The sequence below is a fragment of the Humulus lupulus genome, chromosome 3 (assembly GCF_963169125.1).
Source record: "Humulus lupulus chromosome 3, drHumLupu1.1, whole genome shotgun sequence".
In the NCBI taxonomy this organism is placed as follows: Eukaryota; Viridiplantae; Streptophyta; class Magnoliopsida; order Rosales; family Cannabaceae; genus Humulus; species Humulus lupulus.
In genome coordinates this window covers 34,452,562-34,524,327 of record NC_084795.1, presented here as the reverse complement: position 1 = coordinate 34,524,327, position 71,766 = coordinate 34,452,562, and the positions used below count along the sequence as shown (strand labels likewise).

Below are 71,766 nucleotides of genomic sequence, written 5' to 3'. Positions count from 1 at the left end.
GGAGGATATATCCAGATCGTGGTAATTCTAGTATATTGCATACTCTAGGATCCCCAGAGACTCGAGATCTCTTTATACGTTTATTTATGACCAGGCTGTCATAATTATTATCCGAGATAGCAGGAACCTGTTATCCTGTTATCAAATCATATCCCATATAAATGGGAATTATTTGTATTAAATGTAATTATTATGTAAATACGTGATTGACTCACGCAGTTACCCAAACTTGTCCATGGAATCCCCCTATAAATACTGGGAATATTTGACAAGAAAGAGGACCATTATTCTGTAATACCAAAACTCTGCCAAAATAGAGAGAGAAACATGAATAATATTGACTCGTGGACTAGGTGGATTTTAACCACTTAACCATGTAAAATTTCTATGTTCTTGAGTGAATTTTTTTTACTGTTCATTACGGTTTATCATTAAGCACTAATCTGCCTTATTATTTCTTAATACACTGTTGGCAAAAAACCGCGTCAACACCATGAAGAAAGGCATTTTGAATTTCAAGTTGTTTGATGTCCCAATGTCTAGAAACAACAATGCTAAGGACTAGCTTAATGGTTGTGGGCTTGATAGCGGGACTAAACGTCTCATGGAAATCAAGGCCATGTGTTTGATGATAGCCCTTGGCAACCAATCAGGCTTTATACCTATCAACTGTACCATCATCATTAAGCTTAACACAGTAAATCCATTTGCAGCCAACAATTTTGGCATTCGAAGGTGGAGGGACAAGAGTCCAAGTTCCTTGGGAGTGAAGAGCAATGATCTCTTGATGCATTGCATCCCTCCACACCTGATGCCTATTTGCCTCTGTAAAACAAGAAAGCTCAATGGGAACATTAGAAAGCATACTAGAAAACAATTTGGGTTTAAAGATACCCGACTTGGCACGGGTAATCATAGGGTGTTGGTTCTGAGGTATGCATGAATTCTCACATGGTATAGTCACATTTCCAGCAGGTGTAGGAAGAGGAAATGAAGATATTAAGGGAGAAGATGAGTGAGAGGTAGAGAGAGGGCTGAGTGGTGATGGATCACGGACGTTAGAAGGGGAAAAAGCAGGACTGCGAGATGAAGAAGGTAAAGAAGTAGTTGCTTGAGGGGGAATAGAACAGGCAAGGGAAGGGGAAGGATGTGGAGAGACAGATGATGGACGAGGGGGCTTTGGAATAAAGGGAAGAGAGGTGATAACATAATGTGGAGATTGAGAAGATGAAGGAGGGGAAGTGGTCTGAAAAGGGATATTACATTCATTAAAAACTACCTGGCGTGTGGCATATAAACGACCAGAAGTGAGGTGAAGACATATGTACCCTTTATGATGGCTGTTGTAGCCAAGAAATACACATGACTAGGAGCAAAACTTGATGTGTGTTGTATACCACAACAAATTTAACAATTATTTTAGTATAATAGCGGGAACAAGTCCAACCCACAAGGACTATCGTTCACTTTATTTTCAATAATTAGTACTAAGACTTAAAAGGGGGATTTAGATTTTAAACTCAAAATTAAATAACATAAACTAGAAAGCAAATAAAAATTGATATTACAATATTAAGAAATAGTTAAAGGTTAATCTCCACCTTCAACAAGCATTCCCAATCACTAATAATAAATATTATTTCAATTTCTCAATTAAACTATTAACCCCGGCGATAACGCTGAAGCAGACAATTATCTCAATCTCCATATTACAAGTAATCAAGGCGAAGCACCCAATAATTAACTCTTTAAGCTAAGCAATAAATATATGAAGCATGCAATCTATTTAACTTAGGTAAAGCATTAAGTCCTATGGAGACAAGTTAATCTAAGCAATAAATTAATGGAGCATATAATTCATTTAACCTAGGTTCTATTTTTCAGCACAATCAACAATTCTTTTGACATTACTATCAATTGCAATTTATCACATACACTTAGAATCATAAACTATTAGGTGAGTAGTAATTTTAAGATGACAATTGAACAATGTAAAACCTTAATTAGTTGGCCACCTAACAAGAAATCACAAAACTCATAACATTCGATTTGAAAAATAGAAACAATTTAATATTGAGAGAAATTAAAGAATAATACTCATTATCAACAATCAAGAATTCATGTCTTGGGTTTTGAATTAACTCTTAACCCAAAAAGAACATACTCCATAATAGCAATCATAATTACAAACATAATTAAAATTAAAGAGATTAAGGGAAGAAAAGAAACTAGATTGATGATCAATAATATTGTAGTGTTGTAGTCTTCTCTCCAGCCATTTTTGAGTCTTTTTCTTTCCAAAAATCATAATAAAAACGTTATCTCCCATTAACCCTAATAATCTTTTATAGTCCCCTTTAAATTATATTTAAAATGTAATTAAAAATCTGAAAACAGCGTCGCAGGCCGCGGCCTGAATTTCTACATGTCACGACCTAAAACGAACATGCAGGTCGCTGCCTGAAAAATTTGGGCAGCGGGCCAACTTCACTTTTCTACACAACAGGCAGCGGCCTGACTGAAACATGCAATCTATAACATCAATTCCAATTAAAGTGTCGCCCTAGCATCAATTTCTTCAATTCTCGAACTTAGAGAGCTTGTATGCTTCCGCCACTTCAACACTTTAATCTCGAAAGCCTGGAATGCTCCTAAAACTTCATTTTAACCTCATCTCAGCGAGTCTTTTTCAACCTATGATTCATAAACTACAATTTCCATCAAAATGTCAAATTTATCATCATAAAATGCAATGTAGAAAATATGTTTTAGACTCACAAAACTAAGTTAAAACTACTAAAAAAAATGTTATCATAACACCACCCAAGCATGGAAAATCTTATCAAATATTAATACAAAAATGACCTTATCAAAACTCAAGTTTGTGGGCATTGTAGGGATGCAAAAAAGAGAAGCACTCACATCCGAAAACTCTAAAATGAGAGGATTGTGGTAGTTTCTGGTACAAAACAAAGTATGGACTTTGGCAATTTAAAACCTTTGTAGGGAGTCTATTGATAAGGTATGTCGTAGTGGTAAAAGCATAAGGCCAATAAGTGAGGGGAACAGAGGCATGGGATAGTAAGGCGAGCCCCACTCAACTACATGACGATTCTTGCGTTCTACTCTCCCATTTTGTTGAGGAGTGTGAGGACAAGAAAGCTCATGAGCAATGCCTTGGTTGGCAAAAACAGAGTGAAGTGAACAAAATCCCCCCTAGTCAGTACGAATTCGTTGAATGGAGGCCTAAAACTGTGTTGAAACCATGGCTTGAAAAGTATGAAAACCTTTAAAAACCTCATCCTTAGAGGACAGTAAATACAACCAAGTAAATCGAGAATAAACATCAATAAACATAATCAAATAACGCACACCAAAAATTGAAGATACAGGGGAAGGTCCCCCACAAGTCACTATGTATTAATTCAAAAGGCTTGGAAGCCCGAGATACAAAAATAAGAAAAGGAAGTCTATGTGACTTTGCCAGTTGACAAGCCTTACAAAAAGACAACTTAGAGTTTCTAGACAAAGGAAAATTACAAAGAGATAAAATAGTAGTAGTAACGTCTGAAGCAGGATGGCCCAAGCAGAAGTGCCATAGATTAGGATCAGAAAAAGCAGTGTGAAAGTGCTGGAATGGAGTGGTCGAAGGAGATGATGTTGGAGAAGAAACTTTGTAAATACCCTGCTCAAGAAGACCCGTGAGAAGGACTTGTTTGCTGACCTGGTGTTTGAAATAAAAACAAGTGGGATGAAATTCAACAAAGGCATTGTTATCAGCACACAACTGAGACACACTAAGAAGATTTTTGGACAAAAATGGTGAGTGATAGACTTTGGACAGTTTAAGAATAGAATTATAAGCTGGAAAATGTGCAGAACCAATATGAGAAATCATAGCAATGTTACATGTGCTAATAGTAATCTAGTCAGAGCTTGTGAATGGATGAGCTCCCTCAAGCATGTTCAAATCTGGTGTAAAATGGTGTGAGGCTCTGGAGTACATATACCAGGACTGATCAGAGTAGGAGGTATGGCCAACAAGAGGATAAGATAAGGTTGGCCCAGGTGTATGCTAAGATAAGAATGCATTGAAGGGCTTAGATGGTGGTGGGGCTGGTTGGTATTGCAAGTTCTGTCTATGATAGCAAAAGTTGGTAGTGTGACCCACATTCAAGCATATTTGACACTTGGGACGAGTGAAAGAGGGAGGCCGAGGAGAGAAGGAAGTAGGTTGGGATGTGGGAGTCCAAGGGGTAGGCTGTTTGGTTTGGTGGGAAGCAAAATGAGATGGACTGTAAGAGGGTCGTGAATTGGAGCCAGAATGTGTGGAAGGAGGGTTAAGGTGTCGGGGTTTGGGTTTGTTGAGAGAGAGGTTATCAAAGTTGGCTTGAAGGGAGCTAAGGGTATCGACAACATTTTGGCGATGGAGCCAAGCATCATAGTGAAGTAACCGGCTATAGATCTCATCCATAGATGGTTTTTCAGCCTGAGATTGAATAAGGGTTACATACGCATTGTAATCCCTACCAAGACTATTTATAAAATAAAGCAACTAGTCAATGTATGAAATGGGTTCACCTACAGAAGCCATATTGTTGCAGAGACCATGAAATTTCTGGACATAGGAAAATGCGAAGAGACTGTCCTTCTTGAGGTTTTGAAGTTGTGTGCGAACTTCGGAGAGGCGAGAAAAAGAGGTTGCAACATAAATTTGTTCAAGAGCAGTCCAGATTTCAAAGGCAGTTTTGTAGCCAACAATTTGCCCCAACATGGATTCATTGATTGAAGCATAGATCTAGCTCATAACTAGCTGATTGTACCTCTGCCATGTATGAAACTCTTGGTTGATCAGATCTGTGGGATTCATGGTGTTAAGAAAGAACAATACAGATTCTGGAAGACATGCTTAGAGCATGCGTATTAGACTTCGGTGGATCATAGAGCAAGTACCTTCCACTAATAGAGTTCTCATATAATAATCGTTATCAGGCAACTACTGGAGTAGCACCATACGAGATACTCTATGGAAGAAAATGCAGGTCGTCGATTCATTAGATGAGACGGGCGAAAGTAAGTATTTAGGCCCGGAGGCAGTACGAGAAACAATGAGAAACGAATGAAGCTATTTCCAAGATAAGAGTGCGCATGATCGCCTCACAGGATCGACAAAAGACCTATGTTGATCCTAAGTGTAAGCACGTTGAGTTCCAAGTGGGAAATCATGTATTCATCTGTGTTTCGCCTATGAAAGGAATTAAGAGAATTGGCATGAAAGGAAATTTAAGTCCTCGATTTGTTGGACCATTCGAGATTTTAGAGAGAATTGGGGAAGTGGCTTATAGGTTATCCATGCCTCCAGCTTTGTCACGAGTGCACAACGTTTTTCATGTGTCCATGTTACGCAAGTATTTTCAGACCTGTCTCACATTCTTAATTATGAGGCGTTGGACATGCAACCAGACCTATCATATGAAGAAAAGCCGATAAGGATTCTTGATAAGAACGAAAAATCATTAAAGAACAAGATGATCGGGTTAGTCAAGGTCCTTTGGAAAAATGGCTCTACCGAAGACGCAACGTGGGAGTTGGAAACTGATATGAAGGAACAATACCCAGAGTTGTTCAGGTAAATTTCGAGGACAAAATTTCTTTTTTGGAGGGGATAGTTGTAATATCCGCTTTTACTAGTAAGGGTATTATGGTAAATTGTATGACATTATGTGTTTAATTATATGAATTATGATATGCATGATTTATGATGTATATTTATTTATGTGTTCTGTCAAGCAATCCACACACATTAGTTTCTTCAGGTATTAGGGGTCAAAGTGTAATAGAAGTTGTGTATTGGGGTCCAAGTAGAATTATGGGTTTTATGATAGAAAGTGTAATTATCAAAAATTAAGACTATTAGTTTTGGTTGGAATCACAATAAGGATCTTAAGTGATTATTAAGGATACATTTGAGGTTGGGGACAGAAAGGTCATTTTGTTTTTACACGAATTAGGCCAGGTTAAATAATCAATTAATAAGAAAAATAGGTTTAGATGTCGTATGATTTTCAGACTCTGGTTTTGGGCGATAGACTGAAGGGGAAACAAACCAAGAATAATCTCTCGTTCTTGATCTAAGTTTTTGGAAGCTTGAGGTTTGAAGGAGATCACCAATCTGGGTTATTGAAGGGCTATGAATCTCATAGGCGGCAAGGGTTTGAGTGTTTGGTGGCTGGATCTAGATCTGTAAATGTTCAACTTCTGTTTAAAGTTTTTGTCAATCTAAGTTTTTGAAATTCTGAGACTGTTGTTATTGTTTCTGGGTTGATGAATGTCTAATATAGGTTTACAGATGTTAATATCTGGATTCATGGGGTTAGACACATGTTAGGATACCTGTTTTGGGGGTTTGGGCTCGAGATTTTACGATTTGGCTTAAGTTTCAGGTATAGAAACGGCAACTATGATCTCTAAAAGTAGAGACCTAGCACGACCGCACCCAACCCTGGCGCGATTGTGCTACTCGTCTAGTTTGGCATGGCGCTCTCTGAGTGCGACTATGCCCAGGCACTGGAGTAACCGCGCTAGTTGCCCAAAAATGTGACTTTTTGAGGACTTTTAGATATAACTTTGTAAATTTTGGGGTTTTATGCAAAAGGGTTCTAAGAATTTTTTAGGGATGATATGGGGATGAATTAATGATAGAAATAATACTATTGGGTATAATTATTGTAACGTCCCAAAATCACCTAATAGGCTTAGGGCCTTGATTAGGGGGTCAGGATGGCAATATATGGAATTATGTGCTTAATTGTTACATTGATTGTAATTATGTCAATTATGTGATAATATGACTAGTGTGCATATTTAGGGGTATTAAATATGCATGTGGGCCCGTTTCTTATTATAAGTGCAATTTTGATAATTTGGCCCATTGCGGGCATAATAGTATATTTATGTGCATATATGTGGTATATGTGAGAGACCACATTATTATGTGGGTTTATTTGAGTTACTCGGCACGAGGCGATCCTAGGGAGCAAGTTAGTGGGAAAGTCACAACGGGATTGAATACCCGACTCGGGGCGAGTCGAGGGGTATTTTGGGTATTAGGCATTAAATTGGGTTATCGGTTAATGGAAATAAATAATTGGAGATATATTTGAAGTTAGTGAGCTCAGGAGGGAATATTGAGGAATTTGACCATTTTGCCCTCGGGGACGTTTTTGGTACCCCGAGCCTCGGGATTAACTTAAGTCACTTAACTTAGGAAACAAAAGTGAGAAACACCTGGAAGCTACCATAAATTGACTCCCTCTATCTTCTTCACTCTCTTTCTCTCAAAAAGCTTTCCTAAGCTTGTACCATTGAAGAACTAAGGAATTTTTGGGCTAGACATCATTGAATTGAAGCTTAAACTTGGGGGATTAAATCTGTTACAGCTTGTGGGTTCAATCTTCAGTAGAGGTAAGCTTTAAACTATGGTTTTGGCATTGAAATTCTGAGATTTGTTTGGTTGTTTTAAGGAGTTTTTGAACCCTCTAGTTTAGTAATTGAATTGGAGATTAATGAGTTGTAAGGCTAGATTTTTTTTTGGTTTTGTTGTTGGAAACATGTTAGAACTATTGTGATAATTGAATTATAGTTTTGGGATGAATTTGGGTAAGTTTGTATTGATTTTAGTTGCTGAAAGTGGAAGAATTTATGGGCTCAAGGGGCCAAGTCGCGGCTGCGTTCTTGAAAAGTCGGGACTTAGCCTGAGCCCAAGCGCCTAGGGAAGCCTCTACCTTGGGGGGGGGGGGGGGGGGGGGGCGCCGCGACCCATTAAGGCAAGTCACGACCCGTGCCCTGGACAGAGAGGAGGGGCTTGCTGATAGGAGGGGCACACCGCAACCCTCTAAGCCAGGTTGCGGCCTGCCTTGGGGAGTTTGCTTTAAAAGGGAACCTTTTCTTAGGGCTCGAGATCAATTCCACTACCCGATTTAGTGGAACTCGAGGCCCTGGAGGCTAGGACTCAGTCCGAAAGCCTTTATTCCCTCGTTATTAATAGAATCCTAATTTATGGTTGTGACTAGGGAATCGCTAGGGGCTCGAAACCAGGATCGTGCTCGAGGGTCATTCTTATTTACGCTTACTCGAACCTGAGGTATGAAAACTGCACCCAATATGTGTTATATGTGATTAGGGCTTGGCCAGACTGGTATATATATTATCATGATTAGGGCATGGGCCCTGAGAATGTTTATGCTTAGGCTCTTATTTCACATATTAGTTGATGCTTGCCTAAGTGTTTTATAATCGTTGTATGAACTCTATGGTTAGGGCATGAGGCCCCGTTAAATAGATATGATCAGCGTTGTGAGAGTGGTTATTTAATGATGTTATATGATTAACATGCATATGTGCATAGTTTGTTGGGATATGCCTATCCATATCTATTTCTATATTGAGGACTGTAATATTGGATCAAGGCTTGACTTATTTGTCAAGGATGACAATAGTGCGCTGTGCGTTGGTCGAGAGGCTTAGGTCTAAATCAGCAACGTACTATCACGTTGATCGACTCTAAGATCGATGGTGAACCAAGGGGTTGGGCTAGCTCTATGACTAGTGAGACGGAGCTAAGGGCGAGGGCCCAGGTGACTCTATGGTCACGTAGCTAAGGCATAGGCCCCAGGAATTGGCTCCAAGGCCAACTGATTAAGGCAGCTTCCCCAAGTTGATCCAATGATCATTTGCTTGAATCTGATTGATAGTATCTACGGGTTAATATTATTGATTACGTTGAATGGGTATTTCGAGGTTTATGTTCTTTGTTTATGCACATGTTGAGTTTTCTTGCTAGCCTTGGCTCGCGGGTGCTTTGTGGTGCAGGTAAGGGGAAGGGAAAGCTTGACCAGCCATGAGTTGGAGAGCTTCAGTGGCGACGTGTACATATGCGGCTGCTCGACCACCACGACTGGGGATATCTCAGAGAAACTAGGGTTGTAGCCCTGTTTTTCCACTTAGGCCGGCTAATTGTAACTTTTGATGTGTATTTATCTTTTTAAAAGTATAGTTGTAATATTTTGGGATCTTATGTTTATACGAAACTTTTTAAATGAAAATCAACGGTTCTTTGACCAAAATTCTTAACCCTAACTCTTGATACTAACCTTAGTTACACATTTTAAACCAAATGATTTGATTAGCAAGTCTAACACAATTTAAGTACATAGTGTAACGGTCCTGGATTAGGAGGACGTTATAACTTGGTATTAGAGCTGCCAAGGTTTAAGGGTTCCTGAAGACTAGCTAGACATGTACACTCGCCACTAAAGACAAGCTCAACTCAGGGTTCGGTAACTATTATGTGTTTATATGTTTAAATGCTTAAACATGATATGAATGCCTATTTAGGAAGCATGAGATAATCTGACAGGCCTGGCCCTTGACTGTTGTATCAATGATAAAGAACGTGCTTATTAGCATCATTATTACTTGTGGATGCAAGGGAATTGTTGGCAGTGTTATTAATTGTATATAGGCCAGGGGAAAATGCTTATTAGCATTGTTATTACTGGTAAGGATTGAAAGAACATGCTTATCAGCTATGTTGGATTTGTGAAAAATACTTGGACATGTATGTGTGTATTGTTACTTGCTGATGGATATCAAGAGGTGCTTATTAGCACTATGAATGAATATATGTATATATATTGTGATGGCATGCTTATTAGCATTGCATATGTTTGTTATCTGATGATCTTGGACCGTCAGGCGGCAAGAGGTATAGTTATTACTTACCTAACAGCCAATTTGATCTCTGTAGGGTGAATTGAGTGACAGTATGAATCCTCGAAGGTCAAAGAGATTGGCTGGCCAAGAGTTACAGGCCAATGAAGGGAATGACTAGGGCCAGGCCCCACCGCCAGCTCCAGAAAACTGGCAACAGGTGCTTGCAGACTTGCGAGCCAGATTAGAGAGGCAGGAGGAAGAGATACGCCTCTTGAGATAGCAATATGCTCCAACATGGAACCTACAGGGCGCAGTACCGGTAGTGGTACAGCCAGAGGTACCAGTTGTTGTACAGTGCCAAGCAGGGGGAGATAGGTGGGAACCCCTGTATGAGAGGTTTAGGAAGCAACACCCTCCAGTCTTTGAAGGCGGTTCAGATCCACTAAAGGCTGAGCAATGGATGACTATGATAACCACTATCCTGGATTTTATGAGGATAAGTGGTAACGAGAGAGTGGCCTGCACCACTTATATGTTTCGGGAGGACGCCCGAATATGGTGGGAGGTTGTATCCCAGACCAGAGCAGCTACCACCATGGAGTGGGAAGAGTTTAGAACCTTATTCAATGAGAAGTGCTACAATGACGCAGTTAAAGCTGTGAAGGCTGAGGAATTTAGCAAGCTACTTCAGGGTAATATGACAGTGACTGACTATGCCTTGAAGTTCAACAGGTTGGCAAAGTTTGTCGAGGATCTGGTGCCCACTGATGGGACCAGAAGAGAGAGATTTCTTCAGGGGCTACAACCTATGATAGCCTGGGATGTTCGCATTACTACTGTGCCAGGAGTGACTACCTATGCACAGGCTGTGGAGAAGGCGCTTACAACTGAGAGCGCAGAGAATAAGATCTGGTGTGACAATGCAGCCAGAAGGGATTCTAGAAGGCCAAGACCTCCATTCTCAAGTTTTGGTAGGGGTGGAGGCCCCAGTAATTAGAAGAGGAAGACTCCGGATACAGTTTTAGCTACATGGCCAGATAGGAGGCCACAAGGTATTCAGATGGGTCGCCAGGGTGGTGGTGAGACATGGAAGGCATTCCCAGAGTGTGCTAGGTGTAGGAGGCGTCATATTGGGGAATGTTGGGCGAAGGCCTGTTTTGTTTGCAGTAGTACGGGGCACTTGAAGAAAGACTAACTATTGGGGATGCATAGGATTCTTAGCTAGCGTGGTGGATACCACTCAGGTCGTGCCAGTGGGACCAAAACAGACCCGATTAGTCTGTGAGTTTCTGGACGTGTTTCCAGAGGATCTGCCAGGGTTACCTCCACACGGGGAGATTGAGTTTGTAATCGAATTGGCGCCAGGGAAAGAGTCAGTGTCTAGAGCACCATACAGAATGGCTCCAGCTGAGCTGAAGGAACTGAAGGTTCAATTACAAGAGTTACTACACCTGGGTTTTATCAGGCCCAGTTTCTCGCCATGGGGTGCACCAGTTCTCTTTGTGAAGAAAAAGGACGGTTCTCTAAGGATGTGTATCAATTACAGAGAACTGAACAAGTTGACTATCAAGAACAAATATCCTCTGCCAAGGATTGATGATTTGTTTGATCAGTTGCAGAGTAGAAAGGTGTTCTCTAAGATAGATCTTCGATCTGGTTATCACTAGTTGAGGATCAAAGAGGAGGATATACTGAAGACAGCTTTTCGCACCAGGTACGGGCATTATGAGTTTTTGGTGATGTCATTTGGGTTGACTAATGCCTTGGCAGCATTTATGGATTTGATGAACAAAGTGTTCAAAGACTACCTGGACCAATTTGTGATCGTCTTCATTGATGATATATTAATATACTCTCGGACAGAGACAGAGCATGAGCAACACCTCATATTGGTACTACATAGGTTGAGAGAACATAGGCTATATGCGAAGTTCAAGAAATGTGAGTTTTGGTGGCCACAGGTGACTTTCTTAGGTCACATAGTCAGTAAGGATGGGATTAAGGTAGATCCGGCGAAGATTGAAGCGGTCAGAGATTGGCCAAGACCGAAGAATTTTTTAGAGATCAGGAGTTTCTTGGGATTGACAGGGTATTATAGACGCTTTGTGGAAGGGTTCTTGAAGGTTGCGTCACCACTGACAGAGTTAACCCGCAAGAATCAGAAGTTTGTTTGGTCAGACAAGTGCGAAGACAGTTTCCAGAAGCTCAAGAAGAGTTTGATCACCACTTCGATTTTGAGCCTTCCTACAGATCAAGATAAGTTTGTACTTTATTGTGATGCTTTGAGGCAGGGTCTGGGTTGTGTACTTATGCAGGCAGGGAAGGTGATTGCCTATGCATCACGCTAGTTGAACGATTATGAGTAGAGATACCCCACACATGATCTAAAGCTGGCAGTGGTAGTTTTTGCACTGAAGGTGTGGCGGCACTACTTGTATGTTGAAAAGTGTGAGATATACATTGATCACAAGAGTTTGAAATACCTCTTCACTCAGAAGGATCTGAACATGAGGCAGAGGCATTGGTTAGAGCTGGTAAAAGATTATGATTGTGAAATCCTCTATCACCCTGGAAGGCCAACGTGGTAGCAGATGCCTTAAGTCGGAAGGGTCCAGGATGGTTATATAGTGCCAGACAGGTATTGAGGAGATTGGTTGATGACATGACTAGAGCAGGGATTGAGTTAGTGGTGGTCCGGTTAGCCAATATCACTTTATAGTCTACTCTCTTGGAGAGAATCAAGGAGAAACAGTTAGATGACCCACAGTTGGGGCGGGTTAGAGAGGACGTCCTAGCTGGAGTAGCTAAGGACTATACGATGTTGAGTATGGGTTTACTGAAGTATAAGGATCGGATTTGTGTTCCGAAGGAAACTGGGATCAAACGGGAGATTCTGGATGAATCTCATACTACTTCTTATTCTCTTCATCCGGGCACCACGAAGATGTACCAAGATCTGAAAGTTTTATATTGGTGGCCTGGGATGAAGAGGGATATGACTGAGTATGTGGCATGGTGCCTGACCTGTCAGCAGGTCAAGGCTGAGCATTAGAAGCCAGCAGGGTTGTTACAGCTGGATATCCCATAATAGAAGTGGGAGGATATCACGATGGAGTTCGTGGTAGGATTTCCTAGGACAGTGGGCTAGCATGATTCTATTTGGGTCATCGTGGATCGGTATACAAAATCAGCTCACTTTCTACCAGTGAGGACGAATTACATAGTTGACCAGTATGCAGATCTCTATGTGAGATAGATATTTTTCCTTCATGGGACTCCGAGGTCTATCGTGTCGGATAGAAATCCTATCTTTTCTTCCAAATTTTGGGGAAGTTTGCAGAGGGTGGTGGGTACACAGCTGAAGTTCAGCACATCTTATCATCCTCAGACCGATGGTGAGTCTGAGAGGACTATCCAGATATTAGAGGACATGCTGAGAGCATGTGTGGTGGACTTTGAAAGGTCCTAGAGTAAATATTTGCCTCTGATAGAAGTCCTTGAACACCCTGTTCATTAGGTCCATGAAGGCTGCCGGGGCATTGGTCAAACCAAATGACATAACCAGAAATGCATAGTGCCCATACCTCGTTCGGAAGGCCATCTTCAGTACATCCTCGTCCTTGATCCTCAGCTGGTGATAACCAGATCGAACATCAATCTTCGAGAACACCGTCTTTCCCTGCAGCTAATCAAACAAGTCGTCGATCCTTGGTAGAGGGTACTTATTCTTGATGGTCAACTTGTTTAACTCTCTGTAGTATACACATCCTCAGAGTCCCGTACTTCTTCTTCACAAACAAAACTGGAGCACCCCATGGCGAGTAGCTAAGCCTGATAAACCCTAAATCAAGAAGCTCCTGTAACTGTATCTTCAATTCCTTCAGTTCTACTGGTGTCATTCTATATGGTGCCCTCTAAATTAGCTCTATCCCCGGCGCCAACTCAATGACAAACTGAATCTCCCTGTGCGGAGGCAGCCCTGGTAAATCCTCAGGCAACACATCCAAGAACTCACGAACTAATCTGGTCTCTCCCGGCCCTGTTGGCAACACTCTAGTAGTATCCACCACACTAACCAGGAAACCTATACATCCTCCCCGTAATAGGTCCCTAGCTCTCAACGCTGATATCAAGGGTATGCGAAGTCCACATACCGCACCCACGAACACAAAATGATCCTCTAGCCTCAGGCTCAAAAGTCACCATCTTCTTCCTGGAATCAATGGTAGCCCCATATCTAACTAGCCAATCCATCCCTAGAATCATGTCAAAATCCTCCATACCTAACTCAATCAAGTCTACTGAGAGCTCCCTACCATCTACCACCACTAGCAGCGCTCTAATCCATCTCCTAGAAACTACCAGTTCCCCAGTAGGCAATATATTCCCGAACCCCGCAGTACAGTACTCACTAGGTCTACACAATCTATCAATCACCTTACTATAAAAAAAATGAATGTGTAGCACCAGAGTCAATCAACACAGTAAAAGGAGAGCCAGCACTAGAAAGTTGACCTGTCACAACCGAGGGACTAGACTCGGCCTCTGCCTGCGTCAAGGTGAACACTCGAGCTGGAGTCAAGCTGTCCACCTTCCCTACTTCCCCTTTCTTCACCGATGGGCAATCCTTCTTGAGGTGTCCAACCACCCCACACACATAACAGGCCTTGGCCCGACATTTGCCCAGATGGCGTCTTCTACACCTCGTGCCCTCTGGGTAGCTTCTCCATGCATCACTGCCTCCCTGGCGACCACCCTGAACACCCCGACTCCTCCTATCCAGACCGGTAGCGGTCAAAGTGTCAGGGGCCTTCCTCTTCAAATCACTGGGGCCTCCGCCCCTACCAGATCCTGGGTATAGAGGAACCGCCCTGCAAACCTCCCGTCTCATAGCTCTCTCCCTCCAAATCTTATTTTTTGCCTCCTCAGCAGTAAGAGCCTTCTCAACAGCCTAGGCATAAGTCATCCCCTCAGGTACTGTTGTAATTCTCACATCTCAGGCTATCATAGCATTAAGCCCTCTGATAAATCTGTCCTGCCTAGCTGCATCAGTAGGCACAAGGTCTGGTGTGAACTTTGCAAGTCGGTCAAACTTCAGGGCATACTCTGTAACTATCATATTTCCCTGTACCAACCCTACAAATTCATTCACTTTCGCTGCCCTGACGGCAACGTTATAATACTTCTAACTGAACAAATCCTTGAATCCATCCCAACCCAGAGTAGTAACATCTCTAGTCTGGGATGCCACTTCCCACCAGATGCGGGCATCCTCTCTCAGCATATATGTGGCACAGGCCACCTGGTCATTACCTTCTACCCTCATGAAATCTAGGATAGCGGTAATCATACTCATCCACTGCTCGGCCTTCAGTGGATCTGGTCCTCCCTCAAAGTTTGGAGGATGTTATCTCCTAAACTGCTCATACAATGGCTCCCACCTATTCCCAACTTCTAGTGTCTGTAAAACTGGTGCCATAGCAGATGGCTCAATAGTTGCGGCACTCCCTGATGGAGCCTGTTGTCTCAAAAGACGGATCTGTTCTTCTTGGCTCTGAATCAGGGCTTGCATGTCTGCCAAAATATGTTGCCAGTTCTCAAGGACTGGCGGAGGGTTCTAGCCCTGATCATCATCTCTAGCCTCAAACCCAGTGCCGGCTAGTCGTATAGATCGCCTTGGACGCATATCTATCCAAGTTAATCTGCAATCAACGACTCGGCGGTCAGACTATGATGACAAGGTAACAATCTTTCCATAATCCACCATTGGAACTTAACCAATCACAAGCAATCAAGATATAACAATTATCTAAATATTCATCCACATGCAACAGCAATGCTAATAAGCACGCCTCAATATCATCACACAGCAATCAAGGGCCAGGCCCTATCAGTATCTCATGCTCCCTATTAATCAAACAGATTAAAGCATTCATATTCCTTTCCAAAGACTTAAGCATATAAACACGAATATACAATTACCAAATCCTGAGTCGAGCTTCTCTTTAGCGGCGAATGTACATGTCCAACCAGTCTCTAGGAACCCTTAAACCTAGACCGCTCTGATACTAAGTTGTAACGCCCTGGATAACCAAGACCGTTACACTATGTGTTTATAAACGTGCAAGACATGCTAATTAAGTCGTTTAGTTGAAAATGTGACCCTAAAACCATAATCGAGTTAGGGTTAAAAGATTTTGGTCATAAATAGATAATTTTTTATTTAGATAAACGTTTGGTACATAGGATCCCAAAAACAGGGTTTAAAGGACAATTACATAGTTTCAAAAGTTATGTACATTCACAAGCCACTCTAATGGAAAAATACGCATTTTAGGTTTTCCTGTCCCTGTACTATCCATCGGTCGTGGCGAACGAGTAGCTGACTATGTACATCCCGCCCCCAGAGCTCTCCAACTCAAGATTGGTCCACCTTACCCTTGCCTTTACCTACACCACGTAGCACCCGTGAGCCAAGGCCCAGCAAGAAAACCATAATGCAGAGCATAAACAATACAGAAAATCACATAATCCATAAAGCAATTAACCAGGTATTCAGCACATTATGACAGACACATAATCAGTGCTGGAAATCAATGAATCACAAGCCATTTAATCCAGTATTCAACAAGCTATAAGCTACAATTTAACAATAGAAAACATATCATAGTCATCATACAATACTCAGGGTCGACGACCTTAGGCCGCACCCTATATTTAACCCACTGACTCCGGCTCACTTAGGCCAAGCTTAGTGATTAATTAGCTAACCTCAGCTCTCAGTGGCCAAGCCGCGTCCTGTGCGCAAATAACATTCCCATCACTCTTAGGACATTTATTTCATGCTCACATGGCATATCATAATCATACATCATTTGTATTCAAATATAGGGAACCTTAGTCCCAACACAGACACATAAAAGGTTGCAATTTTCTTACCTCAGGTCCGAGTTCTTTGATTAATAAGAACGACCCTCGAGCACGATCCCGTTCCGAGCCCTAGCATACACCTAGTCACAATCCATAAATGGTACTTCGATGAGTCTAAATTCCAAAGAACAATCCCGAGACCAAAATCACGCTCTCGGGACCTCTAATTCCACCAAACAAAGTGGTGAAACTGTCCCCGAGCCCCTGAGCAAAAACCCTAAAAAGTACCCAAAAACCAAGTTCTGAAAGCTGAGTAGCGCTGCTACCAGAAATGCGATTTTTCTAGGTTTCTCTCTTCGAATCTCCCCGAGCCAAAGCTCCAAAAACCCTCCCCAATCATCATCCAAACACATAATTGAACCCATAAATCACTATAGCTCACCTAAAACAACCTATTAACATCAAAACTTAGCTAAAAACCTCACCAAACACATAAATCAAAACTGAGCTTTGAAGCTCAAGAAAACTAACTAAAATCCAGAAAACTTCTCAAAAAGATTGAAGGAATCCTAACCTTTAGAGAGGAATTTGACCCTAGGTTGCCTCCAATGCCACTCCAAGCTTCAATTCCTCAAATTCTCAAGCTTAAATTCCTTAAAACTTCATCCCAAAACCTAAATTCAGAAATCAAACTCAACTAAAACCCAACAAACTTAATGGTTTGAAACCTTACCTCAATGGTAGCTAAATCCTCAGCTTCAATCCTCCAATCCTTGAGCTTAGATTCCCAGACTTCCAAGCTGATTCTTGTCAACTTCCAGCCTCAATTCAAGCTTAGTTTCCTTCAGTAAATTCAAAGCCCCAACACAAGAGGGAGTGAGAGAGAGAACGCGAGTGAGAGGGAAAGGGAGAGTTTGAGAGATTTCTAGTGTATTATGATACATTCCCAACTCTTTTCCTGTGTATATCCTTAATCCAAAAAGACCATTTTGCCCCCTTAAACTTATTAGCCCTCAAATGGTTTCTGAGGGTAAAACGGTCATTTCCCGATTCTCGCTAATACCTCAAGTGTCCCTACCATTTACCAATTAATCTCGTCACATCCAAATAATTACCAAATACTTATTCATTACTCAATAAATCCCAAAGTATTCTCTAAATTCCCAAAATACCCCTTGGCTCCCCCGAGCCAGGCATTAAACCCCACTGTGACCATTTCGCTAATCCTCTCACTAGGATCGCCACGTGTCGAATAATCCAAATACATCCACATAATAATGTGGTCTCACACTAATATCACATATAATCCATTTATGCCCTCAACGGGCCAAAATTACAAATATGCCCTTATAAGCTAAACAGGTCCCACATGCATATCTAATACTCATAAACATGAATTTCACATATCCATATAATCATATAATTATTAAATCACACATAAACAAATTATGCCCTCCCGACACGCTAATAAAGGCCCTTAAGCCTTATTAGTGATTTTGGGTCGTTACAACTGGAGGTTGATTTGTCCTATGAAGAGCAACCAATTCAGATTCTAGACAAAAGGACAATGTCCTGTGGAACAAGACTATACCTTTAGTTAAGGTATTATGGAGGAATAGCAAGGTCGAGGAGGCGACATGGGAGCTTGAGGCAGATATGCGAGCTCAGTATCCCGAGCTATTCGGGTATAATTTTGAGGACGAAATTTTCTGTAAGGAGGGGATAGCTGTAACGTCCCAAAATTACCTAATAAGGCTTAGGGCCTTGATTAGGGGGCCAGGATGATATATGACTAGTGTGCATATTTAGGGGTATTAAATATGCATGTGGGGCTGTTTCTTATTAGAATGGAAATTCTGATAATTTGGCCTGTTGCGGGCGTAATTGTATATTTATGTGCATATATGTGGTATATGTGAGAGACCACATTATTGTGTGGGTTTATTTGAGTTACTCGGCACAAGGTGATCCTAGGGAGCAAGTTAGAGGGAAAGTCCCAACGGGATTGAATACCCGACTCGGGGAGAATCAAGGGGTATTTTGGGTATTAGGCATCAAATTGCTTTATCGGGTAATGGAAATAAATAATTGGAGATATATTTGAAGTTACTGAGTTCAGGAGGGAATATTGGGGAATTTGACCATTTTTCCCTCGGGGACGTTTTTGGTACCCCGAGCCTCGGGATTAACTTAAGTCACTTAACTTAGGAAACAAAAGTGAGAAACACCTGGAAGCTGCCATAAACCGACTCCCTCTATCTTCTTCACTCTCTTTCTCTCAAGAAGCTTTCCTAAGCTTTTACCATTGAAGAACTAAGGAATTTTTGGGCTAGAAATCAGTGAATTGAAGCTTAAACTTGGGGGATTAAATCTGTTACAGCCTGTGGGTTCAATCTTCAGTAGAGGTAAGCTTTAAACTATGGTTTTGACATTGAAATTCTGAGATTTGTTTGGTGGTTTTGAGGAGTTTTTGAACCCTCTAGTTTAGTAATTAAATTGGAGATTTAATGAGTTGTAAGGCTAGATTTTTGTTGGGTTTTGTTGCTGGAAACATGTTAGAACTATTGTGATAATTGAATTATAGTTTTGGGATGAATTTGGGTAAGTTTAGATTGATTTTAGTTGCTGAAAGTGGAAGAATTTATGGACTCGAGGGGCCAAGTCACGGCTGTGTTCTTGAGAAGTCGCGACTCAGCCTGAGCCCAGGCGCCTGGGGAAGCCTCTGCCTGGGGGGCGCGTCGCGACTCATTAGGGCAAGTCGCAGCCCGTGCCCTGGACAGAGAGGAAGGACTTGCTGATAGGAGGGGCGCGCCGCGACCCTCTAAGCCAAGTCGCAGCCCGCCTGGGCATTTTGGCCTTGGGGAGTTTATTTTAAAAAGGAACCTTTTTCTTAGGGCTCGGGATCGATTCCATTAGGGCTGAGCATAAAATCTGAAAAATCGAAAAAACCGTATACACCGACCTTCCGAACATCGAAAAAACTGAAACTGATTAAACCGAACACCGAAAAAACTGCCAACGGCGCAAACCGCCACTGTTCGGTCGGTTTGAAAATTTTGTCCGGACCAACCGGCGGAACCGAAACCGACCGAACAATATAATATATAATAATATAATATTATATTATATAATTATTAATTATTAAAATTATTAAATAAAAATAAAAATATATGAAATTATGTTCTATATATTTATGTTTTAAAAATGCACAAAAAAGGATTCCAACAATCCAAAAAATTTAGTTTTTTAACTAAAACTTTAAAAAAAAAAAAAATTTAAAAAAAATAAGAAATTCGGTTTGGTCGGTTTAACCGACCAAACCGCGGTCCAAAACGGTTGGTTTTTTCTTTTAACTAGTTTGGTCAGTCAGTTTTTGGATTGCACCAATCCGGACCGAAAACCGAATTCTGGATTTTATGTTATGAAAAAACCACCCAAACCGACCGATGCTCACCCCTAGATTCCATTGCCCCGTTTATTGGAACTCGAGGCCCTGGAGGCTAGGACTCGGTCCGAAAGCCTTTATTCGCTCATTATTAATAGAATCCTACTTTATGGTTGTGACTAGGGAATCGCTAGGGGCTCGGAACCATGATCATGCTCGAGGGTCATTCTTATTTACGCTTACTCGGACCTGAGGTAAGAAAACTGCACCCAATATGTGTTATATGTGATTAGGGCTTGGCCCGACTGTTATATATATTATCACGATTAGGGCTTGGGCCCCGAGAATGTTTATGCTTAGGCACTTATTTCACATGTTAGTTGATGCTTGCCTAAGTGTTTTATAATCGTTGTATGAACTCTGTGGTTAAGGCATGAGGCCCCGTTAAATAGATATGATCAGCGTTGTGAGAGTGGTTATTTAATGATGTTATGTGATTAACATGCATATGTGCATAGTTTGTTGGGATATGCCTATCCGTATCTGTTTCTGTATTGAGGACTGTAATATTGGATCAGGGCTTGACTTATTATTCAAGGATGACAATAGTGCGCTGCACGCTGGTCGAGAGGCTTAGGTCTAAATCAGCAACGTACTATCACGTTGATCGACTCTAAGATCGATGGTGAACCAAGGGGTTGGGCTAGCTCTATGGCTAGTGAGATAGAGCTAAGGGCGAGGGCCCCAAGTGAAACTATGGTCACGTAGCTAAGGCATAGGCCCCGGGAATTGGCTCCAAGGCCAATTGATTAGGGCAGCGGCCCCAAGTTGATCCAATGATCATTTGCTTGAATCTAATTGATAGTATCTATGGGTTAATATTACTGATTATGTTGAATGGGTATTTCGAGGTTTATATTCTTTGTTTATGCACATGTTGAGTTTTCTTGCTTAGCCTTGGCTCATAGGTGGTTTGTGGTGCAGGTAATGGGAAGGGAAAGCCTGACCAGCCATGAGTTAGAGAGCTTCGGTGGTGGCATGTACATATGCGGCTGCTCGACCACCACGACCGGGGATATCTCAGAGGAACTAGGGTTGTAGCTCTGTTTTGCCGCTTAGGCAGGCTAATTGTAACTTTTGATGTGTATTTACCCTTTTAAAAGTATAGTTGTAATATTTTGGGATCCCATGTTTATACGAAACTTTTTAAATGAAAATCAACGGTTCTTTGACCAAAATTTTTAACCCTAACCCTTGATACTAACCTTATTTACACATTTTAAACCAAAGGACATGATTAGCAAGTCTGACACAATTTAAGTACATGGTGTAACGGTCATGGATTAGGAGGACGTTACAATTATGGTTTATTTGGTTGAGGTTTTCAAAACGCTGATGTTATATGTTATGTATAGGCTCGCTAAGAATACTTGAAGAGACATGTTAGGGTGTGTGGGTCGCTGCTAATTTTGGAGGTAAGAAGAGTGGACACCTGCATGCAGAGTGTACGCTTGACGTACTCTATGATAGAAATTGTTTTATGTAATATGTTTATGTAAATGCATGATTGTGCTGGTGAATGTTTATGTTTAATGAGCTTATATGAAACTATGGTTATGTGCTGTATATGTGTATGTGTATGTGATAACTATTTGACATGCTTACGTTTAAAATGCATGTTTACGTTACGAAAACACATACTTATGATATGTTGAAATTGCATGCTTACGTTATACAATGTTTATCCAACTCAATTTGGACTATAGCTATTCATGAGTTTTGATTTATGTTGTATTATTGTTACTGTTATTGATTTAAATTTCCGGTTAAGGTTATGAAGTTGTGTCCTACACAACTCTTCTTAATGAGCTTTGGCTCATGGTTACTATGTGCTACAGGTAAAGGCAGTGTGGTTACTACGCAATAAGTTTGAGAGCTTTGGCGGATGGCGTACATGTCGATGATATAACGATCATAGGAGATCGGGCCTACATTGGAAATTTACTAAGTATTTTCAAGAATGATATTTTAGTTTTATGGATTGGATTTTTAAGTTGTTTATTTTATTTATATATGAAAACTACGAAACTTCGGAGTTTCATTCTTTTAAACGTTTGAGTTGTGTTTACGATTGATTTTATAAATAAAATAGTACTTTTATTTTAAACTTTAATTATGGTAATTGTCAAATTACCGCTTCAAGAAATTGAAGCATGACAATTGTCCATTGGGCAGATGTAGATTCGACTAATTAATTCAATGAAATATAATTTCATATTTTAAAAAAAAAGTTATATGCATTTTCTTTATATCATAACATATTGTTTATATTAACTATTTCTTTGTTTATAGACTATTGTTTTTAATTAGTTTATCTACTTTAATTAGTAATAAAACACAAATAATTTGAAATTTTATTTACTTAATTTTGGGTATTATATTTGCAACCAAAGAATATATATAGTCACCCCATTAATTTTAAAAAAAAATCATTTTTAAAATAATTTTTAGCACTTTTTCTCAATATATTTTTTTGTTAATTTAAATAACTTTATTTTATCTTATTTTCATAATTTTTTTTAAAAAAAAAACTCTTATTTAAACAAATTTTCATATTTTAATTTTTTTATTTAAATATCTAAAATATATATATTAATTATATGTACTTTTTTAGAATATAAAAAAATAGAAAAATGTGAGCATAAATTTAAAAAATATATTAAATATTAATTTTTAATAATAATTGTGGGTCATAATTAAATTTTGGATGCAAATACAACTTAATTTATATTTATACCCAGTTTTAAGTGAGATTGCCCAAACTACCTGAAGCTTTCCCTTTCTTCAGAGTCACGAGCTCTCCATTCTATCATTAAGATAATGCAACAGAATGGTATAATAGTATAATTGCTTCTGGGATCGATGGGCTTGCGATGCCGGAGGGGTGGAGAAGCTCAAAGATCGGTTGAGTCGTGGTGAAGAAGATGACGAGTTAATGGGTGAACATTGTGTTGTGTTGTGTTGTGTTGGGGAAGATGATGAGTTAAAGCTGTGTTCTGAGTGAGTGAATAGCTGCATAGAAGTGTTGGTGTTTGAGCGGAAGAAAGGCGAACAGTCAATGAAAAAAAAATTGAAGCTACTCTCTAATAATGGGTACTGGACTTAATTTTCCACCAGGATTTTAATTTGGTTTCAGTTGATAATAATGGTGGCTAGTGTTGCTTCTTCATCTAATCATGATGAACAAGTAGTGACCTGCTCTGGTAAATATGATGTGTTCATAAGTTTCAGAGGTGAGGATACACGAAACAATTTTATCAGTCATCTTTATGCTGCGTTTTGTCGGAAGAAAATCAAAGTGTATATGGATGAGTACAGTCTCGAAAAAGGAGACCAAATTTCACCTGCCCTTCTCAAAGCAATCCAAGATTCTAAACTTTCGCTCATAATTTTCTCAAAAGACTATGCTTCTTCCACATGGTGTTTGGATGAACTAGTTCACATCCTCAAATCTAATAATAATGATGAAGAACAAAGAAATCGGAGTGTTATACCTGTTTTTTATGGGATAGATCCCTCGTGTGTACGGAAACAACTTGAGACCTATGCTGCTGCTTTTGTTGCACATGAACAGCGTTTTCACCACAAATTGGAGAAAGTAAAGGAGTGGAGGCATGCTTTGACACTCGCAGCTAATATTTCTGGATTTGATTCTCGACAGGAGTAAGTTTGTTGAATTCTATATATATAATATACATTGATTTTGATCTATCCAACTAAATTACCCTTATTATTATTATTATGATTTTTAATATGGATATCTTCTTTTGAAATGATTTGTATATAACTTTTTTTATTGTAAATGATTATATATTTATATACACTCATGCATGAGCTGCACATAATATAATCCTCTTTATATCAGCATGGATGCTAATTTATTACTAATATTTATATATTATATAATGGTAGGCCGTCCGAGTCAAAACTGGTTGACAAAATTGTGGAATGTGTCATGAAGAAACTAAACCATATCCCATCAAGTACTATTGGTACTAGTGAATATAGCTTCAAGAATTTGGTTGGAATAGATAAACGCATTGAAGAAGTAGAGAAATTATTATCAATGGACTCATCCAATGTTATGATTATAGGGATTTGGGGCATGGGTGGTATTGGGAAGACAACCCTTGCTAGTGTCCTATTCAATAGCCTAATTCGTCAATTTGAAAGTGGTTGTTTTCTTGCAAATGTCAAGGAAGAGTCAAGCAAACAAGGACTCGTTAATTTACACAAGAAACTTGTAGCTGAACTTTTAGAGGAACATTATGGTCAAAGATTGAACACTGCCCCATTTTGCTTAAGACCAACTTTTGCCAAAGAGAGGCTTCGTGGCAAAAAAGTGCTCATTGTTATTGATGATGTTGATAGTTCAGAGCAGGTTGAGTGTTTGATAGGAGATGATCATCATATTCAGTTTGGTGTTGGAAGTAAAGTTCTTATAACAAGTAGAGATCGCCAAGTGCTTGGAAAAAGAGCTAATGTGATATACACGCTTGAAGGATTAGATTTTGATGAGTCCCTCCAACTCTTCCATTTGAATGCGTTTAGAGCAAACTCTTTCTCTAAAACTAGCAGTTATTATATTGATTATGAGCAGCTATCAGAAAGGGCTGTGAACTATACAAAAGGCAATCCATTAGCTCTTAAAGTTTTGGGCTCTTTCCTTCACTCAAGAAGCAAAGAAGAATGGGAAAATGCATTAAACAAATTGAAAAGGGTTCCCCATCCTGACATCTTGAAAGTGTTGAGAATAAGTTATGACGACGGACTTGATGATATGGAGAAAGATATATTTCTTGATATAGCATGTTTTTTCAAAGGAGAAAACTTAAATTTTGTGCAAAAAATACTAGATGGGTGTGGTTTCTTTCCAACAATAGGGATTAAGGTTCTTATAGACAAGTCTCTCATAACTATTAATGAAAGGGATGAGATTCAGATGCCTGATTTGGTACAAGAAGTTGGCAGAGAAATTGTTCGAGAAGAGTCTACTAAAGATCCTGGAAAGAGAAGTAGGCTGTGGAATGCTCGAGATGTGTGTCATGTCTTGAGAAATAAAAGAGTAAGAAATATAATGCTCAGTTATTAGTACTATTCAACTCTTTTGTATATTAATATTCATAATATTGATTTGTCAGGCAACTGAGGCAGTGGAAGGGATGTACCTTGATGTGTCAAAGGTTGATGATGAAGGGATACACCTGAGACCTAAAGCCTTCAAAAAGATGTGGAATTTGAGATTACTTCAAATCTACAACTCAATCAACAGTGAGTCATGTAAAGTGTACGCTCTTCAGGGCTATTTTCAAAGTTTTCCTAGTTCACTTCGATACCTCAGCTGGTATAAGTATCCATCTAAGTCTTTGCCATCAAAGTTTGAGCCAAGACATCTTGTGGAACTTAACATGCCATTTAGCGACCTTAAGGAACTTTGGAATGGTGTCCAGGTACGTACTATAGTATACATATATTTGTTGAAGTTAAGTGTCTAATTTTATTCTCTTTCTTTTTTTTTTTTTAAATGTACAGAATCTTGGAAATTTAAGACGTATCAATCTTGCCTTTTCCAAGCAATTGATAAAAGTCCCAGATCTTTCTATGGCACCAAAACTTGAGAGCATTTACGCTAATTATTGTCCAAGTTTACTCGAAGTTCCACCTCTTAATTTCGAGATTTTATATGAGCATGAATGTCAAGATGGTTGCCGATACAATACAAGACATATTGGAACTCTTGGGCTGCAGGGTGCACTAAGTTGAAAACTCTTCCAAAGATACTTGGGAATATAAAATACTTGGATTTAACTTCAACTGCACTAGAGGAATTACCTTCATCAATTTGGTCTTTACAAAGTCTTATATCTTTCTCACTCTCTGGCTGCCTCTTCCTTGAAAATCTACCTAATCTCCCGCGGAACATACAATTCTTGACGTTGGGGGGGTTGGGAATAGAACAAGTTCCCTCATCAGTTGGGTGCCTTCATCATCTCAAAGAAATTTATCTTAGCAAATGCAAAAAGCTCAAGACTCTCCCAGCCAGCATTTGTAAGCTGAAGTCTCTGAAAAAACTTGTTCTGGAAGAGTGCTCAAGTTTGAAAAACTTCTCACATGAAGGGATGGATAAAGAGGTAACAAAAGCTTCACTCATTGACAACAAATCTGGGCTTCGTTTGTTGTTTCTAGACAGATGTGCAAATCTTGAGTTTGTCGCATACAATCAATTCTATAATAATTTGAGTTGTCTTCGAAGCCTTCTCCTTGATGGTTGTTTGAAAGTTGAACATTTCCAAACCAGCTTACTTTGTATGTATTCCTTGACCAAACTTTATCTCAGATGCTGCAATATACAAGAGATCCCTAATTGGCTCGGTCTTCTATCATCCTTAACTGAACTACATTTAGGAGGGAACCCTTTTGAGAGCATACCTTCAACCATCAAACAACTTCATCGGTTGACAACACTTGTATTAAAAAACTGTACAAACCTTCAATCAATGCCACAACTTCCTTTTTCTATAAGAAATCTTATTGCGAATGGATGTACTTCACTGGAGACTTTTTCAGATATAGCGGGCTTGCCCGAACTACGCAGTCAGATGCAAGGGGATGTGCATACATTCCTGTTCTGCAATTGTTTAAAACTGAACCAGCTTGCATGCAACAACTTCAATGATCTTTTGTACGCAGTTCCATTAATGGTATGTGAATGATGTGATCTACTTTCTCTTTCATTGTTGATTTTTCATTCATGATTATCACTATATTTTGTTAATTTGTTTGTAAGTTAGAAAGGGTATCCAGTAGTCATTGTGTATTGTCCCGGCAACAACATTTCAGACTGGTTCAACCATCAATCTGAGGGGTCTTCAATAACTATCAAACTTCCTCCAATTAAGTGGCTCAGTAACAATTTTATTGGCTTTGCTACAAGCTTTGTTGTTGCAAGCGAGGCCATGGTCTATTCACCTGATCAATGTTTAACCATTGAAGGCGATTTACATCTTAAGACCATCGACGGTGAAAGCTTAGAGAAAGTTGACAGCTTTATTAGATGGAATTTTTCTACTGATGACTTTGTTGTTGATGATGTGGTAGAGGAAGGAAGCCAAATTGCTATTTCGGATCATGTATTTTTCCACTCCAAAAAGTTTGAAGCTGAGGCCTTGGAGAAGATGTTCAACTCTTGTTTTGGTGGAATAGAGGCTTCATTCTGCTTCAGGGTTGTCATAGATAATTGGGACAGTGGCCAGGTGGTTTTTGAAGTAAAAAGGTGTGGTGTGCGCTTGCTTTATAGGAAAGAGCAGCGGGAACTTAGTGTCATTGGTAGTGAATTTGGAGTTGATACAAACTACTCTAGACCCGTATGTAGAAGTAGAACATCAAGTACAAGCCATGCTATCATCGACTTTGATACAGACCAACCTCATCGAAAGCGATGTCGCAGAGTATAGGTAAAATTTGCTATGAACATTCTCTAAGTTGCAATGTTTAGTCTGATCATATAGATTTGCTTATTATTCTCTTTTGCTTCTGATTGTTTTGTTCATTTTCTTTGCATTATGTTTGCATTTTTTTCAAGTCTTGTTTTCATTGAATATTGAGTGATGATCTCTCTGCCTTCATTACAAAATGTGAAGAGAAGAGAGCAAGTTGAATTCTGAATTGCCATTTGTGTGACTTTTGTGTCTCTGTATTTTAAGCTTAATATAAACGATTTGGATATCTTAATCTTAGTAACTGCACAATATATATCCCGTCTTTTGACTAGAAATCACATGGATTTTCTTAGGGAGGCTCAAACCAAACCAAACCAAATAATTTGTATTTGGTTAGATCAATACAGTTTCTTTCATCAATACATGTAAAGTTTTAATGTTTTTGCATTAAGATGATCATTATCATAATCATTGTTTCATAGAAGACTTTGTTATTTTGGGAGTGGAATTCTTCCCAAGTCTTTTATACAGTCATCAATTACGGGATCGTCAACAAGTATCAGCATTTTGGCTCAATATACCAACTTTAAAGGGCTTTGTTGAACTTAGATGGTTTCTTCTCTTCTACTTTTATAGAGTTACAAGTCAAGTGTGATAAAAGTGAAGTGATACACATTTTTTATAATCCCCCATGGTCAAATGCCAATAGGATTTCACTTGACAAAATTTTGCTATTGGTGTTGGGAAGGAAAGTAACTAGGTGCTATCAACGAAATTGGCAGTCAGACGAATGATTGTCTAAAACCATTTAAACTAAAAATGTTTTACACTTGTGTTACATTTGCATGTAGAAAAATATAGTGAAATATATTCTTCAAATTGAGTAAAGATTTTTGCATTAGAAAGCTAAGAACTTTCATCTTCTACATTTTTTTAGAAATCCCTAATATTTATAAACATTGTGTGTGTGTGTGTTTTTTTTATCATATTTTGGATTCAATTCAATCCAATCGGCTTGGTTATTTTTTGAAGAAAAAAAAATTGAAGTTTATTTATTAATTTTGATACTTTCTAACTAATATTTATAATTTCATTTTTTGGAAAACAAAATTAGTAATCAACATAAAATTATATAGCAAATAGTTTAAAGTTTACACGTAAAAAAACTCAAATAATAAAACTAAATATAACATCCACATTTGCATTTGAATCAAGAACTAAACATATAGTTCACAAATTATATCACTTTTTGAAAATACAACTTTATTTATTTTTTGAAATAATTGTTATTATATCACTATTGTTGTTTATATCAAATATATAAAAAATTAAAACTATTATTTTACATATATATTTAAAAAGAAATTATTTACATAAATAAAATGTGGATGGAATAGACTACTTTTAACATTGAGAGTGCATCCAATTGCATGTGAATTTTAAATTTTTCAATCCAATTTGATCCACACAAGTGCGGATATATGTATTGAATTGGATTAAATTGTGCAGATGGTTAAATGTTGAATACTACTATTCAAAATTATAATTTTGTTATAATGTGAAAAAAGAAATCAACTGTTTTCCAAGGTAGACTTTTAAAAAATATAGCCAATAAATATTTTTGGCATAACATTTTCTGTCGGCATCTAAATTGATCTGTGTGGCATTCGAATGCTAAGAGATAAGGCTACAATTATGGTAATAATAGAGTTTTATCTCAATAGTCGAAGAATTTCTTGCTTTCAAGGCTTATATTAACAACTAAGAGGTTTAGAGTCGAATATTCTTCAAAAATTTTGTCTTAATCTTCTCTCCACACCTTCAAATTACACAAATATGTATATATATATTTAAAAAGCTAAGAAAAATGGCTACAACTTTTTTCATGTTTTACTTTTGTCAAAAATCTACCATTTTCGTTGTCAAAATGGAGTTCTAATTGTAAGAAATATTTTAGCCATGAAATTCTTTAAAAACATTCAAATATTTTTTTATCTTTGTGAGATTTTAATTCTACCAGGCTACTATTTTGGTAGAAATAGAGTTTACTTTTAAAAATTCTTTTTCTTTTAGGGCTATTATTAACAAGTCGGACACATTCTTCAATCTGCTGGTTATATCTTTTTCTACCCTGTCATAATCCAAAATAAATGGGCATCATTAGAAAGCTAAGAGAGAAAGATACAAAGTTCATCTTTGCAATTTTCAAAACTTTGCGGTTTTCATTGTTAAAATTGAGATCTAATGCGTAATATAAGATAACAACTTTTTACAATTATTTTTTAGAATAAAGGTTCTGTTATCATTAATGAACAAATTCAGTTCCAACAGAAGATATTGGAGATGGTACTTCATCCAACCAAAAGCACTCTCTATCCATCGTGAGAGCAAATTGTGCAAGACCATGTGATGCTTTATTAGCAGTTCTAAACACATGATTGACAATAGCTCCTGAAAAGTTGGATAAAAGAGAAATAATATCAGCTACACTATCTGAGAAAGCTGAATTACTAGGTATGTGTCCCCAAACAATACTTACTTTTCCAAGTATGTGTCGGTGAGCAACCCAAAGAAGCTTGAAGAAAACCTGAGGTTGAATAATAACGACTGCACAATAGACGACGACGACCCAGCAATGAATTAGAAAATTCAAGTAATCTTCAAGTTTTGCTTTGCCAAAAGCGCCCGATTAGATTGAACAAAAGAGTGAAATCCTAATCCACCAACAACTTTTTACAATTCTCTATATAGATATTCAAATCATTTGAATTCTATGATATAAGACTACTATTTTGGTAAAATTAGGTCTAACTCAGCTGTCGAAAAAAATTATGTTTTAAAGACGAACATTAACAAGTCAAATGCTTGTAGTCACGCACTCCTTACAAATATTCAAATCTCTACCAGATAAATTCTCACTCTCTGCCCCTCCAAAATTCAAGAAATGGTTATTATTAGAGGCTTATAGGCAAACATTATTCACTATCATATCCGTCCCAACATATGTAGAGTTTTATCGGTTACATTTACAAATTTTCCCAAATCCGCTCATTTCGTGGTTTAAAAATGCATTGTAATGAGAAAAATAAAAATCAATTTTTTTTAAGGACTCACTCACAATTAGTCTGACGCTGACAAAAGACACATTCTTTATTTTTATTAGCCGGGTCATTTTCATTTTCTCTTTTTAAAATTAGGACGATGAAGAATTCATGTAAAATGTAAACGTGTAAACTGTTAGAGATATATATATATATATACTGCATCAAATGTAAAATAGTAAGACTCTTCCAACTCTAAGCAAAATAATACAAAAGACAAAGTGATTGATTGATTAAATAAGTTACAGCTGTATTACAAAATATACATGTAAATATAAAAAGATGTAGAAGAAGAGAGTAATAGAAAATACAATTCTATAACAAAATTATACAAATAAACTTAAAGATGAAGAACAAGAGATATAGATGGAAGTACAACTCTATGGCATAAAGATACAACTAAATATGTAAATAGACAAATAAAGATACAAAGATAAAAAAAAAATAGAAGAAAAGAATAACAAAAAACAAACTCTCTCACTCACACAACCAAAGTGAAGAGCATTGGGGATCACCAACTTGAACAAGGTTCCAAAAGCTTATTTCTCATTTTCTCAAGTACTAAGGAGTTCTCTCAAATGGAAATAGTTCTCTAGAATAAACAAGTCTCTAGGTTATTTTCTAGCCAAGTGCTCTAGTGGAAAAAAAAATAGTGTGTCTTACAAGTGAGCAATAGACTCATATTTATAGAGTTTTGAGACATCCTTTGAATTTCAAATTTCACCAACCCCATGACTTTTAACAATGTTTATTTGGATGTTTATGGAATTAAAAAGGAGTTTTAAGAGTTACATGGGTTGTTAAAACCATTCAAAATGACAAAAAGAAAATTGGGTTTTGTTGTCAGCTTCACTGGCCACGCCCAGAGCTATTCCTGGCCCAAGCCATGAGTCTCTGTTCCCCAGGCCACGACCATGAACACTTGTGGTCGCGGCCACAACCCAGTTTCAGCACATTATTTTGTACAATTTTCCAAATGGCTCTATACTCTTCTCACATGACTTTATAACCTCCAAACACATTATGTGGATTAAAATCATGTATCCAACAGTCATATCACTTATAGCTTTGACAAATTAAAATCAAAATGTGTAACATCAAATCTACACATTATTATGTAATATTTTTTGTTACAAACTTGTAACTGAATTTGTAACTCCAAATATGTTACATATTTGAATAATCCTATTATAAAAAAAATGTAACTCATTATATGTTACAATATGTAACACACATTGTCACATTATTTTATCTAAATATCATATTATATAAATAATATAACATAAACATTTTCAGGTATGTGGTTAATGATGAAGTCATTAAGAAGAAGGGTTTATATATTTTTGGACCTTGTGTTTTTTTTATTATCTATTTGGACCTTGTATTTTAAAAAAATCATTTTTGAATCTATATTTTGTAAAATGATTCAAATAGACCCATAAACTCAATTTTGATGAAAAAAAAAATTGAATATAACAATACTGTTTTTTGTTTTATTTTTGTTTTAAATTGTTAGATCGGTGAATTATTTGTGATTTCAATTAAAAAAAATTGACCGAAATTAGTTTTATGGTTATATTTGAACTATTTTATAAAGGGAAATTTGCAGCATAAATACCTATTTTGTTCATTTTGTTGCTAATAAGTACCCAATTTTTAAAAATTGCGGCATAAATACCCATTTTGTTCATTTTGTTGCTAATAAGTACCCAATTTTTAAAAATTACGGCATAAATACCCATTTTGTTCATTTTGTTGCTAATAAGTACCCAATTTTTAAAAATTGCTGCATTAATACTCAAAATTTCATTTTTTAGACTCTGCCGTTGGTACCCACTTAACAGAGTTACTATTAAGGACACGTGTACTGTCCTGATAATTCTTCTTTTTTTTCACCTAATTAATTAAGAAAATGCAATAAGTACCATCAATAATGTGTCTAGCTTTATTTTTAGCCCGATAAAAAGTCCAAGAGGAAACTTTAGAGTACTTACTATCAGATGTCATCTGTCTGTAAGACTTTAGAGTACTAATTTTTATTTTAATTAGTTTTATGTATTTTCTTAATTAATTAGGTGAAAAAAAAGAAGAATTATCAGGACAGTACACGTGTCCTTAATAGTAACTCTGTTAAGTGTGTACCAACGGCAGAGTCTAAAAAGTTGAATTTTGAGTATTAATGCAGCAATTTTTAAAAATTGGGTACTTATTATCAACAAAATGAACAAAATAGGTATTTATGCCGCAATTTTTAAAAATTGGGTACTTATTAGCAACAAAATAAACAAAATGGGTATTTATGCCGCAATTTTTAAAAATTAGGTACTTATTAACAACAAAATGAGTAGTTATGCCGCAAATTTCCCTTTTATAAAATATAGGATTTAAAAAATAATAGGACAACAAACGTGAAAAAATTATAAACGGTAAGAACTACTTTGCTGCATTTCACTTGCACGACACATTTCGTGCCACAATTATTTTCTTCTTCTTTCATTATATATTGTATTGGATTGGATAGAAACTCAACTCATTGGTGACGGCTATGGATCATTTAGTCTCCAAATTAACAACAATCTAGAGGATGAGAGGACAAAATCTGCAAAATTGAGTTTTGGAAGGGATCACTGACAATGTAACATATATACAGAGAGAGAGGTTTCATATATCCAAGTTATATTATTTTTCATTATTTATTCATGCTTAACTTAATTACAGAATATTCACTTAAATGCAGAAATTCAACATTAGCTAATCCCAAAACTATAAACAAGAGAGGAGATGAGATGACCCTTTTCCAAATTAGAATAAGGATGGTTTAGTAAACTCCTGTCTGATAGTCTGGCTCACAGAATTCTCCTCCAAGATCATCACAAGCCTCCCCTGGGAACACCCTGTTCTACCACAACCCACTCATCAATATAAACATATGGGTATAGAAATGATTTTTTTTAAGATAAAAAGGACAATTTTGATTTGATCTTACGTCTTGGGTTCGTCATACTGAAGATACTCTCTGTCAACAGATTCTTTAGTATTAGTAGCCGTGTTTTTGGGCTGTGGTGTGGGTGGCTTCACTTCAGGATACATTTCAGCATCACAAGCTTCTCCTCCAATTGTCTCACAAGCCTCCGCTGGAAAAACACTTATTTGTTTTGTTTTGGGGTACAAACGAAAATTACATTACCAAAAGATGTAAACCAAAAGAAGATAAAGAAAAAGTTGGAAGAGCAGTTAGTCTTACGAAGTGCCAGAGCTGTAATCAACAGTGGTGGGAGTGTCGTTTGTAGCAGCAGCGGTGGGTTTGAGTTTGAGTTGGAGAGCCCTGAAAGTGGTAGGTTGTCGTAGCTTAGGAAACCATGGCAATGGCAAGGACAGTGGGAGTTTGGTAAGGCCATATGGCAGTGATGGTGGTGGAAGGTTGAGAGTAGTTGCTTGCATTTTCATGGAGAGATGTTGTGTTTGTGTGTGTGTGTGTGTGTGTGTGGGGCGAATGGATAAGGTTATGGTATAGATATTTTGAGACAAGATAAGCTTGGAGTTCCCTGTTTGACTGCTCATAGCAACATACATAATGCATTATTTGTGGGCCATCACATCAGATCACTTCATTTGTGGACTTGGTGAAATTTACCTTTAAACGACAAGACGACTGTGTTCTTTTGTAGAAGACGACACACAATGTAATCTTCTGCATCGTCAACCAACCAACCAACGACATTACATTGCATTGCATCTTTGATGATGAAGATTATGACATTAAAATCATATCCCATTTCTTGTTTTTGGTTACTTGGGTCATTTTCATTACTCTCCTTTTAAAATTATGACTACGAAGAATTCATGTGAAAATGTGTAACATCCTCATGAATCATTAAATATATGTATATATCTATAACGGTTTTGTGAGGTTAGCAATCACAGCTGGAAGGAGACAAGTCATAAGTGATAGTTAATTGAGGTCATGGCTGCTGCTTCTCTCTGCTTTTCTTTTCTCACAGCCTTTAGTGAAGAGTGATCCCACCTTTAACACAGATGTACGATCCAGAGTTCACTTAACAACCCCACCACATTGCTTTTAGTTTTCTTTTTCCTATCTTCTTTTCATGTGTCCAAGGCAAATTGACACCGCATGTGGACACATATTCACATTTAGAACATATTATAAATATAATTCCATTTCCCATCTTCCAGAACAAGTGTCATAATTAGGGTTGTTAAGTACTAAACCTTTCAAATCATTAACAAAAGAGTATATGGCAACTGCTATAAATAAAATAACATAGTGTATACTTCAAAACGTCTCAACTAGTGGAAGTGAAGTATAAAGACACTACCAAACCAAGTTACAATAATAATGAACTAGATGGAATATTTGTGAAGAATAAACAGAGCATTAAGTTATTTGTCATGCAAATAATGCTCCACATGCAAGACATTTCTGTTAGTTGGACGTCAGAATTGATTGATCATCAACCGTTGATGCCTCCATGACAGATCAATCTAGCCAAAAAAAAAAAAGATATAAAGCAGAAAGACCCCTTTGACGTTTCACATCTCAGAAAATCAATGAACACACACGACACCATTGTTCATTGCATACTTAGAAATGTCAAAAAAATTAAGGTAAAAGGGCCCGTGATTTCAATAAAGTAATGTCCAGAAAAGGACAGCCAAACGTAACCCCACCATCATTAGAGGATGAAAAACACAATAATGCAGATGTCTCCCTAGTAGTAATCACATAACTAAGCCCTATTCTAGGGTTACAAATTTTCTGACTTTCAACATTAGTCAGTCCATGTACACACTACTACTACTACTACTATTCCAATATATGTTCTTCTTTGGTTTTCTTTATCACTTTCTAAAAGAAATACAAACCTAAATATCAAGGGCAAAATAAACTTTGCATATTCCACAATAGATAAAAAACCCTGGAAGCAAAATCTCTACCAAGTAGTCTGTAGTCTAATTCCCAAAACCTAGAAAACAAGTTATTACTTACATGTTCATTAAAAACTGTGCAATTGGGTTAGCATATGAACAAGTTCATCACTTGAAGGCCTCTCAGCAGGCACATCTGATAGGCATACAACAGCTATTCTCACTGCCATTAACATCTCATCTTCTTCACCTTCTTCTCCTACTTCCCCTACAATACTCTTATCCAAAGCTTCTCTTGCCTCCCCTGCTTGCTGCAAGTGCCGCAGCCACTGCCCCAAACTACCCCCACTAGACGCTTCCCCGAAGAACGGTTCAGTTGGGTTTCTACCAGTTAACAGAACTGCCAATATCATCCCAAAGCTGAAAATATCACTTTTGTCTGTATACCTGCAGCATGAGAAAAGAAAGTGATCCACCTTCAGTTTCAGGATTTCATGGATTCTTCTTCTCTTTTTTTTTTACTTACAAAACTCAATCACAGATTAACAAGTCCATAATTCCAATGTGGCACTAACTTGTTTCTATCAAGTAGCGTTTTCAACAAAAATGACTAGGTGTTTTCAGTTTCAGGATATCACGAATGCTTCTATTCTTTTTTTTTTCAACTTACAAAACTCAATCACAGATTAACAATTCCTTAATCCCAATGTGGGACTTACTCTTGTTTCTATCAAGTAGCATTTTAACAAAATGATTAGATGTTTATACATATGTACATTAAGTACGTTTGAGGTTTCTTAAACTAGAACTACTTCAAAATGAAGCTCGATACATCAAACTAAGAAATCAACATGCCTTGTAAGTTATAAAGACAAGTAGACATACTACTACGCTATGACATGACGATCCTACATAAAACTTCAACATACTAATTTAAAGTTAAAGCCTTGAAATTATTGTAAAAGCAAATAAATTCATTGAAACTGCACAAAAAATGGAGAAACATTAAAATGAAGAAGGGCAAAGCAGTGATAAGCAGCACCTGCCGTTTTGAAAACACTCTGGAGCACTATAACCAGAAGTTGGGCGATCAATATAGGGAGTAAGCTTAGCCAAGGCACAATCAGCCAACCTGGGCTCAAACTGTGCATCCAACATGACATTTGTAGGCTTTAAATTGTAGTGCAGAATCTGAGGTACAGCCGAGTGAAGATACTGAAGCCCTTTAATCACCCCAACTGCAATTCGAAGCCGAAAATCCCAGCCAAGCTGCAATTCATTCTCCCTAACTCTATTCATAGCATCTTCCAAGCTCCCACTCTGCATATAATCATAAACCAAGGAGAACCTATCTTTTTCACGAACATAAGCTCTTAAGCTCATCAAATTCCTATCTCTGAGGCTAGCAAGAACTTCCAGCTCCTGCTGTATGAGTCTCTTCATTGACTTAGACTTGCCTTTACCCTCCAGCGAGCCGTTCTCAGAAAAGGGTTCGAGCCTCTTGACTGCTATAGTGAGCCCGTTGTCCAGCACGGTCCTGTAGTACTTGCCAGTCGAGCTCGACCCCAGCAGCTGGTTTTCGCTTGACAAAGCCGATTGCAGCGTTTTGGGGTCGATTTTGGGAGAGAATATTACAGGGCCTTTGAGAATTGGGGTTCTGTTTATGTACCTGACAAAGCAGCGGACCACCAAAGCAACGATAAGGACACCCACAGCTCCGGTCAAGACACCTAAAGCAATGCTCAGAATGACTCTGCGAAAGCCGTTTTGGAAGTGAGACGGCCTGGAACTAGAAGAAGGTGATGGAGGCTCAGAGGAGATTTTGTTGGTTCTACTAATAGTACTAGTACTACTCTCTTGGCAACGCAGAGCTGGCTGGTGAAGGAAAAGTATCAATAGAAACAAAAGCAGAGCAGAGATGTTGGGGGTAGGCCTTGTGTCATCCATGAAAGCATCCAAAGGACAAGGTAATAAGAGAGTTGAAGAGAAAACCCACATCTCAGATGGTCTTCCTGGAGCTTCCTTCTTCAAGCCATCTTGCTTTAGCTCTCAAAAACTCTGAAAATATTGGTACTTTTTAGCATTAAAAGAAAAGGAGAGAGAGAGAGAGAGAGAGAGGTAGAAGGGTAGAAGCTTTTTGAGTTTATCTTTTTAAGAGCTGTTAAAGAGAAGAAAATCCAACTGAGTCGCAAAATGCTTTACTGTATAAGATGAGAAGATGGGGAGAGAAGAAGGCATGGAAAAATGTGAGAATATCATAAGGGAAAAATGGAATTTTGAGAAGAAATCTTGACAAAGAAGACGCAAAGAATAGGTTCCGGTTGGTCACCGAATCCCATCTTTGTCTGTCTGCTTAAAAATGTGAACATGCAAAATGCCACTGCGACTCGGACTCGGACTCGGACTCGGACACCCGTAGAGACACTATACTAATACTGTATACTACACACTATGTTATTATAATAAGCAGAGAATTAAAATAATCAAAAGAAATTCTTTTAGAAAAGATGCATTGATTGAGCTTAACAAAATCTTTCAATCAAGGGAAAAAAGAATAAGATTAGGAGGGTTGAGGACCCCAGCCCAGTCAGATTATGTTTGAATTATTAAACAAAACAAAAAAAAAAGATTGAATTTTTAAAGAAAAAAAAACATTTACTTACTTAACATTATAAAATAAAGAATTCATTTTTAAAATTATAAAAAAACAAAAAGGGTTGGTAATATGTGTTTTTTGTAAATCATCGTTTGGGGTTCTGTCTGTTTATAATAATGTTTATTTGATACTTAATATTTTGAAATTATATATTTTGAAATTATATATTTGATATTTTAAATTCAAATTTATGGATAAAATTTTATTTATTAAACAGGAGTTATTAATAAATATGTATGATTAAAAAAAATACTAAATGGATACTTTACAAAAAAAAAACCACAGTCACTAAATAAAAATCCAAAACAGTGGAACGAACCAAAAGTAGACTCTGTTCCGTTTGTTTTGGTTTTTTTTTTTTTTTCACTTTTCTTTGTTTCTGGACTCTCATTTCAATGACGAAAGCTGGGGGTTCCCGCCTTTCTGGCCTGAGGCTCCCTCCGTGAGTGGGGTCCAAAGCCACGTCACCTCACGAGGCCGAAAGCGATACATCGAACTTAGCGAGCACAAAGATTACCCTTTTACATCCCACACATGATCTGAGCCGTTGGCCCACCTGGAAATTACATCCTCACCGTCCGCAACCATCCACGGGTTTTTGTGCGCTGTTTTCATCGTCTTTCTCTTTTTCAACAGGCACACTGTCTCGTCATCTTCCAATTAAATTACAAAGTTCACAACTAAATTCACAATTAAATCTCTTTCTCAGTACTTAAGTAGTAATAATATCCATAAACTAATCCAATCATTGACAAGAGGGAGAGAGTGTTTTTTGTATTTTTCCTTTTGTACACTTTGATTTGACAGGGTGGTACATCAGACCAAAAAGCAAGCTCGTGTCCTTGATTGGATGTAGCTATGTCCAAAGAGAAGGAAATTTAGTTACCAGAGTTTACAGCAGCCACAAGAAATCTTCACTAGAAAGAAGAAATTAATGTACAAATACACAATGACCTAAAGCTACATCTCACAGCTTCGCCAAAAAGGAAGCAGACAAACTGAATTAACATACATATATATATATAGAAAACAAATCACAGGGCCACCTCTGGCTAGAGCAGCTGCACCATGATGCTCTTTGATTCATCAGAGTAATGGAACCAATAAAAATTAATTACAATCCTGATGGAACCATTTTTCCACAGCCAAGTTAGCCCTTCCACTACCACTCCACTCCCCTCTTCTACACCCCCACAAAACACTTTCTCTGCTGACATCTTTTAACGGAGAATACCTCTCAAATTATGAAATTTAATTATACAAATGCAACGAGACTTTTGTATATATATATATATATATATATAATTTTTTCTTCTCCTTTTCACACTAAATTCAAGCATTGGAGTAGTACGCCCTTTGGTGATTCCTCGTGGGGGACAATTTCATCCACTGGAATCGGATAATAGGGCAAGGATCTCAGTATCATCGCAATTTAGCTCTACAGCCAGCTCAAACGGTGTTTTGCCTTCCCTGTCCACTGCTCGTGTATCGGCTCCCCTGCAAATTCAATAAAAGTTCTGAGTTTCATAACAGAAATAAGATGAAACGAAAACAAACTATAACAAATGCCAGATCATAAAAGCACCTTGCAAGAAGCCATTTAATATATGTCGATTTCCCTCTGATAATACAACGGTGGAGAGGCGTTTGACCTCTTAAATCAGTAGCATTTACATTTGCACCATACTGTAGGAGGAGCTCGAGCATGCCAATATCTGCAGTTTCACAAGCAAGATGAAGCAAACTGCATTCATCTAGATCATCCATTGTCTGGCCTTCACATGTTGTACCACCCAAGTTCAAAGAGCTGGTAGAACACCTTCCTAACGAATCCCCTGTCTCAAGGTTTGGCTGCTCGTGCAATAGCATTACTCTGGCAAGGGTTAAAGATGAGCCAAAAGATGCTTGCTTATAAATTGCATTTACATCTGGTTCAGAATTAACAATGTGACGGTACACCGCTTTTTTATCATTAGCATAAACACCCTCCCACATCTGTTGTGCCACCAGATGAGGATATTGCCTATCTTTTGGCTTGCGAAGAAAAAGCTTTTCTGCATACTGCAATTAGAAGACTACACGTTTAAGTAGTCTGAAATCAAAGCAATGCCTCACATTTCACTTAGGCACTACTCAATTAAGAAGACTACACGTTTAAGTAGTCTGAAATCAAAGTAATGCCTCACATTTCACTTAGGCACTACTCAATTTCAGTTTAAAATTAAGAAATGAAAATGTAGGAACTAAAACCTTAGTAAAGGAATATCAAGCAGCTCTCACCTTTGCATGAATGAATTTTTCTTTCACTGATATAGAATCGGCATGACTTGGTTTACTGACAAATCCCAGTTGGGGTTTATCAGATTTGTATGAGCTTCACCAGAAGAACAAGGGATAAACGTTAGCCATTTGGTAACAAAACATTCTATATTAATGTACTAGTGTAAATATATTAATGTATGCATCACATTAATGTACATGAATATATCACTTTGGAAATCCTATTTTGATCATTAAAAAGATCTTTACCCTGTTGAGACAAGATCAAGCTGGAATGCACTTCTCGATTGCAATAGCTCCTCCCAGACAGAATTGGCAAAGGTATTACCCAAGGATTGAAACAAACCAATAACAGAAGGCTCCCACACCTTAACATCTAGTGTAAGAGACCTTACCTGAAAAAGAAAAAGTCACCAAAGGAACAAGGGTTTAGCTACAAATGAATTGTGGTTAATTATGACATTACAGAATTGGTAGATATCAAGAGTTCAAGACCAAGAATATAAAAATATATGCATAAATGTAAATATAAAAATATTTATGTATCATCGTACATATAGTTAATTGTGTACTGATGCAGAAGCATATTATTTATCAAAAGTATTACATGGGACAAGTTTCTTTGCTTATGTTAAAACATTCATTGAAACCAATGCGGCTTATCTAAATTTTCATTCAGCGTTTATATTTATATATAAATATACTTGGGAAACTTAAACGACCCACCCAACCACTTAAACTAGCTTCAAGTCTTTATACATATTTAAATACATCTATCTCCAAAAACCTTCATGTCTTGCACATCTTTCATTATTCTAAAGCAATTTTCCTTCACGAGAATATGCATTTAGTTGTTAATACAACATGACTTAGCTAAAGAGTTCGAGATTGAGTTGTCCATATAATGCACAACAAAAGACCCCAAGTAGTTAAACTCAAATTTTACCTTTGATATATGTACCCCAAGATTACGATGAACACCAGAACATTCAATGCAAACAAGCACACCAAGATTTAATGATGCCCAATCCGGCTCAGGGGCACCACAGTCAGCACACCTGTCATTGCCACATACTCTACGTAAGACATCAATTGGCTTCTCATTTTTCAAGCAAGATCTTTGCTGCTGAGAACTTCTCAATGGGCGCTCAAGATGTGCAGAACTCTTCTCCAATGTAAGCTCGTCAACTGCAGTGTGATCAAAGTCAGAGCTTTCAAATGAACTACTCTCACTGGTAGAACGATGGTGGCTACTTCCCATGGGACTAGCAGTCAGGCACTGAAATAAAAACAAAGCACAAATCACTGAAAATTCTATGGGGATCAATGGTTATATATATTTATAGTCATGCAAAATCTAAATATAATTACCCTCTCAGGACCTTGTGAGCTAAGTAGAGAAGCAATAACTCCAGTAATCTTTTCAATCCAATCCATTTGATCAAGTGCACTCTCTGCCTGCACTGACAAGCAAAAATATATATCATTGAGGAACAATTGCCAAACAAATGCTAGTCATAAATCAATCCTTATGGCAGAATCACACCAAAAAATTAACAGATCTCACAACCATGAGTTCTTTGAAGTAAATATAATCCCAAACATTTCAAGCTATCACTGAGGCGAACCTGCAAAGTATAGTTCTTTGTTGGAGAAATAATCCTGAAGCAAAATCTCAGGTCTGATTGATCAGCATCGACTTTGATTGTTGATGTGAGCAGATTGACAGTGTGATGAGCAACAGACTTCTCATCATGAACTCCACCATGATAATGAGAAGAAAGCCATCTACTCAAAAGTCCAGAACCAAGCTCAGAACTGTTCCTCTGACCAGAAAGTTGACTACCAGAAGCCTACAAGCATACATAATGTGACACCAATGGTCGAGTTAACATTAAGGCTACAACTTTACCCCTGCATCACAGCTAATTTTCCCAACAGTTTACTTACAGATGATTTGCTGCACTGTTTTCGATAATAATAAAGCATTCCTCGGCTATCAAGAACAAAAAATCTTCTTTTCCAGTCACCCCTCAAATTTGAGGAACGTTTTGAGAGATAACCCTGTCGAATTGTTTGAACCTGATATATTGTTTAATGTGTTAAATGGGGAAACATTAGAAAGCATTAAGATGAAAGAACAGTGAGGGCTTGAAGCAGAGATAAATTCAGATGGCAAGAACATAAAAGTACACACAAAAGTCTTTTATCAAACCTTTCCCTTTGCAGCAGATTGCATAACAGCCTCTATCATTTTATGAGAACTTCTGCCAATAGCTTGTATACCATCTCCATTAGGAGATCCATTAGAACCATTGGAAGACCACCGACTCTCTCGATCAACCTGCCTTTTAAACTCCTGCATCCTTTCACTAAGAGCCGCCTGCTCATAGTTGGACCTTTCTCTTGATTGTTGAGCATAAGTCAATACCTGCAAAATAATTAAAAAAAAAAAGATATTTAATGAATCTTTTAGTACATTTACATCAGAAAATAAATAACATTTGAAAATCTCAACCCATCATGTAACCAAGCCATATTAACAGTAATTTGTAATCACTACAGAACTCTTCCTGGCATGCTACTTATTCACGAATGACACGCACAGCAAAAAAAAACAGAATAAAAGAAAAAGGCCATGGTGAGTTGAGTTGTTTGGAACTATTAGCAGAATGCATCACCCCGACTCACACAACAAACAGCAAGAACACAGAGAATGAGATAAAAGGGTAGCTTCTGTGTTCAACCAGCAAATGAATACAATTCCCAGGAGTTCAAGAGCCTGGTCTCACCCATACACAACAAAAAAGGACAACCACTATACTCCTGACAATCCTTCTACTTATTACAATCCGCAATACCACTATTGTCATGACACTCCCATTACGCAGGCACAATTCTGACCCTAAAGAAATGGACGCATCACCCACCAATTCTCATGCTTCTAGTCCTTCTTTCTCCTACTGTATGTGAACCGAATTGGAGGCTTAACACTACCCAAAGTCAATGATTTGGTAGTAGCATTTCAAACTCATGGTATATTTAAAAACAAGAAAAAGGGAATAATGTAGACATGAGACAAGCTAGTAAAATAAACAAAAAATAATCTAATATGCTTTTACCATCGATCACAGAGATACAAGCATAGATTTCATACCTGATTAATATATGGCTCCATTTGATGCAATAACTCGTAGCCCTACACATCAAGAACATCGAATATTAACACACTTGTGATAACATGTGTGGTGACAGGGACAGAAAAAGACCTGCCATAAAATCCACCTGTTTAAAGTAGCGCAAATGAGCATCCATTGTCCCACTGACAGCTTCCAGAAATTCAAACCTCTTTTTAGCTTCTACATTTGAAAGAGCTGTAATCTGAAAGAGAATGATCAACATTACAAATCCATGGTGTGTAATGAGAATTTCTAAAATAAACTTCTCATTACATGAAAAAAAAAATTATGGCACATCTTAACCAGAAAACAGGCTTACCAGACTAAAACGAGCTTGTTCAAATGTAGACCTTGCATTATGAAGATCCTAGAATACCTCAAACTATATTAGAATAGAGAAGTGGAGAATTTCACAAATCCCAAACCTGACTACTTCATAGATACAAACATGAAAATTTAAACTCTAAGAACTAGGAATGCAATACCTCTTCTAAAACAGATGCTACATCAGTTTTTGTGCTTTTCCTCAGGGAGAGATATTTTTCACGAGCCTGCAGCATTAATCAAATGGATACGAGGGATTAATTATACCTCCTACCTCTAAAAAGCCAAGGTCAACCTATTCAAGGCAACAGAGCTCCTCACACTCCCTTTTGTACACCAATATCAAAGTCAACTTATTTATTTGAAAATACATCAAAAGATTACCAAATATTCCAAACAGAAGTGCATCCATAAATCATAGCCAAAGTCGCACATTAAAAGATACCCTAAACTAAGACATCAAATGTTGTCACTAAACAAATCATCCATTCATTATCATTGCATGTAAGATTTCGATCAAATTCCAAGTTTCCAACAAAACTATACCCCCTACAAATACCTTTGCAACCTTAAATTAAATGCAATATAACTAGTACTACTGCTATATTTTTCAGGGAATATCACAGACAAAAATACCAGTCAGAAGAGTATATATATAAATGCATAACGATTAACAACACAGTGGAAACAGAATCGTAGAACCAAGAGAGTACCTGGTCATATAAAAGGCTAGCCTTGTCGAAACGCTTCCTAGCTTCCTGTATAAAACAAACTTTGTAAGAAAAACTGAAAAGCACAAACATGAACAGGAGAAGTTTACAGTTAACACATTAAAAATAAAAATAGCATTCTCTGTCCACATGATATCTCAGGTCAGGTGAAAAACCGAATGTAACAACAAAGAAATGATAATTATTCTAAAAAAAAATATTTCCTTGATAGGTGTGTCAGATATGACAAACCACAAGTAATAGAAATACAAGAACTATATTTAGACTAAAGACCACACCAACTAGGTGTTTTAATTCATGCATGTAAGCCAGCAGCACAATAGTGTCTGGCCAAATTTGATACATGTCCTATGCATATCACCAACTAATCAGGAGTATAATACATCCACAAATATAAAATAATTAGAGCAGCGATAATCCAGCATTGTACCTTGACCTCTAGCAAATCAATATTCACAAAATGTAGTAATCTGTCATTAAGCATATGCTCAACCTGGGAGGTCGAACAGGAAGCATGTCAGACAACGCAACGCTTGCATCCTCCAAGAAAAAAAATAAAAAGAAGACAATTTAATGTCCAACAAAATATAATTAAGAAGGTGAGGGGGAGTCTGAATAAAATAACCTGGGACCGAAGAACTTCCTTGTATGTTCCAATTTCTCTCAATGCAATTGTAAATTTTGTCATAACAGGGCCTACAAACAGACAGAAGTTAACGAATAAATCCACAACCAAACCATTTCCATTTCCTCTCACATTTTCTCAATCTCTTGGCCAGAAATATACATCTTCCCATTCAATATAAGATTTTAATCTTAATGCTTTCATATCAACTATCAGACTACTAGGGCAGACTTGGACAACCCGTAGAATGTTTAACCAAGCAGCAACAAATGGTCCATACGATAATTTAAAAAAAAAATTGCTTTGCAGGGATAGGAACAGAAATTAATGCATCACAACCAATAAAGCAACTTCCAAGTACCTCCAAAAGCCACACTGATAGGATCATTGTGCCCTCCACCAAAAGCTTCTAGAGCACTTGCAAATGCAATGTCTCCGTCATATCCTTCCCCGAGTCCTTCGCTGTAAGCAGAAAGATTTTTTAATAATTAGATTCTTCAAGCAGAGCAAAGATTAATTCATCCAACAGAAGAACATAAATGGGAGCTTAGAAACCATTTAATATCATGCTATTTCAACCTGTGCCACTTTCAAAGGCATTCCATAATCAAAACTTCTATAAGAACATAATATCATGCTATCTTATGAAATGTTAGTGAAGTGGGAACAAAACAGAGGTAAATTAATTTATAATGATATATTTCATAAACCAAATATATATATTTACATACGTGTATTTTCGGCTTCCTTTGTAAAACTTCAAACTTCTCTCTCTCAATGATTCAGCACTTTCCTCCAAGCACTGTATCTGCTTCACCAAAAAATGCATCGGTAAACAACTTACTTGAGTAGAAATGCATAGAGCCTAATGCTAGAACAAAGTATATAATAATATTCTAATTGAACCAAAAAGTTTATCTGGAACAGAAATAAATAAAACGTAATATAAGTTTGAAAATTTCTCATTAAAATTTCATTATTGTTTTCTCTCCTCAGACGAAATGATCAAACATTTGAGTAAACAATAATTTATGTAAGAAAACAAAGTAACGTCAGAGTGTTTCATCTTTCGTAGACCTTCTCTTCATCTAATAAAAACTTCGTTTCTTGAAAAAAAAAAGTGACAACAGAGTTAAATTTCGTTGTATCTACCAAGTTCTAAGATAAAGAGCGAAGATTAATCAAGCCCCTGCAGTGTAAATGCTACATATCACTACTCATAAATGATCATAAAGATTTATTATAATCAGCAAATCCAAAGATATGGTGGAATTACGTCAAGCAAACTAGAAAGATTTGATTGTGTAAGTAAAGTTCGTTCGATCACCACATTTAAACGCCAAAATCTTAGCTTTAACTTTCCTAAATTAAAAAATCTAGCTGGAGCAGAAAATATAAGGTAATGTTTCTAAAAGGTTCATCTACTAAAATCGTAGCATATTATGATCCATTGAGTCGCTGAGAAAATTCAATATAACTTCAAATAAAATATAGTGACCCAACTTCCAATAATTTTTTTCTCAGGAAACAAACACAGCATTGGATACGAAGCGAACAAAAAATAAAAGGAAGAACATGCAAAAAAAAAAGTAAGTAAGAGAAGAATGAGGAACGGAACCTGCTTGCGGAACATAGGAGAGTCATCGAGCTTGGAAAATAGCATGTTTAAGTGTTCGATTTTCTCCTCTCTAAGTTGCCAGAATATGGTATAAATTGATGAAACGCGTTAGCATTAGCATTAGAACAGCAAAGGCTTATTGATCCTCTTCCATACCAATCTCTGAGCTTCGAGAAGAATCATCATCATCACCATTCTCACCATTGGCAAACAAACGAACAAAGAAGATGCTTACATTCCACTCCGATCTCGATCACCAAAAAAAAATTGGCAACTTCATATTCGCATTATTATTTAACACACACCTTTAGAATGTTAGGGTTTTTTTTTTTTTTTTTGGTGTGTGTGCGTTGGTATTTTATATTTTCTGCTTAAACTATTGAATAAATTTAATTATGAAGGTCTGAAAACAAAACCCTAGAAGAGCAGAGAAAGCAAAAAAGAGGAAAAGAGAAACCCTAGAAAGGGGCAAGAAAACATAAGCGTTGATTAAGAAGAGCACATTCGAAGTTTGAGAGAGAAAGAAAGAAAGAATGAGAGAGAGCGAGAAGCCTAGCCTTGGGAATTGAGAGTACCATTTGATTTGATTAAACCCAAAACAAAAATGTTTTATTTGAAAATTGAAACAAAAATGGGCAAAAATCAAAACCCAAAACCAGTGCGATACATGGATAAAAGCGAAAAAATAACAGACTCTGTTTTCATTCTTAATCTTTTCCTTTTTTTATTTTTTATTTTTATTTTTAATTTTACTTTATTTGCGGGAGATGGCAAAACTAAAAAAGAAACCATTTTAATGGAGACGAAAAAGAGAGAGAGATGAGTGAGTGAGTCTGAGTCCCTCCCTGACAGTGAAGACCTTTTCAGGATCAAGACGACCCTTGCATCCCCACTCGATGACACACGCGCGTGCGTCTCGCGTGAGTAATCGAACGGTGATTTGGTGTGGTTTGGTTTTCACGCAGTTAGGCTGCTGATGGAAAGCGCGTGAGGATGGCTCTCAATCCCAGAGAGATGCTTCTGTCAAGTAGGGCCGGGTACTTGATGAGATGGGGGCCCAGTCCAAAATTTCCCTCCATTTCCTTTCCGACACACACTTGTTCTCCCATATTCCATAATACAATATTTTTATTTTATTTTTATTATAAAAACAAAAACTAAATCGAAATCAAAGAAACTAAATATACAACCAAAAAGGGTATGATTTTTATTTTTATTTTATTTTTATTATAAAAACAAAAACAAAATCGAAATCGAAATCAAAGAAACTAAATATACTAAATATACAACCAAAAAGGATATGATTTTTATTTTTATTTTGTTAATACTTATGTTAAATTTTGATTGATGTGTGGGAGTGGGACATGTAATAGTGTATATTATATAGTGTATAGGTTGTAGGAAGGAGTGGAGATTGGCCATAAATGAATAATAACAATTTTTATTTACAAACCTAATCAATTATATTTGAACAGTTCCTTTGGTTATAGTGTAGAATTTGTATTGATCAATTAGAACAAATTTTTTTTTTTTGATAACATTTTGTAATATATTTTTTAAAAATACATTTTCCGGACAAAATATCAAGAAGTATGCAACACGGTATCATTTTTTTTTGTCAGGGTATCATATTATTTTTAATAAAGGATAATTAAAGATAATACTATTATATAAAAAAAATTTAAAAATGTATTTTGTTAAATACCCATAATAATATTAGTATTATACTCAAAAATTGGAGATCAATAACGTGCCAATAAAGGTGACAAGTGGCAGTGCATGATCAGTAAAAGACACATTAATAGTCAATAAATACATTGACTCCTCAGAGTTGTGATAAAGTGACCCGGTAGACTGACGAAGGATTTGGACTGCTTGAAAGATGTCATAACCAAGCCAAGTGCACCTTGGTCCTAGGAGGCTAAGGAGAATGCATCTTAGGATGCTAAGGAGAGTGCATCCTAGGAGGCTAAGGAGAGTGCATCCTAAGAGGCTAAGGAGAATGCATCCTAGGAGAGCTAAGGAGATTGCATCCGAGGAGAACTCAAGAGAGTGGTCCTAGGGGACCCCAAGAGGGTGGTCCTAGGAGACCCCAAGGATTTGGTCCGAGAAGAAACATGGCATGCTAGAGGAGAGTGTCATGTTAGAGGAGAGAGGTGCATGTCCTACCACCATGCACGTCCTACCAACAAATGTTTGTCCTACCACCATGCACATGTTCGACCAGCACTTGCATGGGTGGTCAATAGGAGGTGGATTAACTAGCTAGAGGAGACTAAGTCAAGATTCCCAGAAACAACTTCAACAAGACACGCGGGAATCTCTCATTCTTCCCACAAATGGGGGGTTTGTTACATTTTGAATTTTGAATGTTTCTTTGTAATTTAAATGTAATAAATATAATAAAATATCCCGGTTCTAGGGTATACCGTATGTATGACCCTAAGCCTATAAATAGAGGGCTTATGGGATGAGAGAGGGGCTTCTTCTGCTTCTTCTTTCTAGATAGAGAAATTTGGGTCTAAGTATTATAGAGATAGAAAGTGCTGAAATTTGAGAGAACTCTTGTATTTTTTCAATCTGTACTGAAGAAACTCAGTTGGCTCAGTCCATCTGATATTGAGTACGGATCTATAAATCACAACTCTAAGTGGATTAGGCTATTACCGACAATCGGGGCTGAACCACTATAAAAATCTTGTGTGTTCTTTATTTTCTTTATTAAACTGTCTGTTGTCGTTTACATTCTCTTGAAGGCTTGTCGTTATTTATGTTCTCACGTCGTTGGCTAAAAACGCAGTCAACAATTAGGTATACATGATAAATTATAATTAAAAAAAAAAATCAAAAAATCTAAAATTCTAACTTCAAATCTCTACTTCATTATTCCCGATAATGCCCCGACTAATTCTAAAATTTCAGACCATTAAAAATTACTAGGACATAACTATTATTTTGGAATACATTCAAGAAATAATAGAACTTTATTATAAAAATAAAAAATATAGAACCTCATTGTTATTACATAAGAACATAAAAGAAAACATAAACCTTCAATTATTTGTTCAAATACTAAATGTGGAAAATAAACACATAAATTGAAAAGACTAAAAAATATAAATTTCATCGTCGATCTTCCAGAAGTCCATCCCCAATACATATGTCAAAGCTGCCATGAACTCATCCCGCCTTCCAAGCTTATTTTCCTGCACATTTAAAATAAAATGAATGAGCATAATGCACAACAAGAAAAATCTACTAAAACATAACATAAATCATAAGACTAAAATCATATACTATAAAACATATGACGTAAAAATGTATATCATATAAACATAAGACTACAATATTAATGGTCATTATCCCATTACCGTATTATGTGATAAAATCATCTAGGTCCTTTGTCTACTAATCGAGGTAGGTTAAATCACAAAAATAATATACCATAACTCATCTAGGTCTTCTGTCTATTAATCGAGTTAGGGTAAATCATAACTATAATCTACGATAATGATAAAAATCTTGGGATTTATTTGCTATCTAAGCAACTAGATTTCCCAAGTGACTACAACATAAAACATATACATACATATACATAAACATAGCATAGCATATAAACATATCATAACACATACAATCTAACATATTTTCCTTGCAAAAAACCGGGATATTAGAGACAATAATGGGATTTGAAAACCCCTAAAACCAAACAGTAAAAATCATAAGTTTCTAAAGAAATGGAGATGAAAATGAGATCTAACCCATCAAGATAGAAACTTACAAAAAACCTTAAGTTTCAAGAAACTTAAACTTCTAACCAAAAGCCATAATAACAAGTTAGGATCTGAAAGAAAGTAAAAGAACTATAATGAACTAAAACTGAGGATAAGAATACCTTGAATAGACTAGAACTCCGAACTACAACTCAATATTGAAATGTCACTCTATCTTACTTCCCAAGTGTTTAGAAAAGCTTTTAATTCCAAAACCCTAGCGTTTTCTCTCTAGAATAAACTTAGCAGCTTGGAGACTCAAAAGAATGCTTTAATAATGAATGAAATGGCTAAGTGCAAGGTCTTATTTATAGAGTTAAAGGAGTGAAACTAACTCCTTAAAAAAAATAATTGAATAAATTTGAATTTTTCTATTCAACAGATGCCTTGAACTCGATCAAAAATGTTCAGGAGCAAATCTAGGTTGTTAAGGGCTATTTCAAATTTGATTCCACGAAGTTTCAAAAACATCAAAAGGAGCCGATATATCGCCCCTATAGGCGATATATCGCCTTCCTTTATGTCCCGAGCCTCTGTGGTTTCGTTCGTACGAAGTCGACGTGTTTTCCGTATCAACCTTAGGTGATATATCGATTCCTATAGCTGCGATATATCGGCATACACTAATATTTTAAACACGTTTTTTCACATTTTCAGCACACTTGAAGTTTGTTAAAACAACTTTGATTAAGTAAAACGTGATCCTAACAGCTGCTGGAAGGTTCTAGATTTTCTAGATCTATCATTTATTACTTTATTCATCTAAAATTCTTAAATCCTTAATAAACATGTATGTGACAAGTGTCACATTCTTAATTATTCTATCTAAACCTTAGGTTATAATAAATAATATTTATAGGACCAGCTATATTAATCAAACCTTATGTTAAAATTCATATTTCTAAACTATAGGTTAAACTTATAAAATCTATAACTCTTTCTACGAGTTTCCAACTGAGTCCCGACTTGAACCAATAACCACGAAAACTAACATACTATAAGCTACTGCTACTACTACTACTACTACTACTATCTAGCTAAGTAAAATTCCGAGATGATACATTCCCCGAGCTAAAAAAAATCATTTTTATTTGTACATTTTTCTAAAAGGGTTGTTGTATTTCCATCTTAGTACCATGAAAATTTAATAAGATATGAACATATGGAAAGAATCACATTCACTTTTACCTAAAACTAATAGTAAAGACTCAAGATAATGAATGAATGAATGAATGAAATGCTTTTGTAATGCTACTATTTCAGCTATTTAAAAGATTATGTAAATAAATAAAATAAAATAAAATAAAAAGATTATTAAGATCAAAAGTAGCTTAAAACTAAAATAAAAAATGGAACTTTTAGGATGCCGACTATGGCCTATTTTGTATACTTTTTGACCATTTGAACATCTTTTTTCTGTTTTCTTTGTACAAAATGCAAGCACTTTACTTTTATTTATTTATTTGAGAAAAAAAAGTAAAGAAATTTGTGACTCATCTCTAAATCCTCTTCCGGATCTATATTGTTTCACCAAGCTGCGTTTCCATCCACTTCCAATAATAGGTTGAGATAAATTATTTTATAATGATTTTCACAAAATTAAACATTTATTTTTATCATAAGTTCAAAATATGCTCCGTTGTGTGGTATAGTTGTCATGGGACAAAATCTTTCTAATCTAATCTCATATTCATTTATTGTTAAAATAATAAACACTAGATTTACATAAAACTAATTACAAATTAAGTGGAGAAAAAAAAACAAAGTTTGAAAGTCATATGATGATGAGTAGGGGAATCTTTTAGTAGAGTGGACAGAGAGTTGTGGTGAGCACTGACTATGTCTTAATAGTAAGGATTTTTAATACATAAACAATGGACACTTTATATTAGATGAAAAAAAATTTAGAAAAAAAATTACTAAATAACATAATTAGTAAATAGGTTTAAAACTCTAAAGAAAGGAAAAAATCATGAGTGGTACCACGTGCAGTGCACTCATGTGACAACCAAAACCTAAAGATGTACATAATTGTGTAATATGAAAGAAAAACTAAACTAAATTCGTATAAAAAATGTTTAGCAAAAAAAAAAAAAGTATAAAAATGAAATAAAATTTAAAGTAAATTGCGGTTAAAATACACAATGTTCTTAAAATGTTATATTTTTATATTATTTTTTTTGTGATAAATATATTCAATGTCTTCAAAATATTACACTTTTATATCCAAATTTTGTTTTGCAGTAAATATACTAAATGTTTTTAAAATGTTACACTTTTATATTTATTTTGATAAATAATAAGAAAATAAAATAAAAATATAGAATTTTAATTATATTTTAAAATTTTAAATTATTTTTGCTTTCTTATTATTTCACAAAAAATAACTATTTTAAATTAAACATTAATAAATATTTGATTAAAATTAATAAAAATGATTTAAAATAATTAAAAACTTATATATTTTCATCAATTTTAAATATAAGTTTTTTCTAAATAAAGAAAAAATATAAATTTTAATTATTTTGAAAATAAAAATAATTTAAAATTTTAAAAATAACGAAAATCATATATTTTACATCCACTTTCTTATTGATTCTCAAAATAATTTTAAAAAATAGGTATAAAATTGTATCATTTTAAACATTAGATATATTTGTCATAAAAAAAATTAAGTATAAAAGTGTAATATTTTTTAGATATTGAGTATATATATAAAAAAAATTAAATATAAAAATGAAATATTTTAGAAAATATTTTTTATTTTAGCCATCATTTAGTGTAAAGTTTGCAGTGGGAAGAAAGGAAAAGATAAAGGGAGGGACAGACAAGGACAGCAGCACACAATGAGAAGCAGCAAAGGGAAACATGATGTTGCTTTTTTCTTATTATTATTGTAAAATTGTTGTGACTAAAGCCAAAAGGGCTTGCTTTTATCTTAATACTTCAAAGTGTGCAATGTAAATTCAAATAAGCTTCTTTTTTTAAGCAGGTGCATAGGTTGGGTACAACTCAGAATTAGACATTAGCAACATTTTTATTTGTTGTCTAAGATTAAGGGAAAATGCTCTTTATTCCTATTAGAAGTGTTCAAAAAACTGCTAACCTACATAAATTGCTCTCACCTGTTTTAAATCTTTTGTGGTACAGTGTGAATTGTATTTTTTCTCAACTATATGTATAATTTGATATTTTATAATTGTTATTCGAAACAAATTACATCACATTTTTATATATTAGATACAAACAACGTACAAGGCACGTTAGCTTAGTTTTATTTATATAATTTATTAATTATTTTTATTAAATTTCTATCATTGTCATATAATTTTCAATTAAATAAATAATATTATATATAAAAGAATGACAATCATATTAAAATAAAAATTAAACAAAAATATTGTTTATGCTTTTATAAAAAAATATATATAATATGATAACTTTTTTAAATATAAATGATAATTTTTTTTTAGTAAAAATTAAGATCCTGTATTATATTATTGTTATAATGATATTTCATAATATTTAAATTTATATTAATATAAATATTAGAATAAATGACGACTAAAATACTCAATGTTTTCAAAATGTTGTACTTTTATACTCAATTTTTTTGCAGTAAATATACGCAATGTCATCAAAATGTTACACTTTTATACCAATTTTTTTTGTTTGAGGTAAATATACTTAATGTTTTTAAAATGTTGCACTTTTATACTTATTTTTAAAAATTATTTTGAGAAATAATAAGAAAGTGAAGGAAAAATATAGGATTTTAATTATTTTTAAAATTTTAAATTATTTTCACTTTCAAAATAAAAAAAAGATTAATAAAATTAATCAAAATAATTAAAACTTATATTTTTCCTTTACTTTTTTTTTAAAAAAAACTTATATTTTAAAATGATGAAAATATATAATTTTTTAATTATTTTAAATCATTTTTATTATTTTTAATAAAATATTAATGTTTAATTTAAAATATTTATTTTGAGAAATAATAGGAAAGAGAAAATAATTAAAAATTTAAAAAATAATTAAAATCCTATATTTTTCATTTACTTTCTTATTATTTATCAAACTAATAAAAAATAAGTATAAAAGTGCAACATTTTAAAAACATTGAGTATACTGATCGCAGAAAAAAAATTGGGTATAAAAGTACAACATTTTGATAACATTGAGTATATTTATGGTAAAAAAAAAGATTAGTTATAAAAGTGCAACATTTTGAAAATATTGAGTATTTTAGCCGCTATTTACTCTAAGTATTAAATATCTACTATTATATTAAATAATATTTTATAACATTTAAATTTATATTAATATTATTAGTAAAAAAAATAGGATTATATATTATTATCATAATAATATTTTAAATCATTTGAATTTATATTAATATAATTATTAAATATTTAGTCTTGTATTATATATTATTATAATAATATTTTATAACATTTGAATTTGAATTTAAATTTATATTAATATAATTATTAAATATGTAGTGTTATATTAAATAGTAGTATAATAATGATATTTTATAATATTTGAATTTATATTAATATAATTAATAAATATATATTTTTAATTAATTTTAAAGATATATTATGTTAAATATTTAGAATATTCCGTTAGAATTAAAAAAACTATTAAAACAAAAAAAAATCGTTATCCATACACTTTTTTTATATAAAAATAAAAAAAAATGTTTATACTTTTTTGGACCCTGTGTTTTGTCCAATTACTTTTTGGACCATATATTTTGTAAAATGGTTAAAATAGAACACTAAACTCAATTTTGATGAAAAAAATTGAATATAATAACACAGTTTTTAAGCAGACTGATTTTATTTTTGTTCTGAATTGTTAGTTTGGTAGATTATTTGTGATTTTAGTTGAGAAAACATTGACCAAAATTGGGTTTAGGGTTCTATTTTAATAATTTTACAAAACATAGGGTTCAAAAAGTAATTTGTCAAAACACATGGTCCAAACAAGTAATGAGAAAAAACACAGGTCAAAAAAGTATAAACCCTAAAAAAAAAAAATTTGAGTTTATCATTTAAAAATTTTAATTTAGCTGATATTGGTTATATTATTAAAACTTGAAAATTTAGTTATATTATTAAGGTTAGTGTTAAACTATTTATATTTAATTATGATGATTTTTAATATTACTTTGAAAAAATGAATATTTCACCACAAAATGTGATATGGGTTGAGGCCACGAAAATTTACTCAAATTGTATTATTTGGACCGCGAAGTGAACATCCCTAATTTTGAGTAGGTCAATGACAAAACTAGAAGAGAAGGAGCAGGGGTGACCATAATTTGACCTCCTCCTCTAAGTCTAAACATTAATCCCAACTCTATCACAACACAAGAGTATGTTAAAGTTAAATAGCCCGAACTAAATGTCAAACACTCATTGTATCTACTACATAGTAATTATATTGATTGTTTATATGGAATCGAACCGGTTAGGAGCGATGGTAATGAAATTGATCCGTGATATAATAATTATATTGATTATGTTATATATAATCCAACTGATCGGTGATGACAGTAAGACCTGAGACTCCCAAGAGTTATTGTAATGGTTTATGATTTCGTACATTTCAATTCCATGCTTTACAAACGAAGGACAACTCTCGTCCATAGCTATCAATTTTTTGAATAAGACCTAATGAGAAAAAAACACACTTAAGTTGTGCTAAATTGGTCCCATTTCACAAGTAGCACTGTCAAAGATTAAGAAAGATCATTTAAATGTGTCTAAACAAAGAAAGAAAGAATAATATTGATTTTATGGTATGAGAGACTTAGGTCCATTTCAATTCAGAAGTCAGAAGCAATGGCCAATACTTTCTGACCATATTGTCGCTCCATACACTGTATTATTACCCAAAAGCTGTATCAATGTCTTTTTTTTCTTTTTTGGCATCCAACGCCACCACAGTCTCTTATTGGCCTAGGCCCAAGAATAGGCCCATTCTTCGCAATGGACAAAAGGTCCAAATAGCGAGCCCAATACGTTTGGCCCAAACACCCTGGACTAACAAAGTGAAGACGAGGCGGTGAGAGATGTAGATTGCACTCTACCAAACAAGGTACAGTACAATCCTCCAACAACCTCCATGGATGAAAGTTTCCGAGCCCGAGTGGACAAGGTGTTCGGATCGCTAGCTTCTGATCGGTCCTCATCTTCGTCTCTGCAGCCGTCTCCCTGGTCCATCACCGGCGATGAGGTCGAGCGTAAAGAGTGGAGGCGCTGTGCGGATACCTCCGGCAGAGACGAAATGCCTTGTTCTTCGTCTTTTGATGAGTTCTTGAAGAAAGATCGGGGAACTTCGCGCCGAAGAAATTTCGACGACAATCGGGAGGGAATCGACGACGCTGATGAGAACGGCGCTGAAAAATCGGATGTTCGTCAAGAAGAATGGAATATCAGATCCTCTATTGGCATGGACCGAACTCTCGATTACGAGGTGAACTTTCTTTCTTTTCTATTTAGATTTAGAATTAATTTTTTTATTTTGATTTTTCTTTTAGAAGATTATATGAACTGAAGAAATATCACTATATGTTTCTATATAAGTTGTATATGTTTCTAATACAAGAAAGCAATTGCATTTGACTAGTGTCAATGTCATTTTCATATATGGGCTCATTTAAATTATCTTTTTAATTGTCGAAAATGGGTTCAGGAAGAGGAAGATGAGTTTGACAAAGTAGCTTCAGGAAGAGAAAGTGTTGGGGATCGCTTGTATATGAGGGATGTTACTGAAACTGGGTCTTATTTGAATTCCAACAATGTGCTTGGTAACAAAAAGGACCCACGAGCCAATCACCTAGCTGCCAAGTTTAGGCTGAAAGAAGATGAAGCTGAAACTGGAACTGAAACCAAAAAGCTCAGTTCTAGTGTGGCTTCTGCTGCAGATATGGAGGCCACAGACGCAGATGCAAAGGGCAGCAAAATTGAAGCTCGGCCGAAGCCTATTTTGAAAAGAAAAGACAACGAGGAAGTTTTGAAGTCACGGAAACGGGTCAGGTTCGACGTTGGTCTGGAAAATGATTGCGAAGAAGAGTCATTTCCCAAGAATGCAGCAGTGTCAGATTGTGAAACTCTAGTGGGCAACAACAACAACAAGCCTTGTGGAGTGCCTGACTATTTAGTAAACCCTTCCAAGTACAGATGTTACAGCTTTGTTTCAACGAGTGAAGTTAATGATGATAGCGAGGTTAAAAGTTTGAATAGAGAATCAGGGTCAGATATGGAGAATGCTACTGTTCCTGACCTTCCAAAGTCTGTGACCTTTATTCCGAAGAAAAAAAAGACTAGTAGTGAAGTAGTAAATGACAACAATGAAGTGAAACAATACAAGGAAGGTGACAAACAAGCGGACTGCCCGGTTGGCATTGCGATAGCAGAAGTCCAAGGTGAAATCAGTGGAGTCGAGGATGATGATGATGAGACTGAAATAAAGGCTGCGGAAGGGGGCACTGCAATCCAAAACGCGGGTCGGAGGTATCGAACAATGTCAAGGTCAGATGACTCTGATACTTGAAAATAAAAACACCTTGCTTGGTGAATGAAGCATGTTAGATTTTGTTGCTCAGCAACCCTTTTTCCATGTTATATTTAACAATGTCATGTCAACAAGTCTTTATTCATGGATCATCAAACGGTTATGTACAAGAATGCCTGTCTCTTGATCCAATTTTTGAAATATTTGAGTGTGTATATTTCTTTACTTGTTAAATCTGGTGGCAATAATGACTCGATCGCTCTAGTGCTACTGTTCTTAGACCCCATGACTTTCTCCACTAATACTTTTAAAAAAAAAGCCAACCTTTGTTCCGGTTGCTTTGAAGAAAAAGAATAAAGACTAAAAGGCTTGTTGCATAAGTTCGTTCCTTTAGTAAATTGGGTAGAAAACGGAGTCGTCCAAAATTACTTTCCATATAAGTTGTGATAGAATATAGATGAATGCACAATTTTAAATATATGTCCATTTAGATTGTCAGACCACCACCCCAGACATAACTGGCCCATAAAATCTTTATGACATTATAACTTAAACATTGAAGATCTTTGGATGACTATTAACATAATACTCTAAACAGTTTGAAAGAAAAGAGGCCCCACGCCACGGTCACCTCTCTCTCACACACAAAATCAATATACATATGAGTTGGGGAAGAGAGAAGACGACAAAAAATGAACTATTAAGTCTCTTTAAAAAAGCAATGAATTTGGCAAGAAACTGTAAAAACATTTCAGTCATCTTATCAAAATATATCATCAATAGCCCGTACAATCGCATAGGCATACAAAGAAAAACTTCCCTATCGAGTGACAACATATCAGAAGAAGCTGAAGAAATGTGGTTATTGCTAAACCCTTTTATAACTTGCAAAAATCAGTATCTGTGTATAGACGCTATCATGGTGATGGTATGCCACCAAAGGTGACATGTACCCCAAAAAAGAAAAAAGAAAATATAATAAATAAAAAATATATTATTAAAAGAAGAAGAAGAAGACTAGAAGAGATGTGAATGCCCTCACTAGAGTCAACTCACCTCGGAGAGAAGTGGTGGACTTGTGTTTATGTACACTAACATAGTGATGACTGCTTTGTTTTTCTACTACAACTTCTCTGAGATTCTGACCAATGCATCTGCGAGCTTGTTAAGAACAGCTACTAAGCTATCAGAATGGTTTTTCCTCTGTTCCCGGTCAAGTTGGAAATGAGTGTTCTGAGCATCAAGGTGGGAAGCCACAGCCTTACCATTCCTCTCTAGCACATCAATCAACTGATTCTGTAAACTGGTTTCGCCGCCGTCCCCGTCGAACGTCATCCGTCTTCGCTTCCTTCCCTCTTGAGATGTAGAACCAATCTCAGGATTTGAAGTTGGTTGTTCCACGTTAGCTGCCGCAACGGCTGATCCAATAAAAAAAATCTTTCAAACATGAGAAAGATCACATTTTGATTGAATTCTCCAAAGTACAATTCCAAAGGGGCAATTTTTACAAATTAAAAGCTAGTGCTTTTGATAAAGACGTTGAAATTTGTTGGTACTCAGAAGCATAAATGATAGAGAAGCAAAAAGAACAGCAGAGGGGGGAGACAACTGAATATAAACAACTAGTCCGAGAAACAACACTCGTACATTATTCATTTCATGAAAGTCATTGTGTTGTGTACTAAAACTCTATGAACCAAGATCCCAATTTTCTGGAGAAAAAAAGTTTTAAGGAAGGAGGACAAAACTGGATAAGATATGGCCACAAAAAGACTCTCTAACTCAAAGGGTTGACAAAAGAGCATAGAATCTCAAGTAGTTTTATGAAATATGGTTCCTTGTCAGTTGGCAACGTTGTTATTTGTTTCAGAACATGTCCACTAATAATAATAAGTAATAAAAGTATCCATTTAGTCACAACTCACAAAAGACAGCACCACAAACAATTAGTTCTAGCTAGCTAAGAAATAAAATTTCTTGTCAGTCATCAAATCACCGAACACAGGATCCTACCACCATCCCATGTCGACTCTGCACTATACTATTACTATTACCCTTTACAGAGTTTCTTCTAACACTCCCAGAAAACCCAGACAAAGATTACTAGTACTGTTCCTATCACAAAAGTCTCTCACTTTAAAGCCAGTCAGACACCATAGACAGACCTTGGAAATATACTTAACAAGAATCCTCCACTGAAAGATATTTCACAAAAAAACAAAAACCCAAACCAAAATGTACTCCACTCCTCTCCGACCGCCATGTATAAAAATATATATTAAACCAGCTCCAGTAAAAAAAAAAAAAAAAAAATCACATCTTTATTTGTGTCTGAATTTAACAAAGATAAATCTTTAATCTTTTTCAGTTTAAATTACTTACATGATATCGGCACAGCAGGAATCCCCATCGAAGCTGCCGGTGGGGCTTCTTTGGTCGCCGTCGCCGCTGCCGCTTCCTTCACCGGACTCCGAACGGAGTCCTCCTGCTCAAAGTCCGAGAACATGCCGTCCTCAGCCGTAGCCCCACGGCGGCTATCGAACATGACAGTGTTTTCCTCCGGCTCCTCAGCGGTGGCGTCCTTCTCCATCTCCTCAGCCGGCGGGGGAGCCACGACCGGAGTGGCTTGCTGACCAACTCCACCGCCCGACCCGGCATCCAAAATATCAAAAACCTCCTTATCGAAAAATCCGGGAAGCTTCCTCTCGCGTCTCAAGTCGTTCCTCATAGCCCAGAAGGAGTCGGACCCGTCTTTCCTCTGCAATTCCCACTCCTTAATCTTCTTGTAATCGCCGGCCAAATTGCTCCACCGCTTCCGGCACTGAACGGGGCCACGGTTGACACCGTGCATCCTGCAATACGAAGAAACAGAGGCCCACTTGGGCTCGACCTGACCCGACCCGAAAGCGGCGCCGGCAGTTCGGATTCTGCGGACTTTGCTCTCGGCAACTCGCTTACCTTGTATGAGGACGAGAATCTCTTGGCGAGTCCAGCGGGGGAGCCTGGGGGCTCTTCTGCCGTCATCTCCGCCGTCGGTGGAGGAAGGTCGGGCGTCGACGCCGTTAGTGACACCGTCAGCCTCGGTGTCAACGGGGTTCGTTGGTAAGCTGAGCTCCAAAGCCATAAAAAAAGGAGATGAGATTATTACTATTATTATTATTATAAATAAAATAAATATTATTATTATTAATGGTTTGGATGGCACGTGACCGATTGAACGGAAGAAAACGGCGTTTTGGGTTGAATACTCCGTTACGCCGTTAGGAGGATGAACGGTCAGCTCATCTTCTCCGTTAAGACTCTGTGATGATGAGTGAGAAGAGAAAGAAAATGGTGAGGAGTGAGAGAGAGAAAAAAAACAGAAGGCCCTTCTCTTTTAGATATCCTATAATATACAACCATTGACCCTTAACCTATTAGTATGGTTTTTAAGCCATTATTATTATTAATTAATTAATTATATAATTAATTAAGAGTGAGGGGTCATATCCTTTATATCTTAATCAGCGGGATTACATATATTTGATGATAATTATTATTATTATTATTTATTTATTTGTTATGTGGAATTGGGTGAGTAATTATTTACTATACAAAGGGTTTGAAGTCCTTGTTTTGGAGATGAGAATATTTCCAAGGCCTAATCCTAAAATACTAATACCACTTTGCCCATTTTAGACCTTTTATTAGTGAATGTGGACAAGTCATTTTCTTTTATGTGTGTACAATTTGGCATTAAACGCGGTTTTTGGGACCATCCTTTCCCAAATTATATACTTTCCTTCTTCTTTTTTCTAATTTAATAAGAAAAAAAGTATATTTTTTTAATCCTTTATGGTTTTGTTGTATTGAATTATTCACCTGATGTTGGAGTTGGAGATGTCTCTTTGGTTGGTCAAAAACTTTCTTAGATATCTAATCTCATACGAGTTAATTATAAAATATTACTAATGATAATGGGGAATTTGAAAAATGAAGAAAAATGTAATTAGTAGTTAAAAAAAATAATCAAATAAAAAAGAAAAGAAAGTGGAAAAATGAATTGAGTTGATAAGGGCATCCTACCCCTTTGCCCTACCACCACTCACACTAAGACTTTCCTTTCCTTCTCTTATCTCTTTGAATCATTAGTCTTAATCTTTGCTTAATCGCTAATGCTTGTGCTTAAGGATGTCTTTGGGGCCCTCCATTATTAAAAAAGTCACCTTTTTTATTTTTGACAAAGGCTACATAACATAATAACATGGTTACATAACAAAGCAATACATCACCATCACCATCCATCCAAACCTCCTCAATCAAGCTGATTAAAGAGATTAAATTTAATGAAGGAACATAATCATAATTTTAAGTAAAATGATAATCCAAAGCATATAATATATATATAGGGTATATAGGGTATAGAATAGATGAGGAAGAGTCATGAGAGAAAAGGAGGGTTGGGGTTGGGACCATTGGAGGTTAGGATGGGTCACATTCTACTTGTGATTCTATATGTGTCACCCCTTCTCTTATTTTATTTGCCTTTCTTCCATGTCCTTATTACCTAATTACCAATTTTCCAGTTTATCAAATTTTTAAAATTTTAAAAAAAATTATATATATTCATTCTATCTCAATCAACATCCATCAAATTCTTGTACTGAGGACCAGATAAATTTTATTATCTATATTTTTGTACCACATAAAAATTAGTTTTTTTTTTCTCATTTATAAAAATATTAACAACTTAAGCTTATAGGTAATAAAATTATCAACTATTATTAAGGATATTAACGTCAAAAGTCTTTAACATTTAAGAACTAATTATTATTAAGGATAGTAACGACACAAATCTCTAACCTTTAAGATCTGTTGCATTTAAACCCTAATTAATAATTTTGATTCAGTCACGTGCTTGTTATATCAACACTTAACGGTCACTTAACGATCAAGTATTAACAGCGCATCTAAACAAAAGCACAACAAACATTTACCGCTAATTTTTTTTATTGAGAACATAAGTACAAAGATTATTAAAAATTAGATAATTTTGTCGCTAGTAGCATTTATTATTAATAATAATAAGTAGAATAGATATTGTTTAATTTTCCAATTATTATTATTGATAAAATTTTGAAATCTCAGAGACAAGTTTGTTGAATTCAAAATTAAAGTTTAAGAAAATGATTAGTTGGAAGAATCTTGAAATTACTATAATAAGTAGAATGGATATTCTTTGATTTTCCAATGAAATGTGTTTCTTCAGTTTTAGTATCTTTGCATTGCATTTATTTATTTTTTTCGATTGAATCAAATTTATTTATAAATAGAAACAAAAGTTGGGATTTTTTGTATATTAATTTTTCCCATTTTAGTTGAAAAGTAACGTTTTTATTATTTGACTGACACAATAAATGCTAAAAAAGTTGATGCGTTACATTTTTAAATTAATTTTATCCTATTAAATTGTAAATATTTTATATTATAATTTGTAATAATATGTTTGTTTTGTATACTATAATAAATTTCTTTTCTATATAATAAATGTGTAGTTAGCGGAAATTAAATTATTGATTTTAATAGTTTTTATTTTTTTTGTTAAATTTAACTGAATATTCTTATATATAACAAAATATTCTTATATTTAACAGTATATTATAAACATGATTTAAATTTAAATTTTAAATAAAATAATTAATTAATTAAACAATTTAAAATATGATATTTTTGAGATATTTTACAATAAAAATTATTTAAAAATAATAAAATTATACATTTTATAACTTAAATAAAATTCAATTAAATTTAAACTTCACTTATTAGAATAATATCATATTAAGTATATAACATAATATAATCTACTATCAACTAGAAACAAATTTCTTATAAAAAAAAAAACTAGCAACAAATTTAAATTTAAAATTTATGTATAATATTAATATTACATTAAACATATAATATTTAATCTCTTGTTTTCACTGCCAAATTCAAAAACTAGAACAAACATAAACTTAAATAAAAATTAATTAATTAAAATAGAATATTTTTAAGATATTTTATGATAATTTAAATAATTAAATCATATTTATTTAAAAATAATAAAGTCATACATATCATTTTTTTTATCTTATAAATGTGTGTGATAGTTTATTTTCTATCAAGTGATTGAAGCTCTTTTTCTTCATAAGATTCATCAAAAGACATTGTGAGACACATTAGAAACTAAAAATAGTTTATGCATGTATACTACTCTACACTATGACTTTTTTCTATTCTTATTTTATTATATTATTAATTTCTTTTTAATATTATTGTAATTTATATATATATATATATCATGTAGCCATGTAAATATAGATCTATGTCAATGTTGTGTTTATATGTCATTGTTAACCGAGATTTTCGACAACTATATTAATGAATGATATTTGCTAGTAATAATAATGAAAATGAAAGATCGACACGAGGTTTTTACGTGGTTGGGGCGTTAACTAGCCTTGGTCCACGAGTCCATATATTAGAGCTAGAAGAAGCTTTTACAATGGAGTTTTCTGATTATATCTGAACAGAGTTTCTGCCTTCTCTCTCATTTTTCTCCCATTTTTACGTTGTTCTACAGCTTATATTTATAAGCTGAGGGGGACACCGGGTCTGGGTCGGATCCGACCTGGGCCCATCAGAGGAATGTGCACCCGGGGCCTTTCTAGTGGAGGCCCGATATAAAAAGGAATACAATACACAAAATTCAAACCAGCTAAGGCCCAATTAGTTGACCTGTGACACAAGCCTTCGCCCGACAAAACGGCGCTTTGGCTTTGACCACTTCGAGTCACGAGGCTGATTCAGGAGACAAGACCGGTCAGGGTACTTGGCTGCGCAGTCCTGACACACCAGTGGGCAATCCCGATGCGACCTTTTCTGCAGGCGAAAAGTGGGGGACAATGCCCACGCGAAATGAGGCGGTTTCAGGATTCTGGACGCCTGGCCCTTCAACTGGGGAGGGGGTGATCCAGGTCCGTTTACCATCGGCCCGCCCCGTTTACCTCGGGCCCGGACCATACCAGGCTCCGGGATAGGGACGCATAGGCCGCGACTGTCTGGGCGCTCTGGACATCGCTGGGACCGTTCAAGGTGACGACGAACCCGGAGGTACGTCCCGGACCCCTCCAGAAGGGACCTTGGGCTAGGCCCATACGCCGAGTTGGACCTCTGACCGTGGGCCAGGGCGAAGGCCCAAAGCCCTTCCAGGAAATGGGGATAACACTTACCCCCCAAGCCTTCACCCGGGCTTGCCGGGAGGAGGGTTGCATCACCCTCGCGGCGCTCACCAAGTTATCTCCCCAGTTCCTGCCCAAGCTAGGAGGCTTGGCCGAAAGGCCGTGGCAGTGGCAGATTTCTCAGCCCGGATCGTTCACCGTGATCCGGGGACGTTTACCCTTGGCCCGCTTTAAGAAAAACGACACACGTGTCGCCATGTGATTGTTGCAAGGGTCTCGAAGAGTCGCCTAGGCCTAGACTAGGGGTCAGCGCACGTCACGAGGCGTCACATCCGCACCGGGGGGGGGGGGGGAGTCATCATTAATGTCCCTGGAACGAGGTGGGCCGTAGGATGGGGCGTCCTTTAGCATTCGCCACTCCTGGGCCGTCGGATTTGAGATGTCGAGGATCCAGACCAAAAGGACTCATAAATGCCCCCTGCGCGATTCTTGATCGTCGGATGAAGAGGCACCTGACCGTTGGATCGTGGGCCCGAATTTGGGTGCTGATATAAAGACTCCCAGAGAACAAAATTTGGCACTTTTCCATTACTACTCCGCCGCTTGCTAGTTCTGCGCCACCGCCTGTTCCCCAGAGCCTCAACCTTCGTTCCTCAACCTGACGGCGTTTCCCGGGTTTGCCCCGTCGACGAATTACTGCATCGGCTGTGCCGCTTCAAGAACGAAGTTCTGCCATCCTTACGGTCGGACAGCCACCAGCCTCAGCGGTCGACACCACACAGTAAGTCTTTTCTAATTCCGTTACTAACTTTGTGAACTTATGCTCTCTAGATGCATGCACCTAGGCCCTGTGCTTTAGAATTTGTTAGGGAGGTTGCCTGGTTCGGGTGGCACCGTGCTCGGATGCTTCCCGGACAAGGGGTGGACCTTAGTAGCCTTCTCTCCCGATCAGGGTCTCGGGGCTTTTCGGGGTCCCGGGCATGGTCCGACGGGACTCCAAGCAGTCCTTAGGAGACTCCTTGTACCTCGACCGACTTTTTTGGGTTTAGGTACTGACTGCTTGGTCTTTCTTTCTCTGTTCCCAGATCGTCAATCATGGCCACGGGTGTTACACTTCATTCAGAAGAAGAGGTCAATAGGGCCCCTGTAGTCGCTCCCGGATCCAAGATGCCCACAGGCAACAGGTGGGAAATGGACGTAACGGCCAACTCCTTCCGGAACTACCGGATGATGCTGCTCCTGGAGACGAAGCTGGGCATCGAATCGACTCCGGGCCTCTTCCACAATTGCATGGCTAGGCTAGAGGAACGGGCGCATACGTCCGTGGATGGATTCGGGGCTTGGAGCGCCGGACATATTAGCGCGGGAGCTACGCTCCCGCTCCACGACTACTTCGTGCGGTTCCTGACTTACGTGGGGATCGCACCTTTCCAACTGCTGCCGCAAGCGTACCGTCTGCTTGCTGGGTGGAAGGTGTTTTGTGTCGCGAAGGAGATCGCGGAGCCCACTCCGGCGGAAGTCTTGTACTTTTACAAGTTGGTGCCGCAAGTCAATGTTAAAAACAAGAGCTTGGACGGCTTTTACAGGCTGCAGCCGCGGAGTGGCTACCCTGCTCCTACCAGCACCTGGAAGCACCCTCCGGATGTCAGGCATTACTGGTTCATGACATCCGGGTTCCTTATTGACAAGAACCCCACGCTGCTGCTAGACTTCCAGCGAGTGGGTAAGTATTCCCCCGGACCCTCTCTTTTACTCATCTTTTGCTTCCACCTCTTATCGTATCTTCCGGGTCACAGGTCCCTTCATTCAAACCCCCCTTACCGAGTTTCTCTTGGAAAGGAGGAGGTTCTATGCCAAGCTGACCGCGTAGGAGCTGGACGTTGGGGGCTATGTCAATGATAAAAACCTCCGGCTAATAGGGTTGCTGGCGGCCACCCAGACCATTGTCGTCCCGAGCTTCTGGAGCATCCCGTGCGAGAAGGACAACGAGGTCCGGGAGCAGTTGGCCCTCGACCACATCGCTGAGGTGGTGAGAGCGGCGCGGGCCACGGCAGCCCAGCGTAAGAAGAATCAGCTTCCGGCGGAAGAGGCCACCTCGGAAGAGCTGGAGGAGCTTTTTGAAGACGCCCTACCAAACACCGGGACTCCCGGGGCTAGTGTATCGGGGCGAGGTAACTCCCCTTTAATCTTAACTTATGCTCCCCAAGTCGGGGACTTAGCTAGGGATAGGCTAGAGCCGCCGGACCCCGCGTTTGGGGCTGATGGGGAGATGAGGCCCTCATCTCCCGTCCCTGTAGGATCAGGGATCCTAATGTTCCTGTCCGGGTTCCTCCAGTATGGGGGGTTTCTAACCCCGGATGACGTAGGAGACCGGATACACTCATTCGCTTTAAGGGAATTGAGTCTCGCCCGGGGCCTAGATGAGGGTTCGTCCCGGGCTGTTCTTTTTACTGCTGTGTTTTCCTGTCTGGCTTATCATACTAACTCCTTTCTCCTGTACTTTTGCAGAGGATTCCGATATGTCTAACCCGGCCAGCGAGATGAGGAGGCTCATCAAGGAAAGGTCGGCCAAGAAGGCGGCCAGGAGGTCAAACGTCGTGGCAGGCTCAGAGCCCCTCCCCACCAGTGAAACACCCGGGTCAGTGCCCGGTCCTGGCGAGGCTCTGGCAGTGGTCCCCTTCCAGGCCGTGGAGCCGGCCGCAGACGTCCCTTCGGACCGGCCCCCGGTGATTGATTTGGAGGCGGGTGACGCCGTAAGCCGGAGCTCAGGAAAGAGGGGCCCGGAAGACGACGCCAGGGAAGGCGAACGCGCGAAGAGGCCCCGGACGACATGGTCAGAAATAGCTGAAGAGTCGCACGGGGAGAGTCGGCTAACCACGAAGGAGATCCCTACTCCGCCAGTCCTTCCCCTCCGGCCAACTCTTCTCGAGGAGGGGGAGATCGCCCTACGGGACGAACAGTCTCGGCTGATCAACCGGACTTGGGAAAATGGCCGGTGCTGGAGGGACGACGCTTACAAGGCCCTGACAATCCATCGTCAGGTTGAGTTCTCGGACCGTCCTGCCGAGTTCAGCGCTCCCCAGCCGATCGTAGACCGGCTAGCCGCCGAGGCGGGCTTCCGCCCCAAGCTGGGCCAAGACATCGCCCCCATGGCTGCTGACTTGCTGGATCAGGTTGGGAGCACTATGTCCAACCTTCAGCTGAAGAGGTACGCCACGATAGCTAACCCGGACGTGCTGTTCATCTCTCAGGCTCTCCGCCACCAGGCCACCGTGGTAATGTTCGCTTCACTTATATTCCTTCCGTCATTTGTTGGTTTTATTTTCTAACTTTTCTTTGCTCCAGGTTGACTTACTATCCCAGAGGAGTGCCGACCTAGTAGCCGAGCTTGCCATAAAGATGGAGACGGCCAAGCTGGAGCTGGAGGCGGCCGTGAACCAGAGGGAGGCCGTCAAGGAGACCTTTAGCCGGGAAACGGCCCATCTCCAGGAAGAAATGGCCCGCCTGAAAGTGGAGCGCGAGGAGATTGGCCGCGCCAAGGCTGGGCTGGAAGAGGAGTTGTCCCGGAAGACAAGAGTCGCCGATGAAAGGGCGACGCTCTTGGAGACGGCCGCGGCACAGTCCGCCCTGGACAAGGAGGAGATCCTGGCCCTGAAAGCCCGAGTCTGCGAATTGGGCGACTCCCTGCTTCAGGAGAAGGCGGCGCATGAGACGACCCGCCAGGAAAAGGAGGAGGCCGATAACTTGGTGGACGTTACCTTCGACGAGGCCATCTATATGGCCTGGTGCAAGGATAAGAACACGAACCTCCTCGTCTTCCCTGACCCGCAATCGAAGCGTGCCGAATACGAGGCCAAGGAGAGGGAGGATGCGGACCTCCGGGCGGATGCGTTGTAGGCCCGTGTCTTGGCCTTGTACTTTTGTTACTGTTTTTGGCTTGTAATTAAACTTAAAACCTTGCTACTTTCTTTTGTCTTTTAAGAAAGCTTCCTTCCATTGTTCAGTAGAGATTTCGATTTGTTGCCGCGACTAACTGATTGCAGGGGGTTTCAGTCCTGGTTCCAACGGCCGGGACCAGACCCAACTAAATTTTCCAAGTCTCTAGCCTTGGCGTGGACATCGTTCGTCCGGGGCGGGACGAGCCTTGGGCTTGGTCCCCTTTTTTAATATACCCCCGGACATCATTCGTCCGGGGTGGGACCGGCCTTGGGCTCGGTCCTCTTTTTTAATATCCCCGCACGTCGCTTCGTCTGGGGCGGGACGAGCCTTGGACTTGGTCCCCTTTTTTAATATACCCCCGGACATCATTTCGTCCGGGGTGGGACCGGCCTTGGGCTCGGTCCTCTTTTTTAATATCCCCGGACGTCGCTTCGTCTGGGGCGGGACGAGCCTTGGACTTGGTCCCCTTTTTTAATATCCCCGGACGTCGTTTCGTCCGGGGCGGGACGAGCCTTGGGCCTGGTCCCTTTTATTATATACCCCCGGACATCGTTCGTCCGGGGTGGGACCAGCCTTGGGCTCGGTCCTCTTTTTTAATATCCCCAGACGTCGTTTCGTCCGGGGCGGGACGAGCCTTGGGCTTGGTCCCTTTTATTATATACCCCCGGACATCGTTCGTCGGGGGTGGGACCGGCCTTGGGCTCGGTCCTCTTTTTTAATATCCCCAGACGTCGTTTCGTCCGGGGCGGGACGAGCCTTGGGCTTGGTCCCTTTTATTATATACCCCCGGACATCGTTCGTCCGGGGTGGGGCCGACCTTGGGCTCGGTCCTCTTTTTCGAATGTGCCTGGGATGATACCCCCCCCGCAAGTGAGCGGAGACGGGTCTGGGGTCACTTGGGAAAGAAATTCGAAAGGAATTCGCCCTGAGGCGTACATTTTCTTGGTGACGATAGCCCTTTACGACGTTTTACACACGTCGTTTTCATTGTTCAAAAGGGAATTAGCCCCGAGGTGTACATTGCTTACATTGTAAATACTAAACTGGGACAAGTCTTAGGACTATTGGTAGTATTTGCGGAGATGCTCCGCATTCCAGGCTCGCGGAACCTCGGAACCATCGAGCCGCTTCAAGCGGTACGTTCCGGGGCAGACCTCGTGCTGGATCTCATACGGCCCTTCCCAATTAGGGCCCAGAACCCCTACTCCCGGATCCTGAGTGGCAGGGAAGACCCTCCGCAGGACTAGATCGCCGGTTTCGAACTTGTGGTTCTTGACTTTGGAGTTGAAATGCCGCGCGATCTTGCCCTGGTACATCTTCAACTGCACTTGCAATTCCTCCCAGATCTCCTCGATAAGATCCAGCGATTCCTGGAGCAAGGCGTGGTTCTGGGCAGGATCATATGTGTCGCGTCGATGGGATGGGACGGTCGTTTCAATTGGGATGACGGCTTCGCATCCATAAACCATTGAGTAGGGGGTGTGCCCGGTTGACGTCCTTTCGGTCATCCGGTAGGCCCACAATACGTGTGGGAGTTCCTCGGGCCATTTGCTCTTACAGGCCTGGAGCTTTTTCTTCAGCGTCCCCTTTAGGATTTTGTTCACGGCTTCGGCCTGCCCGTTCGCTTGCGGTCTGGCGACTGCCGAGAAACTCTTCACTATACCGTGTCTTTCGCAAAAATCTGTGAAGTGGAAGCTGTCAAACTGCTTCCCGTTGTCGGACACGATTTTGTAGGGGAGGCCATATCGACACACTATGTTGTTGACGACGAAACCTAGGGCCTTCTTGGACGTGATCGTGTTCATGGGCTCCGCCTCGACCCATTTCGTGAAATAGTCTACCGCCACAATGGCATATTTTACCCCTCCCTTCCCGGTCGGGAGAGATCCCACAAGATCGATCCCCCACACTGCGAACGGCCAGGGACTGTTCATCAAGGTTATCTCTGTCGGGGGGGCCCGAGGGATCTTCGCGTACCTCTGGCACTGCTCGCACTTACGGACGTAGTCTATGTAGTCTTTCTTCATGGTGGGCCAGAAGTATCCTTGGCGCAGAATCTTCTTGGACAGACTGGGCCCGGCCGTGTGATCTCCGCAAAAGCCTTTGTGGACCTCATGCATAATGGCTCCCAGTTCGGTGCCGGACATGCATCTGAGGTAAGGCATAGACAGTCCCCGGCGATAGAGTTTCCCGTCCATCATGACGTACCGGTGGGCCTGGTACAGGAGTTTCCTGGCCGCGGCTCGATCGTTCGGAACTTCCCCGGTGGACAGGTATCGGATCAGCGGCCCCATCCAGGAAGTGGAGTGGTCGACCGTATTAATGGTGGGAGCCTTGATGCTTGGGACGGGGAGATGGTTGATGGGAACCAGTCCGGCTAGTTCGGCCTCTGCGTCGGTTGCCAGCTTTGCTAACGTATCCGCGAACACGTTCCTCTCCAGGGGAATCTGGCGGAT

At 37.8% G+C, this 71,766-nt stretch overlaps 5 protein-coding genes and 1 pseudogene across 7 annotated transcripts; 2 read left to right on the top strand and 4 right to left on the bottom strand.

The window, feature by feature from the left end:
- The first annotated feature begins 22,803 nt into the window (after positions 1-22,803).
- On the top strand, positions 22,804-27,754 carry LOC133822511 (disease resistance-like protein DSC1; annotated as a pseudogene).
- A 5,474-nt stretch (positions 27,755-33,228) lies between these two features.
- LOC133822510 (light-regulated protein, chloroplastic-like) lies at positions 33,229-34,078 on the bottom strand. Its single transcript, XM_062254880.1, has 3 exons — positions 33,814-34,078; positions 33,556-33,714; positions 33,229-33,463 (listed from the first exon to the last, which is right to left on the bottom strand). The coding sequence occupies exons 1-3, from the start codon at positions 34,014-34,016 to the stop codon at positions 33,388-33,390; spliced, it is 438 nt and encodes a 145-aa protein (XP_062110864.1). The 5' UTR covers positions 34,017-34,078; the 3' UTR covers positions 33,229-33,387.
- Positions 34,079-34,810: 732 nt separating this feature from the next.
- LOC133822509 (inactive leucine-rich repeat receptor-like protein kinase CORYNE) lies at positions 34,811-37,870 on the bottom strand. Of its 2 annotated transcripts, XM_062254879.1 has the most exons (3): positions 36,499-37,870; positions 35,578-35,903; positions 34,811-35,072 (listed from the first exon to the last, which is right to left on the bottom strand). In XM_062254879.1, exons 1-2 carry the CDS (start codon positions 37,452-37,454, stop codon positions 35,585-35,587), a joined length of 1,275 nt encoding a protein of 424 aa, XP_062110863.1. In that variant the 5' UTR covers positions 37,455-37,870; the 3' UTR covers positions 34,811-35,072; positions 35,578-35,584. The 2 variants fall into 2 exon arrangements, with proteins under 2 accessions (XP_062110863.1, XP_062110862.1); XM_062254878.1 differs by lacking the exon at positions 34,811-35,072 and having other exon boundaries at positions 35,180-35,903; positions 36,499-37,869.
- A 1,050-nt stretch (positions 37,871-38,920) lies between these two features.
- LOC133822508 (ADP-ribosylation factor GTPase-activating protein AGD3) lies at positions 38,921-47,610 on the bottom strand. 2 transcript variants are annotated; one of them, XM_062254877.1, is made up of 19 exons: positions 46,870-47,610; positions 45,983-46,059; positions 45,613-45,713; positions 45,252-45,322; positions 45,057-45,119; positions 44,609-44,653; positions 44,057-44,122; positions 43,891-43,938; positions 43,678-43,773; positions 43,550-43,591; positions 42,608-42,823; positions 42,343-42,474; positions 42,021-42,245; positions 41,775-41,855; positions 41,339-41,671; positions 40,642-40,787; positions 40,393-40,486; positions 39,698-40,173; positions 38,921-39,609 (listed from the first exon to the last, which is right to left on the bottom strand). In XM_062254877.1, exons 1-19 carry the CDS (start codon positions 46,912-46,914, stop codon positions 39,495-39,497), a joined length of 2,472 nt encoding a protein of 823 aa, XP_062110861.1. In that variant the 5' UTR covers positions 46,915-47,610; the 3' UTR covers positions 38,921-39,494. The 2 variants fall into 2 exon arrangements, with proteins under 2 accessions (XP_062110861.1, XP_062110860.1); XM_062254876.1 differs by having other exon boundaries at positions 41,764-41,850; positions 46,870-47,608.
- A 9,110-nt stretch (positions 47,611-56,720) lies between these two features.
- LOC133822506 (uncharacterized) lies at positions 56,721-58,453 on the top strand. Its single transcript, XM_062254873.1, has 2 exons — positions 56,721-57,131; positions 57,351-58,453. The coding sequence occupies exons 1-2, from the start codon at positions 56,781-56,783 to the stop codon at positions 58,209-58,211; spliced, it is 1,212 nt and encodes a 403-aa protein (XP_062110857.1). The 5' UTR covers positions 56,721-56,780; the 3' UTR covers positions 58,212-58,453.
- Positions 58,454-58,911: 458 nt separating this feature from the next.
- Positions 58,912-61,549, bottom strand: LOC133822507 (trihelix transcription factor ASR3). The gene is made up of 2 exons (XM_062254875.1): positions 60,555-61,549; positions 58,912-59,590 (listed from the first exon to the last, which is right to left on the bottom strand). The coding sequence occupies exons 1-2, from the start codon at positions 61,294-61,296 to the stop codon at positions 59,295-59,297; spliced, it is 1,038 nt and encodes a 345-aa protein (XP_062110859.1). The 5' UTR covers positions 61,297-61,549; the 3' UTR covers positions 58,912-59,294.
- Between the last annotated feature and the right edge of the window lie 10,217 nt (positions 61,550-71,766).

Bases quoted from the DNA above. Each gene is read 5' to 3' on its own strand.
- LOC133822510 (XM_062254880.1), bottom strand. From the start codon at position 34,016: ATGAAAATGCAAGCAACTACTCTCAACCTTCCACCACCATCACTGCCA. The intron at 33,715-33,813 runs GTAAGACTAACT...AAAACAAATAAG, and splicing joins GATTACAGCTCTGGCACTTC to TGTTTTTCCAGCGGAGGCTT. The intron at 33,464-33,555 runs GTAAGATCAAAT...GTGGTAGAACAG, and splicing joins CAGTATGACGAACCCAAGAC to GGTGTTCCCAGGGGAGGCTT.
- LOC133822509 (XM_062254879.1), bottom strand. From the start codon at position 37,454: ATGTGGGTTTTCTCTTCAACTCTCTTATTACCTTGTCCTTTGGATGCT. The intron at 35,904-36,498 runs GTGCTGCTTATC...CTCATGCTGCAG, and splicing joins GAGTGTTTTCAAAACGGCAG to GTATACAGACAAAAGTGATA.
- LOC133822508 (XM_062254876.1), bottom strand. From the start codon at position 46,914: ATGCTATTTTCCAAGCTCGATGACTCTCCTATGTTCCGCAAGCAG. The intron at 44,123-44,608 runs GTACTCTCTTGG...TTAATGCTGCAG, and splicing joins CTAGCCTTTTATATGACCAG to GCTCGTGAAAAATATCTCTC. The intron at 42,475-42,607 runs GTTTGATAAAAG...ACAATATATCAG, and splicing joins AATCTGCTGCAAAGGGAAAG to GTTCAAACAATTCGACAGGG.
- LOC133822506 (XM_062254873.1), top strand. From the start codon at position 56,781: ATGGATGAAAGTTTCCGAGCCCGAGTGGACAAGGTGTTCGGATCGCTA. The intron at 57,132-57,350 runs GTGAACTTTCTT...AAATGGGTTCAG, and splicing joins ACCGAACTCTCGATTACGAG to GAAGAGGAAGATGAGTTTGA.
- LOC133822507 (XM_062254875.1), bottom strand. From the start codon at position 61,296: ATGGCTTTGGAGCTCAGCTTACCAACGAACCCCGTTGACACCGAGGCT. The intron at 59,591-60,554 runs GTAAGTAATTTA...TTATTGGATCAG, and splicing joins TCCTGCTGTGCCGATATCAT to CCGTTGCGGCAGCTAACGTG.